This window comes from Adiantum capillus-veneris, chromosome 10 (assembly GCF_014529385.1).
Source record: "Adiantum capillus-veneris isolate H3 chromosome 10, ASM1452938v2, whole genome shotgun sequence".
NCBI classification, from domain to species: domain Eukaryota; kingdom Viridiplantae; phylum Streptophyta; class Polypodiopsida; order Polypodiales; family Pteridaceae; genus Adiantum; species Adiantum capillus-veneris.
Genome location: NC_140940.1, coordinates 131,771,411 through 131,843,499, shown reverse-complemented (window position 1 = coordinate 131,843,499; position 72,089 = coordinate 131,771,411). Strand labels below are relative to the sequence as shown.

The 72,089-nt window shown below is 40.0% G+C and overlaps 2 pseudogenes; both read right to left on the bottom strand.

Moving 5' to 3' along the window:
• Positions 1–38,938: 38,938 nt before the first annotated feature.
• LOC147449665 (uncharacterized) lies at positions 38,939–39,668 on the bottom strand (annotated as a pseudogene).
• A 14,317-nt stretch (positions 39,669–53,985) lies between these two features.
• Positions 53,986–65,757, bottom strand: LOC147449664 (aspartyl protease family protein 2-like; annotated as a pseudogene).
• Between the last annotated feature and the right edge of the window lie 6,332 nt (positions 65,758–72,089).

Here is a 72,089-nt window from a genome sequence, read left to right as displayed (position 1 = left end):
TGCACCCAGGTATGTGATCTTATCTTCTTTATTTATTCCTTTCAAAGTGGCCAATACATATTGAGCATGGTCAACCGGTTGCCTCGTTGTTGACTTGAGTACTTGCGTGAAGGTGGTGACAACCGCATGGTTTGGCATGGTATACCTTGGTGGCCTCTTAGGCAGGAAGTGGAAATGCTGGTGGTATAACCTTGCTGGCTCTTCAACCTATTTATGAATAAGGTCTACAAAGGTGGCCGCGGCGGTTTCTTTTGTGAAAGTTTCGGCGGTCTTCCTATCCCTTGTCCTCATTGTCATTCCTTCTGTAGGCAATCTGAGTGTCTCTACCACTATTTCCCTGGTGATCACCACTTCAACTTTGTTCCCTTGTGTCAGAAATCTGCGCAGTTCCATCTTCCTTGATCGTGGAAAAAATCTCATAAGCTTTTTGCAACTCCACTCCGCACGGCTCTTGTTCATAAAAATCTTTGAGTCCTAGCCGTCAATTGGCATCTTTGGTTTTAGGCTTTGCGGCGACATCATACACTTCTTTTGGTAGGACTTGCAACTCTACTTGATGTCCCTTCTTGCTCTTGAATCTGCCAGTGAACATTGTGGTGTGATGCTCCTCAAGCTGTTCCTTTGAGAGATAGGTTGCCTTGGTGGTTTTGACTGAATTGGGGTCCAGTTGGTATGCTGGTAGTTCTTGCAACTTTTCTTTTTGGTTGAGCTTCTTCTTGGCTCTCTCTGCTACTTGCATGGCTCCTGTTTAGTGAATAGAGTGTCAAAGCAGACTTGACAGATTTTTCTCCGAAGTGTCCTTCAGTCTGAAATGCTGACTATTTTGGCCCAATTTGCTTCAAATCAATTTTTGAACAAACATAGATGCATAAAAACATGCAAGGAACAAAATTGTAAAGTCCAAACAAAAATTTGCAACCAAAGTAAATAATTGCGATTATTTACACTTGAGTAATTTTTTCAACATTTTGCAAACTTGGCATCATAGGCTTGAAGTATATACCAAATACATACTCTGAGTGAAATATGGGCTCATTTGGATGCATAGGGTGAAAATGGTACCAAATTTTGGCTTTAGGTCTCTGAACAGTAGATATAATGGAAATTTGAGATTTTGAGCTCCAAATTGGTTCAAACTTAGCTAGTGAGCTTAACACATTATGTACGTTGGATGTATGATGGCAAAATATCAAAATTTCCCCATTTTGATTAGAAAGTAAATAATCGTGATTATTAACTTTTCTACCAAAATCAACATTTTTTGGTACAAATTAGTTCTAAGCAATGTATAGACTCTGTGTATGTGATATGAGGTGATTTGGATATAAAAAAGTTGTCCATAACTCAAATTTTGACCTGCAAAGACTTCTTTGCGTTTTTTGGCAATTTTCCAAGTTATAGGTGCTCATTTTGGCTCATACTTGATTTTTGGCACGTAATAGGTGTGTACACATGATAGGTGAGGTGATGATGCAATTTCCAAGAAAAAATACTACAAAAATAAATAATTGCGATTGTTTACAACAGTCACAATTTTCTTGCAAAACTTAAAATTGACCTAAATACTTTCTATACACCTAAAACAGGTCCTAAATTGAATTTGGTCAAGTTTGGTCTAGTCCGCATCACTTTGTGCTTTGTCGACTCTGAAATCATCGATTTCTGTGACTACACTGCCTGTTGAGTTGGTTTGTCAGTTGTGAGGCTTTGGGCTTGTCTGCAACATAGTCGTGAAGCAACTCATCCAATTCTGGCTCATTTGGAGTCAGTTTGACCCCGTATGTCGAATTTGATGCTTTGTAGCCTTCGAACCGTTTTTTGCTTTTTGACGGCTTTGCTTGATTGATTTCACAAAACTAACCATATACATTGTATATAAACCTCGTAGGCAAGCTCTCTATGGAGTCAGAACCAATTTCTGACATCTGCCAAAAACCTAGCTTTTCTACTGGGGACCCCCTCAACCCCTGCCAAATGGTCAACTGATGATATAGAAAGGTTCTATTATGTTAGGGCATGCTACAGTTCAAATCCCATTTGATTTGGTGGAGCTGACAGGCCGCTATGGTCAGTTTTTGGTCGTAGTCGTGTGCTGCTCGGATTCTAGGGTTTTTTCTAAGGGTTTAGACTAGCTATCGGCCGTACAAAATGGATCATTGATGAGTAAAGAACTTACCCCTCATGTCTTGTGTGAGATGACGCTGAAAACGGGCAACTGTAGACTCCGGAAAATATGCGCAAAAGAGGTCGAAAAGCTCTCTCTGCAAAGGTGACAAGTGGAAATGAAGTTGGTTTAGCCTACCTGGGATATCTATACCCGGACTTCCCAAACCATTTCCCCCCATATTCCCCCGTTAGTCCTACTAGACCATGAAATCTATGTTAGACTCAAAAATCTCCCCGATCGGATTCCTGTAGCTCATTCTGCAAGAATTTTGCAAAAGTAGGTATGGCCGTCTAATTTAGGCTTCCCGCTTCCATCTTTCGATTTCATTGAAATTTTTTGTGCTTGTCCACCTTGTCTTTCTGATCACCACCATGTCTTCCATTTTTCCATCTGAGCTCCTTTGCTATTTATTATCAAATTTTGACATGTTTATTAAAAAAATCAAAGAAAATAACAAAATGTGCTAAAAAAGCAAAGTGAAAATCCAATAATTAAGAAAATCCATTGAATAACATAGCTTTATTTTTTTTTGTTGGATTTTTCCATTTTTAAGTCTCTTTATCAAGAAAAATGATAAAAAATAACCAAAAAGGACTATTGTTTGATAGTATATACACTATTTACACTCATCGAGAAGATATTATCAGTGAATTTTCCCTTGATGATGAATTATAAGGGCATTATTAGGTAATTTTACAAAAAATCACACGTTAACATCGAACTTTTTTCTCCCTCTTCAAACATTGCCCTTAATTGCTTAGTGCCCTTCCACCCGTCCTAGATTGCGTACTCCGGGACGACTGTGTGCATGGGTTGAACAATCGTGTCTTATGCATAGCCTTGGTTGGCTCTACCATGCTTTGAAGATCAATGCAATTCAAACCACTATACTGTGCAAGAGATGGGTCTTGAGTAATTAACTCAAGGGTTTCTGATGTCGAAGCTTTCTGATGCTGTCTTCCAAAGAGAAAATCTTGTAGCTTGTGTGCTCTCTGTTTGATTGTACCATCAGGATGCTTCAACCCGCTGATTGCCTGAGCTGTTGGTAGCACCTTTAATTGTTGTCAAGCTTTTTCTCGCCATTGGTAGGTTGGTTTGCTTGGTGTGAAATGGTGTGGTGGAGTCTTTTGAGACTTAACTCTCCATTGCTTGATTGGTTTTACGGTTTGGGGAGAAGATAAGTGTTCTTTTTTCTGCCAAATCCATTTCAAGTTAGGTCCCTTGCTCAGAGATGCTCGTCTCTGTGGTTTGACCCTTGGACCTTTCTTTGATTTTTTTGGTGATGTTTTTTGGGCACCCAAATTTGAATCGGCTTATCCTTAAGATGTGCTTTTGGTACCCAAATTTTCTTGACTCCTTGCATGCTACTTGTATCATTTTCTCTTCGAGAGGATGGGGAAGATTGATTACTTTGTGGTTGGTCTGCTGATTGCTTCCTTTCCATTCCTCCTTGCTTGGTGCAATTGGAACAATGAGTTACCCGCTTTCGGGTGATAGCTTGAGCTGATTTGTATCCCAATTAGGTACTCCTTTGTATCTCCGCATTCAAGGAATTCCAAGAATCATCGTCTCATTCATGTGTTCATCTGGTAAGCATACAAACTGATGAGGACATGAATATCCATGTACTATCATAATCAAGTTGACTACTCCCAATGTTGGTGTTGGGTTCTTGTTGCATCCTTTGATTGTTGCTATTCCTACTGTCAATGCTTGACTTGTTGCTTTCTTGTACGTGGAATAACTCACTGCATTTACTCTAGCTCCCGTGTCAACCAAAGCATTTGTGCTATGATTGTTGAGCTGTACTTTGATGCACATGTCCATTTCGTCTAGCCCTTCATCATCTATTCAAACTGCATCTTTAGGAAATTCTCATTGTCGGTCATGTATTTCCAGAGTGTTGATGGGAATCGGCATCTGTTGATTCCTGAAAGTAACTATTTGTTTAAGTACCCAAAGCCGAGCTTCCTCTTGGGCTTCATCAATAACCTGTTGTCGTTTAATACTCCTTTGCTTGGTTGCATGCATTCTTTCTAGCAATTCATGGTTAGCGGAAAATTGTATTCCTTTAAACGACATCCACTAATCCAATTAGCCATTGGTTCACCCTCTAGGGTGGACAATTTTACTGCTCCACTTGGAGATACATGTTCAATGATAAACGGTCCGTTTCCCTTTTTCTTAAACTTGGCAAAGTGTTGCTTAAGGGAATAGACTAAAACCAAGTCCCCTTTCTTGAAGATTTTTGTTATTAGATGGGAATTCAAAAACTGTTTTTGTTTCCTCTTCTGTGCATAGATGTGAGCTACAACAGTTAGACTTTGCTCATCTAGCTGTTCTAAATCTTCAAGTCTTTCTGATAATTCATGTCCAGTCCACTCAAGATTCTTAGCTACCCTTAATGTCGGCAATAGAAATTCTATTGGCAGTATGGTATCAAGACCATAAACAAGGTTAAAGGGTGTAGCGTTTAAAGCTGTTTTGAATGAAACTCAATAAGTCCATAGAGTTGCATGTAGATTCATTTCCCACTCCAGCCTTCCTGAACTAACCACTTTAGTCAGTACCGAGCTAAGAATTTTGTTTGTATGCTCACCTTGTCCGTTTGCTTGTGGGTGATAGGGAGCTGATTTGTTATGGATGACCATAAACTCATTAAGCAAATACTCAATTACCTCACTGAGGAAATGAGTTCCCCTATCACTGATAATTTCTATTGATAGTCCATATCTTGTGAATAAATACTCATATAAGAAATCTGCAGTGGTTCTGGCATCATTCTTTTGAGTTGCTTTAGCCTCGGCCCACTTGGTCATAGTCTGTAGCTACAATGATATATTGAGCCTGGGTCCTATAAGCAAATGGCTGTATCGGCCCAAAAAAATCTATACCCCATTTTGTGAATGCTCTAGCCCCCATCATTGGTCTTAAGGGCATGCTATCTACACGTGCTGGTATTTTTTCTCGTTGACAAGCATGACACCTTTGAGAATATTCTTTGGCATCTGCAAAAATTGTTGGCCACCATATGCCTGCCATCAAGATTTCTCTTGCGGTGGTCTCACTGGAAAAGTGACCTCCAGCTAATCCAGCAGGCGCTTGTTCTATAATCGAAATATACTTATCTTCATTTGCACAGACACGAATGTGGATCTTTACCTCTACGATACAAGTGGTTCCCAATAAGAGCATAGTCTCTTGCTTCAATTTCAATTTCTCTTTGACGGCATTTACTCATATCCTTAGGAAATGTTTGGCTTGATAAGTAAGTAACCAGATAGTTACTCCACTTAGGAACAAGTGACATTTGGAACAAAGTTACATGAGGTATGGGTGTTTGTTTTTGACATTGAGGACAATCCTTTACAAAAGATTGATCATCACTCCTCATAGTCGGCCAAAATAATCCAAGTCTCAAGATTCTTTGCATAGTTTGGTCTTCCGCAAAGTGAAGTCCTACTATGGTAATATGTGCTTGACTTAGGTATTGGTTTTTCTCCTCAGGATTAATGCATAAAAGCAATATTCCATCTTGATTTCTTTTGTATAGCCTACTAGATATTAATTCATACATAGCTGATTGCTCGATTAATCCGATTGTAATAGGAAGTGGTATTTGTGAATCCACTTGAGCTATTGTCATCAATGATACCATGTTTTCCGACCATCGAGGTATCATTTCCACGGAGAATAAATAGGAATCTAGTAGATTATTGTCTACCCCTTTAGGTGATTCTCCTAAAATAATCCTTGACAAATGATCTGCTCTTTGATGTGTAGTGCCTTTTTTACAACCACAATAAAATCAAATTTCAGAAGAATGATGAACCATCTCACTAATCTTCCTGTGCTGCATGGATTGTTGACCAAATACAACAAAGCTTGGTGGTCTACAAAGAACACAAACTTGTTGGCTAAGAGGTAATGTCTATACTTTTTAACGGCATAGATCATGCCTAACCCTTCTCTTTCAGTGGTAGTGTAATTCTTTTATGCCATGTTCAATTGTCGGCTAGCATAAGAAATAGGAAAGTCAATTTTTTGGTCTCCTGGTTGAGCTAGTATACAACCTATGGAAAAATTGGAAGCATCTATATGTATGTGGAATATCTTATTCCAATCTGGTGCTTTCAATATTGGAGCTGAGGTTAGAGCTTGCTTAAGCTTCATGAAGGATCCTTCACATGTCTCGGTCCATTCAAAGTGTGTAATCAAGCTATACATGGGTTTTGAAATTATAGCGTACATGTACATGAACCGTTTGTAATATCCACAATGTCCCATGAAGGTTTGAACCCCCTTGATCGTTGTTGGTCTAGGCAAATCAACAATGACATGATTTTTTTCAATAGCAGTAGCTATGCCATTCTTAGACACTATATGTCCAAGAATTTTTCCTTGTCTACCCATGAATGTGCACTTTTGGTCACAATTTTCAATCCAATGATCAAAATCTTACCAAATTTGGTTTGTAGGCTTATTACAACATGTAAAGCTAGTGGTATGCCAACTTGGTCAAAAAAGTTAAAAAATGGGGCAGATGTAAAAAATCACGATTATTTATAACTGGTAACTTTTTGCATCTTTTTGGTCAAGTGAGCATGTACACACGTTTTTCACATCAATATAGGCCTATGAATCAAATTTCAACAAGTTTGGACAAATTTTTTCCCAATTTACACTCAAGATTCAGAAAGTCAGTACAAACTTTAGTTTCTACCCAGTTTTTTGCCAGTTTGGTGATCCAAATCTTTTGTGCCTTTACAAAAGTTCTTTGTACACATGCAATGAGTCAATGGTATGAACCTTGGTCACATCTGAGCTGAAAGTTAATAATCGCGGTTATTAACTTCAGGCTTGAAATGAACCAATTTTTGTAATTTTTCAATGGACAGTCTTTTTATGGTCTATTTTAAGCCTATGAATCAAGTCAAAACTTAATTTGGCCTAAAATGTAAAGAAAAAGTAAATAATCTGAGTTTTGGCCAACTCTTGAAATTTTTACCTCGAAGTGTCCTTGAGCTTACCCACTGGTTCAGACAACTTTTAAGCTTACTCTCCAGTCAGATTGAGTGGTTTGGAGTCTTTTCGTGCTATTTCTAGCCGTAGACCTGAAATTCTACAACTTTCAATAACAATTCACAATGATTCTTTCAGAGAGAGCAATGTTCTGAAATCCACCTGGGATCCTACTTACCCTACTCCTAGATTCTCATGCAATGGGGTTATGGAAAGTGTCCATAAACACTTGTTTTCTTGTCTTTTATGGTTTTCTGAGCTTGATCTTAAGACTTGTCTCGTCTATCAATCATCCTCAAAATCCTAATCTATTTCTACAGTCCTACAATCCTAAAGGCACTCACAAGTACGGTTACTTCCAAGCTACCTCTACACAACAAAAGACGACAATCTTAGGCTATGCGGTTTCTAAAAGAAAGTTTTGAATTCTATGCAATCCTAGAGAAAGTTAAATAATAACTTCACAAGACGCTCATGTTTTTTCCCTAGTTTAGGTCTCTTCGATCCTCGGCAGCGGTGCCAAATGTGGAACGCGTGTCTAACTTCACTATCCTATCTTATTGCAGTATTAGCAAGAACCACGATTAAATTGTCAATCCATGGGATGAAGCTGACTCGACTAGTGCACAAAGGATACAAGAGGGTGTCAATCTCTCGGAAAACAACTAACAACTCGCATCTAACTCATGCTACACTCAAGTGACAAAATTCACTAAAAGCCAATTGCTCATCGGCAAACAAATCACATCCGTTGCAGCATCAAATGACATCCAAACGTAATTTTTTTTTAAGGACATGTTTATAAGACCTAAGCACACATGCTTATGGTCTCAAATCCCACTTTAGGTCAAGTGCCAAAATCGCGATTATTAAAAACAGTGGATTTTTGACCTAGTTGTTACAGACCTAGAATGCATCTAAATGCTTAGCAATGATGCTCCAATAGACCGCCTATGCTTAGTTTTTGATTTGAAAGTGTAAATTTCTAGTTATGAGGAAATTAGGCTGTGGGTCCGCGATGCCAAAAATTACGAAATACCGTGATGTGTTTACGTCAATGTGTAGAGCGCTTACCTGCGGTTGCAATGCAACAAACACGATTGCAATGTGACAATCGGGGAGGGAGTAGGAAGCGTGAGAAGGAGAGAGGTGAGCGTCGTTAGCTAACGCTGTGTATTTCATTATCCAGAACTTAATAATAACTTACAGAAATTGGCTTTTATATCTTAGCCAAGGTTTTTGGTGGTCAAAACTAATAATCCGGGAGTTCTAGCAAAGATGGGTAATGACAGGTTGATACAATCTGGAAGCTTGTAGCCCCGACTCATCAATTACAAGGTTTATCAAAAAAATAGGAGTTACAATATTCTCGATTTATCAAAATAATAAGTGTTTTTACAATGAGAACTTCGAAAAAGGTATCCGTTGTATCTGTGTTAGCTTGCTGCTAACAATAAGCTGCTTCTGTTTTCCACTCAAGCTCGACTAAGGTAAGAAGTCGATCCATCCATGCTTCTTGATCACTTTGTGCCCCTTATCGTGAAGCCACATTGTTGGAATGATGAGCTCAATTGGTTGCAAAGCCTCTTGACCATACACCAAGTGAAATGGTGTGAACTCTGTGGACTCCCTATATGTGGTCCGATGATATGCTCACAATGCTCCATCTAAGAATTCATCCCATAACTTTGTCTTGTTTGCATTAACCATCATACACCTCTTTATATAGACACAAAAAGTCTTTTGACTTTCAACCTTCAGAGGATAAAGAGGTCGTATTTAAGACAGCTAAGCGAGCTGCAGACGCGTTTTTTGCATGGTGCAAATTTTCACACTGTGTTTGGCTCAAGAAATAGGGCAGGACACGACGCACCTGCAGCATAAGAGTTGGCGATCGCGATGGCCTACTTGATGCATCCGAGAGAGAATAAGAAAATGCTATGGAAAAAAAATAGGGTCCAATAAAATTTTCACACTCAGACCAAATCACGGACAACCAAAAGGGGATTTGAACCACACTCCCCGCAAATCAGACTCCACCACATTACGCTAACCATTCAACCACTAGCTCTTCTTTGTATTAGAATCGGCTCGTTTGCAATGTATTTATTTGTTCTTCAATTGGACCCCGTCCCATGATCGGCCGGTTTACCCTAGGTCTTTTGATTTCCTAAACTCACCCTTCATTTACACACTTACGATGTCTTGAAAGAATTTTTACCTTTGCAAGATTGGGAGATCTAATCGATGCATTTATATAATCTCTAGAAGATCAATCTACTTGGTCTCTTCTAAAATTTTTCATTAATTTGACAGGAAAATTCCCGCAAGACACTCACATTAAAGCAAAATGAACATGTCTGTCTCAGTTTCCACACATGCCCGTCTCCCCCTCGCCCCATTTTGTCGCCATCACGATCCCACTGTATTTGCCTTCATTGCGCAACATTCGTCTTCACTTCACTATTCATCTCCATCTTGTCTCTGCCAAAGGGCGAACCTCTACCACCTATGCTCATCTTGCCACTTGCATGCCGTCTCTCCCTCTTTGTCTCACCTCTACCAGAGGGCATGTGCTTGTTGATCTGTTGCACCCGCTCGCCCCGGTTCCCCCTCCCCTACAGTTGCCAGCCCTGTAGGTCATCTTGGGGCAGCCTCTATAGGCTCTGCAAGCAACAAGGACACACATGGCCGAGAAGAGAGAGAGAGACAGGGAGAGAGAAGACCTCCTACCCCTAACGCCTTTGTTACCTACGGAGGGCACCCTACACCCTGCTTGTCGATCCTCTCATCGCTGCCACCTGTCCCTGTCATGTGCAATGCTCTACACCTTGCAAAGCGTTTCTGTGCACTCCTCACCAACTCCTTCGTAGGTGGTTGCCTTGCCCTACATGGTCCTCGAGGATACTAGCCACATATCAAGGTGCAGGCACTGCAAGTTGGCCATCCCCACAGCAGAGATACTGCACAAGGCTGCACCATTCATCGCTTTCAGCTTGACCTTACTTCCCCAAGACCTCCCTCTCTCTCTTGCTATGACTTGCCTTTCACAGATGGCATGCCCCGCCCCCCCTCTCTCTCTCTACCTCTTTCTGCCATATGTCGTGCAACCAGACAAGTAGACAGTGCACAAACTCTCTCTCTCTCTCTCTCTCTCTCTCTTCCTTCCACGTTACTCCATCTCTATGCTTATTTTTCCCTCAAAGCCTTTTGCTTCTATTAAACCAAAAAGCATCTAGGGAAATACCATCTAATCAACCCACTTTCGAAAATTGGTAGGACCTACTCTAAGGATAAAAGAAATAAGATAATGTTCAATAGCTTTTGCACGTATACAAATTTCACTCACAACACGATCACACCAAGGGCTAGAGGGGGAGTTCAGTTTCTATTTCTAAAAAAGGAGAGAAAGAAGGCAAAATATTACAATGAAAAATTTAGCCATGCTAGCACTCAACAATGCATACGTGCAAAGCTACTCATTTCTCTCTCCGTACTTGTAGGTCTAATTCCTCTAATCCAGAGAGGCCAAAAGGATGTTTGCTACATTTGTAAGAGCAAGGTGCAACTTGTAGTCTCTCACACACACACCCCCCCCCCCCCGCCCCCCACACACTGTTAACATGAGCGCAATACAACTCTTACAATTGTGCTTAAGGGTCTTTGGATCAAATAACGAACTCTTAGCATAGTTAGAAATGGTAGGGAGGCCTTTACATCCAACACACTTGTCACTTCAATGAACAATTTACACTTTGTTTTTGGGGGGGGGGGGGGTGTCTCTTAGTAATTATGTGACTATCATGTAAGTGTAGAAAAAGGGATTATTACATTTTATGTTTTCTCACATTATCACAAACGGAAGGGTACTGTAAAATGCAATTACGAAAAAAAAATTAATTGAGTGAAAAAGGGAGAGAGGAAAAGAGAAAAGAATGGAATAATGGAGATATTGACAATATTCTTCATTATTCCGTATTTATAGCTTGTTTTCAATAAACATCTAGTCCACCTCCCCCTCCCTCCCCACAACACACACACACACACACACACACACACACACACACACATATATATATATATATATATATATATATATGGAGAGAGAGAGAGAGAGAGAGAGAGAGAGAGAGAGAGATTAACAAGAATAGAAGCATTGGGGAACCTCTTTGGAAAAGGAACTAAATTGAGGACTATTTAGAATGTAATCTTTACACAAATCTAAGGGTGTGACCTCTTAGCATACCTAGGATCCCATGAGATTTAGAGATGAGGCAAGCTTGATCTTTGCACCATCTTATTACTCTTTTATGAGGAAGCATTTTCAAGCGATGCCACATGGCCAATAGAAGGTGGGGTGGTGCCCAACGATTACCCTATGTGGGAGTGAACAAGTAAGAGGTGAACAACGACCTTGCCCCATTACGGGGAGAGAGAGAGAGAGAGAGAGAGAGAGAGAGAGAGAGAGAGAGAGAGACGGATGAGGGGTGCAACTTGATGCCACCGATTGAGAGGAGGGGAGCAAGAGCTCAGAGACATTGGATTTGATAGGAGTAGAATAGCTAGCAATGAGCAAAGGAATGCCAATCACGAGTATTTGAATCCTACATGTTTAATTAGCAGTTATGAGGGCTTGCTAACATGCCAATTTTAAGCTGGAAGTGTGCCAGATGTGGCTCTAAGGGTCAAAAGATGTCTTGGTAATTCTAAACAGTGAGTATGCTTGAAGTGGTCATAGCTGGGGTTTTATTAATCAAAGTCGAAGTACTTGAAGGGCTCTACATGCTTATCTTTACGGCGCGTCAATAAGAGCTACAGATAAGAAGTTATGGCAGATTAAAGTTTAAGTTGATGCAGATCCGTACCGGATTGGGCAACTACAGTTGAGGGGAAAAAAATGAAATGAATGTATGGGCCTGAAGTGCTCACTCTGAGGAGCGCATCGGTCTTTTTTGATCAGTGATCGGATTTACGGTTGTCAAGTTATTGACCGTTTAAGATGCATTGAGGGCCGGTTTCGTACTAGTCTGGTCGGCTCGGTCAGAGTGCTATATGGGAAATTTTGAGCTTTATCCAGGTTTTGGAATGCAAAGATTGTGGGGAAATGCCAACATGGATGTGGGTTGCTGGAGAAAAATGAGGTGCCAGGCTTTGCCTTGGCCGACATGTGTTACGGACCTGAAGTCCCAAGCTTTGCCTTAAGCCGACATGTGTACCGGTCATAAAGTCTTTTGCAACATTGCATGGCCGGTAAGTGTGCCGGGATGCCGCCATTGGGAAGCTTAGCAATGGACTACTTGATATGTATGCCAAATGTGGTGCCCTATAGGGCCATAAAGCCCTCCACCCAAGAGGTAAAAGGTAAAAAAGGCCGCCCAATGAAGTGAAATGGCCGCCCGTTTCGTAAATGAAGGGTTTTGTTTTTTTACCCTTATGTGAAGAGAAGATAGGCATGGAGAGCTGAGCCATAGCGGTAGCCAGACAGCAGCGTTTTCACTCGCACCGGCTAGTCGACTGCTCGGATGAGCTCGCCACCAAAACGAATCTTCCTCAGGACCTCCTTGCGCTCAGTTTCGGCAATGGTCCCGGTGGATTCTGTGTTGGTCGATTTTGCCTGCCACGTCACTAAGGGGAAGGACCCATTAGCGACGTCGCTAATGGGTGTAGTTTTTTTAGCAAGTGAAAAGCCATGCAAGTATAAAGCAAAAGAGGGGCTCTACTTGAAGGGATCGGGTGGTTATTTTGATGCCCTCCCCTCATCATCTTGTGGAAGGTCCTCTCTCCGGAAGAGGAAGTCAAAGCTCCTAGGCTCTCATAAAACGCTATTATCCTCTTAAGCTCTCATAAACCTCTTTAACCCTATAAGCCAAATCTCCTAAGGTCCCATTAAAAGATCCTAATCTCTCATTAATCGCGCTTAAGATCTAATCGAACCATGCTAAGATTCTTAAGCTTGACAAGCCAAGCTTCATAGCCGAATCTTGTCCTTAAACAATCTAATCCTAATTTCCTTAAGCCAAACCTCTCTAATCTCAGAAGCAAAACCTCTTTAATCCCATAATCCAAACCTCTCTAAGCTCTCTAAGCCAATTCCCTAAACCCAGCCAAAGCTTCTAATCCATCATTAGCTATTCAAATCCTCAACCTTAACCCCCATAATCCATCCTAATCTTATTCTAAGCTTGATCAGCCATTCAATTTCTCAACCTTAACCCCATAATCCATCCTAATCTTATTCTAAACTTGATTAGCCATTCAAATCCTCAAACTTAACCTCCATTAGCCATTTGAATCGGGAAGCAGAAGCCAAATTAGACAGCCATTGGAAGAAGAAAATCCTTTGCCTTAGTGAGAGGAAGCAGAAGGTAGTTCAATAAAGTCATTGATAATCACCTTGATTAGCACCTGGATTAAGCTAGCTTTCATCTTGTAAGGAGCATTAAGCCTCCATTAGTGATTGATTAACCATGGATTCTGTTGATTAACTGGAATTAGGTGAACTGCTTGTTTTAAACTTTGTTGTCGCTAATTGTGTCTACTGCACCTCTTTTCCCTGCACCTCTCATAGCCATGGGCCTGGTGCCTTCCTGGCTCACCTTTCACACAATTATCCCCCGACATTCTTGGTGAACCGACGCGAAACGAGCCGGGGTGGGAGGTCAGGATTGAGATTCCAACAAAATTGAAGCATTTTATAGCAGATTACAGCCTCAATAGATTTGATAAAAATTTAGCAGCAGCAGATCTGCCAAAATTGTTGGACTTAGTTCAGAGATGTTTGCAAGAAGTAAAAGCTATGAAGATGAAAGAGTAGATTGATGATGTAGTGGAGATGGCACTTGATGCCGTGCATGAGCAGTATGGAATTTTTCAAGGACATGATCCAGATGGACTCCTTGCATGTTATAAAGTGGAGATGAAGAGCCGAGGAATACGGTCCGAGAACTGGCAGAGACATACCCCACACAGTGGGACTATTTTGCAGATGGTTTTGTTCATGAAAGCTCAAGAATTATCGAGTTAGCAATGAAGGAGATTAATGAACAAAGCCAGATTGTTTTCTATAAAGAAGAAGGGGATCATATGCAGTTCCTTAATTATGGTCAATTTTGGGACCATATTTCTGCAAGAGGTAAAGTCAAGGCAAATACAACTTTGGAAGTAGAAGATTCAACGAAAAAGGACCATACTTTGAGCAATCGAGCAAAGGTACATAATGAATTTACTGTTGAAATGCAAATATATGATTTTTTTTCAAAGATTACTCACATGGAAGTTACCTCAAATAATGGTTCTAGTGAAGAGCAAGACTGTACAACAAAAATTTTACAAGCTATTGACCTTGGCATGGAATGCTCTCAACAAGTTTATCAAGAAGATGAGCCACTACAGGTTTCTAATGGTTCTAACTGCACTATAGCTGAGCTGGGCAGCATATTTATTACAGATGATTGCATAAACAAATCTATTATATATACAATAGCTGATGAAGTGGCCAAGACTGTGAACCTAACACAGGATGTACCTGATAATGCCAATGAGCCTATGGTTGCTTCTGGAAATATGTTTGCCGATTCTATTATCAGAGAAGCAGATTCCATAATTGATGGGTTTTTGGCCCAATCTGAAGGAGAAGGTTATAGCGGTATAACTCAGCTTTGTGATGCATGTACCCCTTCAGAGGGGGTGCCTGATGAACCTTTTCAAAGTAATAATGGCTTGCTAAGTAGCATGGATGCAGATGAGGAAGAAAAGGACGATATTGAAGATTGCCTACATCATGCTGATTGTGAGCAGGATATTAACCTGGATTTTACATCTATGCTTATATACGGGATGCAAGAGGAGACAACTCCTAAAGCTTTGAAGAATGTTAAGACTTCTAAGGGTGATTTTCCCAAGGATGTTATGGATGAAGATTTTTAGGATAAAGCTATTATCAATTATCAAACTCAAAACCCAAGTAAAAATCTCTCTGATGATACATGTCCAGAAAGTCCTAAGGTTTTTCATAATGTCTATGAAGCTAAGAGGGGGTGATGATGCTAAATCATCCTTGATACTGCATAAAGTGCACGGGGCTTTTCATTTCGTTGGACAATGTGCTAAATATGGTTGGATTTGGATACTATTCCTAGTAATTCTTATGTCAGTGATGTCCTGGCTACCAGTAAAAGGGAGTGAGAATTCCTTAATTCTTGCTGGTAACGACCTTAAGTTACCAAAACTTTATGAGATGTGGCTGCTGCACTATGATTCAGGTGAAGCTCTAGTATATTGTGGAGGCCATCAATGCTATGTGATCTTAATGGTATTTAATCCAGGTGATTCTAAAGATCTTCAAAAGCATGTTCACTATGGATGGGTATTTTTGGGAATATATTGTGGTTTTTTTTTGCTAGAACCTGGCATAGCATATTTGGAGAAAAAATTCTTGAAGTTGATTGATTCAGAATATGTCTGCTCATGTGGATATTATGCTGCTCCACTATTGGGGCAATTTCTTATTATTCCATTTGATCCTAGGAGCTATTGAAGAGCAATTGGTAGATTCAAAGATCTCATTTATTTTCCTGTGCACGTTACTTGGTAGTAGATTTGTTTCTGGATGTATGATAAGGCATAAGTGTTTTTGGTTATATGATCAATAAGCTTACATGGCCAGCTTCCAGCTGACATCTTTGGACAACTGTTATAGTATCTTCACATCTTTTGAGATGGTTCTGCTACCAGAACTTGAAGTAAAGGACTTGACGACCATTTCGTGTGCAGATAGAGTAAGGCATACTTGAGCTTGACAGGGTTCCTTCAAGAGAGCTGATGGTCAAGCCGTGTGCATAAGTAAATGGAGCACTTGAGTCTGGCGAGGTTCACTAAACAGATTTTTTTTCATAATTGAATGCTTTGGAGATACAACCACTACGGTTCAAAGATTTGTGATGGGACAACTACCAGATAATTGAGCTAGATTATTGATGCTATGATTTAAACCTTCTTTTGTTTTACATGTCTTTACCAACTACGTGATCTTGATGACAAGTAGCTTAAGGTGTTTATAGCAGATGCAGCTTGAAGACCGATTGGCAAAGACCGGAGGCTGTGCAGGTTCAAAGGGGGTGGATGTCGTGCCGCTCCGATCCCATGACAAGAAAATGAGCAAAGGAATGCCAATCAAGAGTATTTGAATCCTACAGAATTAATCAGGAGTTATAAGGGCTTGCTAACAAGCCAATTTTAAGCTGGAAGTGTGCCAGATGCGGCTCTAAGGGCCAAACGATGTCTTGGTAATGCTAAACAGTGAGTATGCTTGAAGTGGTCATAGCTGGGGTTTTATTAATCAAAGTCGAAGTACTTGAAGGGCTGTACATGCTTGTCTTTATGGCTCGTCAATAAGAGCTACAGATAAGAAGTTATGGCAGATTAAAGTTTAAGTTGATGCAGATCCGTACCGGATTGGGCAACTGCAGCTGAGGGGAAAAAAATGAAATGAATGTATGGGCCTGAAGTGCTCACTTTGAGGACCGCATCGGTCTTTTTTGATCAGTGATCGGATTTACGATTGTCAAGTTATTGACCGTTTAAGATGCACGGGGGGCCGGTTTCGTACCAGTCTGGTCGGCTCGATCAGAGTGCTATATGGGAAATTTTGAGCTTTATCCAGGTTTTGGAATGCAAAGATTGTGGGGAAACGCCAACATGGCTGTGGGTTGCTGGAGAAAAATGAGGTGCCAGGCTTTGCCTTGGCCGACATGTGTTACGGACCTGAAGTCCAAAGCTTTGCCTTAAGCCGACATGTGTACCGGTCATAAAGTCTTTTGCAACATTGCATGGTCGGTAAGTGTGCCGGGATGCCGCCATTGGGAAGCTTAGCAATGCACTACTTGATATGTATGCCAAATGTGGTGCCCTATAGGGCCATAAAGCCCTCCACCCAAGAGGTAAAAGGGTAAAAAGACCACCCAATGAAGTGAAATGGCCGCACATTTCATAAATGAAGGGTTTTTTTTATAAAACCTAATGTGAAGAGAAGATAGGCATGACGAGCTAAGCTGTAGCGGCAGCGAGACAACAGCGTTTTCACTCGCGTCGGCTAGTCGAAACGAATCTTCCTCAGGACCTCCTTGCACTCATTTTCGGCACTGGTCCTGACGGATTTCGCGTTGGTTAATTTTGCCTGCCATGTCACCACGGGGAAGGACCCATTAGCGATGTCGCTAATGGGTGTCTAAGTTTTTTTTAGCAAGTGAAAAGCCATGCAAGTATAAAGCAAAGGACGGGCTCTACTTGAAGGGATCGGGTGGTTATTTTGATGCCCTCCCCTCATCATCTTGTGGAAGGTCCTCTCTTCGGAAGAGGAAGCCAAAGCTCCTAGGCTCTCATAAAATGCTATTATCCTCTTAAGCTCTCATAAACCTCTTTAACCCTATAAGCCAAATCTCCTAAGCTCCCATTAAAAGCTCCTAAGCTCTCATTAATCACGCTTAAGCTCTCTAATCGAACCATGCTAAGATTCTTAAGCTTGAGAAGCCAAGCTTCATAGCCGAATCTCGCCCTTAAACAAGCTAATCCTTATTTCCTTAAGCCAAACCTGTCTCAGAAGCGAAACCTCTTTAATCCCATAATCCAAACCTCTCTAAGCTCTCTAAGCCAATTCCCTAAACCTAGCCAAAGCTTCTAAGCCATCATTAGCTATTTGAATCCTCAACCTTAACCCCCATAATCCATCCTTATCTTATTCTAAGCTTGATTAGCCATTCAATTTCTCAACCTTAACCCCATAATCAATCCTAATCTTATTCTAAACTTGATTAGCCATTAAAATCCTCAAACTTAACCTCCATTAGCCATTCGAATCGGGAAGCAGAAGCCAAATCAGATGGCCATTGGAAAAAGAAACTCCTTTGCCTTAGCGGGAGGAAGCAAAAGGAAGTTCAAATCATGTCATTGATAATCTGCTTGATTAGCACCTGGATTAAGCCAGCTTTCATCTTGTAAGGAGCATTAAGCCTCCATTAGTGATTGATTAACCATGGATTCTGTTGATTAACTAGAATTAGGCAAACTGCTTGATTTAAACTCTGTTGTCGTTACTTGTGTCTTCTGCACCTCTTTTCCCTGCACCTCTCACAGCCAGGGGCCCGGTGCTGCCGGTGCCTTCCTGGCTCACCTTTCGCACAATTATCCCCCGATAACGTGCGCATGCGTGCACACACACACGTACAACCATCTCCAAGAAATTGTTGTTGTAGCTACAGTAAGTGTGATATGAGTTTCTATTGTAGAGATACCAAGTGTGAGACCAACAACATATTCAACGAGTTGCTACAATAAGTGCGAGAGCGGCCCTATGCAGTAGAGACAATTGCCATGTTGATCTTAAGAGGTGCTAAGGAAGCTTCATTCAAGGTGGTCAAAGTAGCTGCTATTGCGGATACAACAAATATGATGTGGGAAGAAATCGATGTTGCGCATGATGGGTGTGTAGTCTGATATGTTTGAAAGGGTAGGTAATATAAGTTAGTAGTTACAATTTCCACGATGTATAGTGTATGCTATTATTGTGGTCTATTAACTCATGTCAGTATATTTATATGTAGGCAATAATCTAAAAGTTTCAACTAAGAGTGAAGAAAACTACAAAAGCTGAAGAATTTCAATGTGATCCTTCAATCTGTTAGATTTGGGTACCCCTCCCAAGGTTCTATGCAAGAATTATACAATTTACACTTTTACACAATTTCAATGTACATCACATTAGTGGAAGCGATTGCATGGGGGAGGAGTTCTCAGCACCTAACCTAGCATGAAGTTTAAGCCATGAGAGTTGAACTACATCAAGAGGTATATATCCAATAGTGCTACCCCTAAATGTGTATGAGTGAAAGCTTACTCAAAAAATACCAAGTTAAGGGTGAATATACATGTACATTGTATTGTTGCGAGAGCGAGAGAGAGAGAGAGAGAGAGAGAGAGAGAGAGAGAGAGAGAGAGAGCATAGAGACATAGGAGAATTACACAAGAAAATCTTTAAATGTCCCATATAAGTGTAGTAGGAAAACCATGAATTAATGCAATAACAAAATCTAGGTATACCATAACTTCGAAAAAACAAACGACTAAGTAGAAGCACTAGAACTTGTGTGGGATTTATCGGTCCACCCATCCACATTTTCTCCTACTATGGATAGAGAGAATTTGATGGGAGTGAGCCAAACTACCTCCAACGTACCCAAGCTAGAGATAAGCCGAGGCCGCTTCGCCTCCCTCCATGAACTCGAGCTCTAAAAGGATTCCAAACACCAACAAGTGGTGGCACCAACCATACCATTTTAGACACCACACCTCTTTGGTACCACATCCAATATTTAGGCCAAGCCAAGACAAGATCCCGAATGTGTTAGCTGTATAGGTCATTCAACCCCCGATGTACTAACCATTTAGATGAGCCTAACAAAAAAGAAGAAGATCTAGGTAACACCCTTAATCGAGCAAAACTCTGGTTCATCAATCCTTTCATCTAAAAGTAAGGATGTAGGTGATCCTAATCTTGTATCGGCGCTATAATGAGAAACATAACACATGAGTTCAACCAAAATAGCAACTAGCTTATGCACAAACAATCTTTTCCATGGCAGTCAGACTGTACAAATTCTCTACCCTTACACGTCTGCCACGTCTACCATAATCCATCTAAACCACTTTATAAATTAATAAAAAAAAACCATAAACCATACTCCAATTCCATCACATGGGTGAGCACTCCACCCTACTCTATGTTATGCGCAGCCATCTTGTGAAACCACTTTGGCACACAACATGGCTGCAAGAAAAATTGGCAACATTTTTGTAGCATAGCCATAACCAAAAACATGATCCAAGAGCCATACCGTCTTCCACAACCAAAAATTACAACCAAAATCATGAGAGATCCTCAACCCTTGACCATAAGGGTGAAAGCATGTATAGGTGGTACCAAAAAGGTGTTCTTTTAGAAAGAATGCATGCAAAAAAAGAACGCAAGATTAGACAAATATAGGTCATTGAAGAGGCTCAATAAGAGCCTAGCTTTAAAGAGAAAAGTGGCAATGCGACCAATCCCAAAAATCATGCCAATTAATGTGCGATAGGTTTAAGCCCTCCATTTTGCTCAGGCCTTAGCAGAAGATGAGGGTCAAGATAGATGATGAATGATTGGATGGTCTGGTCATGAGGATTACAAGAAACTTGAAGGATGGAACTAAAGTCAAGACATTAGCAGATACATGTGTCAGAATTAACACAATAAGCTACTCCACTTACAAGAAGGTAACCACCCAACCCTTGGAGTATTGCAAAGCTAACATAAAAGAATTTCATAAAGAATTTATTCCAACTTGGGAATGATCAACCTCAACATATTTTTGTACAAATTTCCTTGCTATCCACACATATTTATCTGCATTCTAGACAAGCATATGAATGAAGACATAGTACTTGAAGTTCCATGGATGAGAACGTATGAATTTGTTCAAGATTGGGATGTCAAAGTCTTGTAACTTACACTAAAAGGTGGACAATTGAAAGTACCATTTGCTTATAGCAAGGAATAATGGAAGGCAAACCTATAGGCATCAAAGTCAACAAAACCATGTCCTAGCACCACACATATGTCAACTGTTTAGCACAAGATCTATCCTCATCAAACAAGCATGGAAGAAACCAGGTAATACTGTGTATCATAGGCTTAGATCCAAAAAAACCCTAAGTAGATTTTGGATGCCCAAGGAGCAAGAAAAATATAAGCAAAGTACTTGCCAACCACAAAACAACGTAGCAAAGAGAAAGTGCAACTACCAAAGACCCAGTGGGTGTGGATGCCAAAGACCAAGCTAGAAGCAAAGACAACAACCAAGAAAATTTATGAAATATTGACCAATCTCTCAAAAGATTGACCCAACAGGCAAGATGGTTTTTCCCAAAAAACCATCAAAGAACAAGCTCAACTACTTCAAGATCTTCTACTTAAGAGAATTAAATAACAAGAATCCTCAAAATTAGAAACCCTCGAGAAATCCGTTGAAGACCCTCCTCTTGAACCGTATATTGTTTTACAATGCATTGACATCACCATCATGGTAGAGTCAATCAGAGCTATGTATAGTCATGACTTATCAACTCATGCATCATACTACCTGAGCTATATACTGTCATCTTGGAGGATTTCAATTAGGAAGGGGGAAGGCATTCTGAATCTGGAGTCGAACATATAAAATCTGCTAGAAAAAGGCAATGTATGAAGTGTTTATGTGCTAAGGTATGCTTTTTTCCACAAAATTTGTTGAAAATGTCCTTCTAAGTAAAGAGAATGAAAAAAAATTATATGATAACCCCTAGGTGTGTGTACATGTAAATATCATTAAAAAAGGCAAAAATATAACACTTTTTTCTCTTCTTGTGTGTTTTTTGGCCAAAAAATGATCAAAATAAAGCAATCCATAAAAATATGATCAAGTAAAGTATTTATGTGTGTTTTGATATTTGTTGGATTGAATTTCTAATTTCTTAGATTGGATTCAAGTTTTTTTTAAAGTTTTTCTAATGAAAAGGATTCAAAATAAGAAATAAATAGTAAACATGCTCAGATTGACAAACAAAAGATACAACGGGATCAAGAATCCATGATGAACAAACATGTCAAATTTCATTCATTTCTAAAGGCAATGAGACGGGAGGCCTTAATTAGGCCCACAGAACTTGATTCAGTAAAATCTTGAAAGACAGGGCAATCCAAATCCAAACGGAGAAATTTTTGAAGGGAAAGTATATTTTGTGATCTATTAGGACTAATTGGGGGTATGTGTGAGTTAACTGCAAAGTGACATAAATTCAACATGGAGTTCTACTCGACATATGGGAAAAGCCCAAATGCTTCAAAGTGGAAAACAGTCATGACTAGAGTCTGAGACAACACCACGATTGTCAGAGAGCAAAGTGGAGAAATCTACTCTAAGTCAACCATTTCAAACCAAAAACTGCTAAACTTTATGTATGAGGCCTAGTTAACACGTGGTTAACTAAAATTTTTAGTTTTGACAAAAATAGGCATGGAGACATAATAAGTATGATTATTATTTGGGAGCCCAAAATGACCCAATGCTGACAAAATTTCTTTGTGATTTTTTCTCGGAGTGAGTTCACACCACGATTTGGAGAGATTTGCATGAAAGTATTTATTTATATAATAAAGAGTATGTACAATGGTAAGAGAATTACGATAATGGTGATCAATGTATATAAAATACTTAGGCAAATAACTCACACCAGGTAAAAATATTTAAATAAAATCCAAAATAGCTATAATCAAAATCCATATATTTAGGCCCTATATACAATGAAATATTTAAACACAAATGTGTCATAATATGTTTCTTTTTGTTTTTATTTATTGTTTTGGCTCAACTAGCCCAATGACTTGCTAGTTGAGGGTTTTAAGGAGATATGGTAAAAGTTCACTAACTCACACATGCCTATGTATAGTGAAAGTGTGAAGATAGACACAGTGTTTGAGTGATTTTGATAGGGTGAGGTAGATTACTATGGAAATTACGGAGAGCCAAAAAACGGCTATCATTAGTCCTCCCCTAGGATGATGGTACATTCATGTACCATCAACAAGCATCTTTTCTAATGAGAGCGGTTCCAATCTATTTGCAGTGTTTTGTGGCTCAAGCAAATCTTATTTTTGTAGTTCTTCTTCACCTATTTGTGAACTACTGACACAAACCAAGCTACAAGACTTGCATGATGATGTATCTTTTTGGTGATGCTCTTGTAGATACTTTGGGAAGAGTGCAACTCAAGTAGGGCTTTAGTCGATACCCATTCACTTTCTTAGGATGCTCCTTGCCATCTAAATCCATGAGCTGATAATAACTTGAATTAAAAGAATTTTTTTTTACTACATATGGGCCTTGCTATCTGGTATTGAATTTGGCATCAAACCTATTGTCAAGTCAATTGTCATACCTTAACACCAACCCACCTTCCTTGATACCCTTGTCCTTGACCTTCTTATCAAGCTTCTCCTTTGCTTGCATAGCTTTCCTCTTGTAACACTCATAAGCTGCTCCTCTTTTCCACTCAAGCTCGGCTAAGGTAAGAAGTCGATCCATCCATGCTTCTTGATCACTTTGTGCCCCTTTATCGTGAATCCGCATTGTTGGAATGCTGAGCTCAATTGGTTGTAAATCCTCTTGACCATACACCAAGTGAAATGGTGTGAACTCTGTGGACTCCCTATATGTGGTCCGATGATATGCTCACAACGCTCCATCCAAGAATTCATGCCATAACTTTGTCTTTTGTTCATTAACCATCATAAAAGTGGTCCAATATGCCCACAATGCTCCATCCAAGAATTCATCCCATAACTTTGTTATTTTTCACCATCTTTCTAATGATGTCAACAATGACACCATTAGCTTTTTCTATTAAACCATTTTATTGTGGGTAGTAGGGTGTGCTATGACGATGTAAAATTTAAAGCTCTTCACAAACTTCTGTGAGTAAACCCTTCCTAAATCCGGTCAAATCTACAACAGATGTGAGTGTAGACAAACTTGCTCACCGTCCTCTCATTTAACTTTGCCACACTTTGTGCTTCCACCCACCTAGTCTAATAGTCCACAACCACTAGAATGTAGAGCTTACCATTTCTAATTCTATATAGTGGGCCCATAGCATCAACTCCCCACTTTTCAAATGCTCCATTTGTGAGTACAACTTACCTTGGATCATGTACCAATCTTCTATTTCCATTCACTTCACAGTTGTGACAGCTTTTACACCAATGTTGGACGTCCACATTCAAGGTTAGCCAAACATACCGTGCAAGAAAAATATTTTTCACAGTTAACTCGTGCGCAAAATGACCACCTCATGCAAAAATTCTAGAATGGTTGGAATTTCCTTTATTGTTGGTACTCTTCTACACACCTCATCTTTTCCACTTTGATAGAAGGAGCCTTCTAGGAAGAGATATGAACTTGCCTTCTTCACGAGTCTCCTCTTCTGAGCTTTTGTGAAGTCTTGTGGAAACTCACCCTCCAAAATGTAGCCAATGATCCAATCCCTGGTATCTTGGTTGCTTAACAGCTGCTGCCACCATGATGACCTGCACTTCTCTTTGAACACATGTAATTGCTTGTTGTGCAAGTAAATTAGCATGTTCATTTTGTTTCCTAGGAATGATACAATTGCACCTCTTCAAATTGATTAAGTAATTTACGGATGGCATGAAATTTTGTCCTCAAGCTTTCATTATTGAATGCCCAAATGCCTAGAATCTTCTTCATAATGAGAAGAGCATCCCCCTTTAATATGAGACGTTGTATACCTTGACTAATGCATATCTTCAAACCATGAAGTAGTATGCCATATGCTCCTTCATTGTTGCTAGTTGAACCTGGTAAATTGACCTTCTCTTTCATGACCACCTCTCCACTTGTGTTGATCAAGACCAACCCTCCCCCTGTTTTTCATGTGGCTCGTCAAAAATCTCCATCAAAGAACAAGGTAAAAGCATTAGGAATACTTTTTGGTGTTGGAAATGGTAGGGTATTTACTTCAAGCACCTTAATCTTCTTCTCATGTACCCTATAAGTGAAAATCCCTACAAATTGTACACGCACACTATCTTCTACCTTGAAAGAGTATTGGAACCCTTACAACTCCACAATCCACTTTGAGATCCTAGTACTAAAATTCATTTGAGATGACACCCAAGGGAACAATTTTTTTGTAGTGAAAATTACAAAAGGTTTTGGTAGCAAGTAGGATCTATACTTTCTCACTGCAAACATGAGAGCAAGCATCATGAGTTCTACTTTTGTGTAGCCTCTCTCCAAAGCATTCTGTGTATGTTACTATCAAAGTCGATGGGTCGCATCTTGGTACTGTGGGGATCTTGTTGTAACAAAACAGTGCCAATTGTTTCTTTTCCAACACTAGAGCTAACAAAGAATGTGTACCCTACTAGCAAAGTAGATGGGTTGCATCCTGGTACTATGGGGATCTTGTTGTAGCAAAATAGTGCCAATTGTTTCTTTTCCAACACTAGAGCTAACAAAGAATGTGTACTCCCAACAAGGAGGCATGAGTGTTGGTAGTTCTGATAGAATGACTTTAATGTTACAAAAGTATTCTTCAAGCTCATCATACCAAACAAACTCAACTTGTTGTGTTAACGTTTGCAAAGGGTGAAGTAATTTCAAGGCTAAATGAATGAAGTGGGACATATACTTCACCTTTTGAATGAATGAGATGACCTCTTTGAGATTATTGGGTGATGGTAACTCAATAAGAGCCTTTGCATTTGAAGGATTCACCTTGATGCCTTTACAAGAAACCTTGTGACCAAGCAAGATCACTTCATCCTCACCTATGTGGCTCTTGGCGGGGTTGAGTTGACCTCCCATGTCATATAGCCTCTTCAATCCTTCTTCTACTCTCTGTAGATGCAACGATTTTGAGGTATAAATGTAAAAAATCATGAATGAAGACCCTAGTTGACTTTCCAAAGAATGCTTGAAACACCATGTTCATGAAGTGTTGGAAAGTTGGAGGAGCATTTGTCAGGCCAAATGGCATGATTCTAAAATCATAACAACCCCAAGGAGTGATGAAGGTTGTTTTCAATTGATCTTCCAATGCAATACCTATTTGAAAGTAACCTAAGTAGCCATCACATACAATATACTTTGCATGACTGGCTACCTCATTTAGTATCTCATCCTGAAATGGGAGGGGAAAGTAATCTCTTTTTGTCGCCTCATTGAGTGGATGGTAGTCCACACACACCTCCACTTGTTATTCTTTTGGGGAGTGAAAACAACAAGAGAGACCCACTCTAAATACTGCAATGGATAAATGAAACCTTCTGCTAGGAGCTTCCTTACCTCCTTGAGTAGAGCCTGCTTGATGACTCCTAGCCTTTGTAGCTTCTGAGACTTAGGTGTGGCCTGTGGCTTTAACATGATCTTGTGGTGAAAAACATCTACTCCACGCACATTTGTGTAGTCTTTAGCAAAAATCTTAGGAAACTTCCTTAGCACACATTTGAACTCCTCTCTTTCTTTGTTTGTAAGTGTCGTTGATAACATTTCTTCTATCATCCTCTCATCTTGCACATCTTAGTTCTCTTGAGGACCTATCTCTTCCAAGACTTGACAAGAGGTCTCTTAGTTGCTTGGATTAAACCTTACCCCCATGACTTGGATGGAAGACTTTAGCAAAAATCTTAGGAAACTTCCTTAGCACACATTTGAACTCCTCTCTTTCTTTGTTTGTAAGTGTCGTTGATAACATTTCTTCTATCATCCTCTCATCTTGCACATCTTAGTTCTCTTGAGGACCTATCTCTTCCAAGACTTGACAAGAGGTCTCTTAGTTGCTTGGATTAAACCTTACCCCCATGACTTGGATGGAAGACTCCTCTTCAGTAATGCTGCCACTACTTTCTTCTTCTGAAGTACTATCGATCGAGTCTTCATCCGTTTCACTTTGAAATGATTCTTTGTGGAACTCTTCTTGACGTTGCTCCTTCATGTCGAAGACAACCTTCTTATGATTTTCATTCCTACAAATCAATTTTTCACTTTTTCAATCCTACAAAGGTCACATTTTCATTAGATATGGTCTTCCTAGGATATATGGATAGCCACTTCCCTAGGTCGACATAACATAAAAATTCACTGCCTTCTTAATGCTAATGTCCTCCACAAAAACATTTTTACAAAAGCCTAGTACCTAGCTTTGCTATTATTTGCCATTTTTACTTTGATTTCAAGTGTCTCATGTGATGAGCATGCCTAGTCTTTGCATGAGTCCTTCTATCATGATGCAAATTTGTGCATCTCCATTCACTAGACCTTTCCTAACCAACTTTCCTTTGATGTAACAATCTAATATAGGTGTAATATCCTCATTCATTTTAGCTTGTGCAATTTTTACAACACGCACACTCTCTTTTACCTTTCTCCTAGCGCTGGCTAGCATGCTCAACATTGTGTACTGCATGAATCATGATAAGCCTTTACCATCCACTCCTAAAGGTAAAGCTTTTAGGAGTGGATGAATCATGATTCCTTTGAGTCATGAATCATGATTACCATCCACTCCTAAAGTCTTATTGTGATTCATGCAAATTGAGGCGATCCGAGGCGGGCAACAAGAGAGGAAACCTCTAAACACCCCTCGAGGCTCCCGTGTTGCTCAATTCGGACCGGGCAACCACAAGCAAGAAAAAGCAACAAAAAACCCGTAACCAAACAAGTGAAGGGGCACCACCTAGTTATGGGATGCGAACTAGGACGCAAGAGATATTTCTTTACAACCAAAAGAGGTGGAAACAAAACACACATAAGCAATCTCACACCAAGACACACACCAAATGGAGCAAGAGATAGCTAGAGCAAGGGAAGAGAGAGAGAAATGGAACTTGCATAATACCTCGTTTGTAACTTGTAAATAGAGATGGTTCGTTACAAAGCTACCATAGAGCTTGTACAAAATAACTAATCCAATGTGTAGTGAATGCTCAACATTGCCAACACACACACACACGGTCTTGGGTGTGGGAGCCCTCTCACCACGATACCCTCTTACAATGGACACAAGTTTGGCAATGAATCACACTAAGCACTTTCTCAAACAAGCTCAAATGTTAGAAATTAAAAGACACAAGTCACCTTGTATTTGCCAAAGAGCTTTACACAAGTTGAAGGACGTAGATCCTGAAGCCAAGTACGTCTTTGAACCACCAAACCTCAATTGTTGATAGAGAAGATCATGTACAATAGTGATTTGAGATAGGGCACTCACAATCTCTCACTTTGCAATGTATATCATCAAAGCTTCTCTCACAAGGTGTGAAGCTCACAAGGTGGTTGCTACACCTAAGTCTCTCCTCAAGCCTATAGTATCGGGATGCTATGTGAGAGCTTGGAGATAATTTACAAGAAGGAGTGGAGCCTATTTATAGGTTGGAGACCCCTTATTGAGGTTATTGATAACCTTATCTACACACTAATCAAATCAACATTAGGATTTCTTTTGAATATCAAAACATTGTGAGACTTCTTTGTCTGCTTGAGTAATGGATGTGGACTCAAGAGAAAGGCATTATTGATGATAGATAGAGTGAAATTAAAGTGTTAAAGAAGGAGAGAGAGAGAGAGAGAGAGAGAGAGAGAGAGAGAGAGAGAGAGAGAGAGAGATTTTACTATGTACATGTCTTGAGGTAAAGTGCCTTTTATGGTTAGGTCAATGGATATTTTGTTTTAGTAGATTAGTGGTTAGTGTTAGTAATCATTAAAAACTTAATGATATATTTACAATGGGTAGAATGAGGTGGATGGTTGAATGAAGCGAGGGAATCCTTGTGATGGTGAAGCTTGAGGAAGTTTTGAACTTACTTGTGTAGGTTCTCAAAAATGAGTGCCGATCCTCTTCTTCTTTTTCTCTTCTTACGTTGTTGCCGCAACGGTTGAACACCATGATGGAAATGCCGATGTTGGTTGATGAAAATCCTCAACTAGCAGAGATTAAGCATGGTTTTACATGCCAGATTTTATGTATATAGAGAAGAGATAAAAGGAATTGTGATTTAGAGGTAATAGAGAGAGGCATAGAGATAGTGTATGTAAATGTAGAATTCATATGAGAGCTATGGAAGTGAGAGGGGAGGTTAATGGTGAAGAGTGTGAGAGAAACCATGTAAGGTGAAATTTTGAGTGAGGGATGGAGAGGAATGTGTGTGTGTGTGTGTGTGTGTGAAGTGAACGGAGGTGAGAGAAGACTACGGTTACTTGTGAGAAAAAATGGCAGAGTGGGGTCCACCAAAAAACTCATATCTTACCGATGGAAACTCTAAAAAAATTGAAAAGGTTTGAGGTGATTATTCAATTTTTGATCTAAATTTTGTTTTTTGGACACATCCTCAAACTCATAGTGGAGGTGGACGCCAACAATCCGACCAAAAAGCCTATTTTTTCTCCTAGAAAAGTCTTTAATAGCTCCCCTTCTGTTGAATTTGCATAATATTCCAAGAGTGAGCCTCTCCTTGTATGAGAGCATGACCTAATAGATTCTTGAGGGTTTGAAAATATGCATGGATTAGGATTATTCACAAATATGAAATATAGATATGATGGAAAAAAACAAGTTAGTATATAAACAATTCATGGAATCTGGAATAGTATTAGGTGTATATATAATTAAAAAATATATATATGAAAATAGAGGGAATCAAATGAGGGGTCCTCATTTGTTTTTACTAATTAAGACTATTTAGGAAGAATGCATGTAGAGAAATGGTAATTTAGTAAAAGGGAATGATTGGGTGAAAGGTTTTTGTTTTTTATTTTTTCTCGGAGTGGGTTCACACCAAGATTTGAAGAGACTTGCATGAAAATATTTATTTATATGATAAAGATTATTTATAGTGGTAAGAGAATTACAATAACGGTGAGTCAATGTACATAACATACTTAAGCAAATAACGCACACCTAGGTAGAAATATTTAAAAAAATACCAAAATAATTATGATCAAAATCCCTATATTTAGACCCTATATAGAATGAAATATTTACACAAAAATGGGCCATAACATGTTTTTGTTTTCGTTTTTTTTTTTTTTGCTCAACTAGCCCAATGACTAGCTAGCTGAGGGTTTTAAGGAGATATGAAAAAAGTCCACTAATTCACACATGCCTATGTACAGTGAAAGTGTGAGGATAGCCACAGTGTTTGAGTGATTTTGAGATGGTTAGGTAGCTTACTATAGAAATTACGGAGAGCCAAAAAACGGCTCTCCCAAGATTGTACCATCAACATACATCTTTTCTAATGAGAGTGGTTCCAATCTATTTGCAGTGTTTTGTGACTCAAGAAAGTCTTATTTTTGTAGGTCTTCTTCACCTTGTCATGAACTACCAACACAAACCAAGCTACAAGACTTACAAGATGATATAGCTTTTTTGGCACTGCTCTTGTAGATCCTTTGGTAGAGTGCGACTTAGGTAGGGCTTTAGTCGGTATCCATTCACCTTCTTAGGATGCTCCTTACCACATATGGACGTTGTTATCTGGTATTGAATTAGGTATCAAATGTAAGGTCTCCACCTTTCTAGCTGCAGAGGGATGAACTCAAAGTTTTAGGAGAAAGCATTGGACTTACAAACAGGTAAATCACTATTTCAGAAGCAATTAAAAATGGTATTTCGGGAATCTTAAGCACAGCAAACCCCGGGCTAGAAATTTTCAGATTTAAATTCGGACAAAAACTGACCCCGCTAGTCCTTCCGAAAGATTCATTGTAAATTAAATTATTAAGAAAAATTGAATGGTTGCAGTAATCATTTAAGCATAGACTTTACTAAAGGCCTCCCAGATATTTACCATATATTTACCAATTAAGCAAAAATAGGTCAAAATATAGCAGAATTGATATTTCAAAGCTGGCAAGTAATGGGAGGGGTCATCATTGACCTGTCAGGGACACAATTAGCAGCAGGGGGTGTCATCTTGAGCTGTAGGGCTGCTTGAGCTGCAAGAATCTGTCATTTTCAGCCTATGAGAGCTTATGAGTGCCCGGAACTTATAAATAAGACCCCTTGCTTCACATTTTACGCAGACTCGAAGTCCTGGCCATTTCTCTCTCACCTAGAGAGAACTCTACTAAAAAATCACTAGAGAGCAAAACTCTAGTTGGTTAATCCATGGTAATTAGCATTAAAACTTTTTAATTAGTAAAATTATACTGATTTACTTATATTTTCTTAATTAATTCAATTAATTAAGAGGATTAAACTTACCTACACTCTAAATTATTCTCCTAAATCTTAATTCTCTGTTGATTATTTAGATTAAGCTCATGGATATTAAGCTCAGTAATTATAAGCTATATTAGGACTGAAATTAATCATTTTAGTCATAAATTAATGATAATTATATTAATTAAACTTAGATTGATATAAGATAATTATCAGAGCTGTATCAAACTATCCAGATGCTAGAAAAAGTATCTCTTTATTTTTTGAATAATTTTTGTAATTATTTAAGCAGAATTACATTGTTTTCAAAAGAAAACTAAAGGGGAAAAATAGCAAATTCCACTAAAAAGCTTTGAAATAATAATCAGAGGTAAAATACATCTTTAAAACCTATGATATAATTATCTTAACCACAGATAATTAGTTTAGCTAATTATCTTAGTAGAAAAACACTATTTTAAAGGAAAAATTAAAAGGAGAAACTAGCAAATTAGATTAAAAAGATTAAAATAATTTTCATAGTTAAAATACATCGTTAGGAACCCATATTATTAGATTACCCATAGACAATTACTTTAGCTAATTATCTTAGTAAAAAAATAGAGTTTTTAAGGGTAAATTAAAGGGAAAAATTAGCAAATTAGACTAAAAATATTTGAGATAATTTTCACAATTAAAAAAATCTTTAAACTCCATGATAATTAGCGTAACCACACATAATTAGTTTAACTAATTATCTTAGTTGAAAAACACTTTTTTTAAGGATAAATTAAAGGGAGAAATTAAAAAATTAGATTAAAAATATTTGAGATAATTTTTTGAGTTAAAATACATCTTTACAAACCCATGATAATTAGCATAACCACAAATAATTACTTTAACTAATTATCTTAGTTGAAAAACACTATTTTAAAGGATAAATTAAAAGGAAAAATAGCAAATTAGATTAAAAAGCTTTGGGATAATTTTTAAAGCTAGAAAATATTATTTTAAAGCTATGATAATTAGCTTAGCCACAAGAAATTGATTTAGCTAATTATCTTAGTCAAAAAACACTTTTTTTTGTGAAAAAACTAAAAGGAGAAATTAATAAATCATGCTATATGATTACATGCTATTTATTAGAGTTAGATTACATGTTAAAGGGGCCATGATAATTATATGAAGGTTAGAAAATTAGTATAGATATTTATCTAAGTCAAACTATACTAATTCTAGCTAAAAATTAAAGATGGAAACTAGATAATTGAGTTGGAAAATTAAAAGATGATTATTAGAGGTCAAAAATATCTTTATCTACTTGTGATAATTATACCATAGTTAATTATTGAATTTAGAAAATTATAATTGACCAAAAGTCTTATTTTTAGATACAGATTAATTAAAATAAATAGACTTTGCGGTCAAAAGTTTTTTGAAAAATTATAGTAAGTGTAAACTTATGATATAAAATTGAAGAAATGAAATCTTTAAGAGAAAATAAATAGAATAAATATTAAGCTCAAATAAGCAAATTCCAAGCTTAAAATTCGATGAAAAATTTAGGAAAAAGATATACAAAATTATAAGAAAATTAGGATAGCTTAGAAAACCCTTAGGAAAGCTTTGAAAAAAGTTATCATATCTATATAGGCAAATAAGAAATTACTAGGTCAAGAATTTACCAATTAAGACTACAAATTTAACATAGTTTTGGATAAAATTGGATACAAAGGATAAGTCTAGCTTTTGGATAATTTACGTAATGATTAGACATCCTTTTTATAAGGATAAGAAGTTATGGCACCTAAAAGGACGCGAACCAATCCTACATCTGATGATGAGGACAGAGCTCTAAAAAGAACTAGAGCGTCACACGATGATAAAGTTAGGCCTAGTAATAGGCCTACAAAGGAGAGTCTTTAGGTGCTAGCGCAACAGCAAATTAGATTAAAAAGCTTTGAGATAATTTTTAGAGGTAAAATATATCTTAAAGAACCCGTGATAATTATCTTAACCACAAATAATTAGTTTAGTTAGTTATCTTAGTAGAAACATACTATTTTCAAGAAAAAATTAAAGGGAGAAAATAACAAATTAGATTAAAAAGCTTTGAGATAATTTTCAGAGTTAAAATATATCTTTAGGAACCCGTGATAATTAGATTAACGACAAATAATTAGTTTAGCTAATTATCTTAGTAGAAAAACATTGTTTTTAATGGTAAATTAAAAGAGAAAATTAGCCAATTAGCTTAAAAAGCTTTGAGATAATTTTCAGAGTTAAAATACATCTTTAAGAACCCATGATAATTAGCGTAACCACACATAATCAGTTTAGCTTATTATCTTAGTAGAAAAACACTATTTTTAAGGATAAATTAGCAAATTAGATTAAAATTTTTGATATACTTTTCACAGTTAAAATACATATTTAAAAACCCGTGATAGTTGCGTAACCACACATAATTAGTTTAGCTAATTATCTTAGTAGAAAAACACTATTTTTAAGGGTAAATTAAAGGGGGAAATTAGCGAATTAGATTAAAAAGCTTTGAGATTTTAGAGTTAAAATACATCTTCAAGAACTTGTGATAATTAGCTTAATCATAGCTAATTAGTTTAGTTAATTATCTTAGTAGATAAACACTATTTTTAAGGGTAAATTAGCAAATTAAATTAAAAAGCTTTGAAATTATTCTCAAAGTTAGAAAACCTCATTTTAAAGCCATGATAATCAGCTTAGCCATAGGAAATTGATTTAGCTAATTATCTTAATTAAAAAACACTTTTTTATGAGAAGTTAGATTACATTTTATCAGAGTTAGATTAGATGATAAAAAGACCGTGATACTTATGTCAAGGTTAGAAAATTAGGATAGATATTTATCTAAGTCCAATTATACTAATTTTAGCTAAAAAGTAAAGGAGAAAATTAGTAAATCATGTTAGATGATTACATGCTATTTTTGAGAGCTATATTACATCATAAAGAAGCTGTGGTAATTATGTCAAGGTTATAAACTTAGTATAGATATTTTATTTAGTCAAATTATATTAATTCTAACTAAAAACTAAATGAGGAAATTAGTAAATCATATTATATGATTACATGCTATTTATCACAGTTAGATTACATGATAAAGAGGTGGTGATAATTATATCAAGGTTAGAAAATTAGTATAGATATTTATCTAAGTTAAATTATACTAATTTTAGCTGAAAATTAAAGATGGAAACTAGATAATTTAGTTAGAAAATTAAAAGATAATTACCAAAGGTCAATTTTTTTTAAATCTAGTTGTGATAATTATACCATAGTTAATTAGTGAGTTTAAAAAATTATAATTGACCAAAAGTCCTATTTTTAGCAAAAGATTAATTAAAATAAATATATTTTGTGGTCAAAAGTTTTTAGAAAAATTATAGTAAGTGTAAATCTATGATATAAAATTAAGGAAATAAAATCTTTAAAAGAAAATAAATAGCATAAATATTAAGCTCAAATTAAGCAGATTCCAAGCTTAAAATTTGATGGGGAAATTAGGAAAAAGATATACAAAATGATAAGAAAATTAGGATAGCTTAGAAAACCCTTAGGGAAGCTTTGTAAAAAGTTATAATATCTATATAGGCAAATAAAAAATTACTAGGTCAAGAATTTACCAATTAAGACTACAAATTTAACTTAGATTTAGGTAAAATTGGATACAAAGGACAAGTCTAGCTTTTGGATAATTTACCTAATGATTAGACGTCCTTTTTATAAGGATAAGAAGTTATGGCACCTAAAAGGACCCGAGCCAATCCTACGTCTGATGATGAGGGCAGAGCTCTAAAAAGAAATAGAGCGTCACACGACGATGAAGTTAGGCCTAGTAGTAGGCCTACGGAGGAGAGTCTTTAGGCACCAGCGCGACAGCAGATGGAAAATCAATCCCATGTGGATTTCCCATTATTCAATTAAGTCTTTAAATAGTTTAAGCTCTTTTATAAGTTAGCATTGCATACGTAAGGAGTGAGTAAGAATCAAAAAAGGAATAATTGACCAAAAAAGGAAGGTAACTTCCAATGTGCATTTGTTTATAATGTAGGAAAGAATTGTTGGGTTAAAACTGGTTGAATTAGGAAAGATATGATTGATCATCCTTAAGACAGCTTGTCTCACGACACCTCCGATTCCTTGGTTAAATTGATGATAATGATGGCTTTTTAGCCATGGATAAGCCTGTTACCCCCATGAACGATGAGTTTCTACTCCGTGTCATGTCTTGATGTTTCTACATAAGTTAGGATACCGTTTTTATCCTAGGGGAGCCGCCCGGTTGTATGGGCAATCGGTTTGGTGTATGGGCACCCGGAACCTTGGGTGGGGGTTTATCCACTCCGGATTGTGAATAAGGAATGGGTGTCGTTTTTTCACCCTTAGGTAATCTTGAGACAAGAAGAGTACTGGTCATGGTTATTATGGACAATGTTTTGATTGACAGTACCCTGTCTTGAGTTTAAAGATGTTGGTTGTTAAAAGAATGCTTTTCAATACTATCTTTAATACTTGATTGAAGGAATTATTGTGATGGAAAGTTGAAAGAAACCATTATTTTAAATGTTAAAACAATGTGATAGTAATTAGAAAATAAATGATTCATGTGTGAGTGCGGGGTGGTAAGTGGGGATTGACTAAGGTTATCAATCATGGACGGGTGGACCTGATTAGTCAGGTAACTATCCATCCCTGTGCACAAAAAACGTTTGGAAAACATCTTCACTTGGAAGAGGAGTCCACCAGCGGCTGTGCCCTCATATATGTTAGGGGGAAAAGCGTTGGTTGAGGATACCTTAACCCAAGTTGTGGAAGTTATAGGGCCGAAATAGTTTTTTGGACTTTTAATACGTTCTCACGTTTTTGCTGCAAGACAGGACTAGGTCTTCTTCTAAGGCTATAAACCCAAGCCATTGTCAATGGTAAAGGTCTATTCCTTGGATTTTTCTTGTTTAGAGACTCTAATTTTTATTAGACCTAGAGACCTGTCAAGGATCCCATCCCGATCTTGGTATTGGCGGGTTGGGGATCAAGTCGATTGTTATACCTTAACACCAGCCCACCTTTCTTGATACTCTTGTCCTTGAACTTCTTATCAAGATTCTCCTTTGCTTGCATAGCTTTTCTCTTGTAGCACTCATAAGATGCTTCTATTTTCCACTCAAGCTCAACTAAGGTAAGAGGTCGATCCATCCATGCTTCTTGATCACTTTGTGTCCTTTATCATAAAGCCGCATTGTTGGAATGCTGAGCTCAATTGGTTTCGAAGTCTCTTGACCATACACCAAGTGAAATGGTGTGAACTCTGTGGCCTCCCTATATGTGGTCCAATATACTCACAATGCTCCATCCAAGAATTCTTCCCATAACTTTGTCTTGTTTTTCACCATCTTTATGATGCGTCGTGCAATGACACCATTACGTTTTTCTACTAAACCATTTGATGGGTGTGCTATGACGATGTAAAATGTGAAGGTCTTCACAAACTTTTGTGAGTAAACCCTTCTTGAACCCTGGACCACTATAAGAAACCCTTCCAAAGGTGAGTGCAGACAAACTTGCCCACTGTCCTCTCATTTAACTTCACCACACTTTGTGGTTACGGCCACCTAGTCATATAGTGTACATCCACTAGAATGTAGAGCTTACCATTTTTAGTTCTAGGTAGTGGACCCATAGCATCAATCAATGCCCACTTTTCAAAGGGTCCATTTGGAAGGACAACTTGCCTTGACCATGTACCAATCTTCTATTTCCATTCACCTGACAGTTGTGACAGGTTTTACACCAATGTTGGACGTCTACATGCAGGGTTGTCCAAACATACCCCGCAAGCAAAATATTCTTCACACTTAACTCTTGGGCAAAATGACCACTACATGATTCTTCATGCAAACCTTCTAGAATGACTCAAATTTTCTCTGTTGTTTACTCTTTATCTTTCCTCTTTAATAGAGGGAGCCTTTGAGGAAGAGATACGAACTTGACTTCTTCACATGAGTCTCCTCTTCTGAACTTTTGTGAAGTCTTGTGGAAAGTCGCCCTCCAAAATGTAGCCAATAACCGGAGCCAATGACTCCAATCCCTAGTATCTTGGTTGCTTGACAGCTAATGTCACCATGATGACTTGTACTTCTTTCTCAACACATGTAACTGCTTGTTGTGCAAGGAAATCAGCATCTTCATTTTATTTCCTAGGAATATGATACAGCTGCACCTCTTCAAATGGATTAAACAATTTACGGATGGCATATAGACGACTTGGTGTTGTCTTGGATGTAGATACATATGATATTTGTCCTGCATCTGAAATTGTTAAGTTGTCCGCCGCTAATGTTTGTGTTGTGAGTTCCACACACTTCATCAAAGATTGGATTAAGTCACATCATCGTTCTTACTACGTAGAAAGATGAGGGATACATTTGACTACCTAAGAGTGGAGAGATGCATACCTACGTCCGACCTACGCGCATACAACTTGTGCAACAGTTGTATACTGAGTCAAGAGCAAGGGAAAGCTGGAAAGAGCAGCAAATTGCACGAGTGGAAATCAGATCTTCTGATGCTACTGTAGAGCCATCAACTACGGTTAGAATAGAGTATCCTACTAGTGCCACTCTCGCTCTTGATCAATCTCAACTCCCCCCTCAACTCCCCCCTGTACTACATCTTTTGCCAGAAACTACAATCTTCAACATACAGGCTCTACAACTGGGAGAAGGGAGATGGGCACACGTGAAGTGTGTAGGTGTCACACACCCTGCATTTAAAGAGCCATTGTATGCGGAAAAAATCTTCAAAGTCCACTTGCATGGACCCACAGTGGATCAGTAGGTCAAGGACAAGGCCACAACTTTGGACATCGCTCATCGCGGCATTATTTATCCACTTGCCATGGTCCTCCACATAGAGCGTCCAATGCTCATTTCACGTTTTTGGAATGGAAGCCATGTAGAGCAGTGGATAAGAGAGTGCATTGCAGATGGCAGTCAACCTACCATTCGGGATTATGTAACCACAAAAGGAACAGTAGAGTTATTCCAAAATAACATTTTGCAGATAATAAACGCTCTTCTTCAGACCCTAAAGTATCTACATGTGCATGACTATCTCCACAATGATCTTCACTCCTGCAACATGATGCTTCACTTTGACAGAAGGGGTTCTATGTAGGCATTGTGGATTGGGGGTCATGTACAAAGACTAGAATAACGACATGCTTTCCTCCTCTCCGCAACTTGCAAATAGAAACTAGAAAGCAGAGTGAGAGAGATTTTCCATGGGTTGCCCCAGAATGCGTATCTACTAATCCCCCTCCCTAGAACAAATCCATGGATATCTAATCCATGTGGCATACTTGTAAACAACTCTTGAAGTGCATGAAAGTGCCACAAGAGAAAACAAAAGGGATTGTTTAAGCAGTGTACTTACCCACATTGAGAGTGGCAAGCAAAACAATCCCGTAACCTGACCTAACACTTTTGATCTTTCCCTATGTATAAACGGTGCCCATAGAGTGGGCTATAACATTGTAATGATTTTTGGTCTAAAACCAATTGATGATTGAAGTGATGAATTATTTATGGTCCTCTTTAGTTGCACTTGTAGATTATATAATTGATCAAGTTATCTTGTCTCTTTCCAACGACTTGGACCTAGACTTTGAATGAGGAGGACAAGACTCACGCAAGAGATTTTCACAATCTCCCAGAGTCCCAAGAGACCTCTAGAAGAATGTCAAACTCAAGGACAGAGACGCACGCACGCGCGCGCACACACACACACACACACACACACACACACACACACACACACACACACAGAGAGAGAGAGAGAGAGAGAGAGAGAGAGAGAGAGAGAGAGAGAGAGAGAGAGAGAGAGAGAGAGAGAGAGAGAGAGAGAGAGAGAGGGAGAGAGAGTGTCAGACTTGCATCTTGTCATGAAGGACTGGCGCAAGGATAATTCTTACATGTGGATATAGAACATAAGCTTGTGCTTCTTTGCATGTCTTAATTCCTCAACCAGTGCATGTTGTGTTTTGGAGAAATCATAATTTACAGCCTTGCTCGTCGCTTCACGTTTAAGAGGCCATCCTATGGATCTTTTGGAGTTGTGTAGACTCACAACTATGCCCACTGCCTCAAGTTTCTTGTTAGCAGCAGCAACAACAATAGTACTACAAGACCGATGGTTGTGTTTTTGGATCCGGACCGCAACATCCTGTGGCTCCTTCCATGTTAGATGGAGCTCATTTCCAATCTTGAGCTTGTTATCAGCAATGAACTTTGCCCAGCCCCCATGCCCAGCCCCCAATGAGTGTGATAAACTACAGGTGGTCGTGCGAGATCACCTTCACCAGCCATTGGTGCTCACTTCCGCCCTCCATAGGAATCTTGAATTCTTTCTCCACTCCCATCCCCCTCAGTTCCTTTCTTTCTTTTCTTCCCATCTTCTACACAACAACAGATAATTAGTGAGCTATGCCTAGAAACTTTTCAAAGTACAAGGAAGGTATGAGCATGAAATGCAAGAAAGTGAAATCTCAAGTGCATGCATGAGCAATTTGTACCAAAAATCTGTAAGTGACATCCATTTTGTTTAGGACCTTGGTGAGGGAGAGGGAGTACTTGCAAGGTGCTTGTTCCATTCTAGGCTTTCTAAGCTACCCCTTGGATGTTGTGTGCTACAGTTGGGATAACATGCTATCTTTGCTTGTTATCTTAATAACTTTTATCCTAACTTGAAATATATGAAATATCTAGTCCCACTTCTTACAATGAGTGTTGGCATCGTCCCACGCATCGCTTAATATTCCCTCTCCTCACCCACACACTTAATGTTAGGAAATTAGACGTAGCTAAATAGATAATTGAGTAGATTACTTAATGGAGAGAGACAGATTTATATACACGAGATTATAGAGTAGAGAGAGAGAGAGAGAGAGAGTACACACGATATACGTGGTTCACCCAATGTGGGCTATGTCCACGGGAAAGCAGCCACTCAATGGCTTTAGTACTTCAAAATATGAAGTAGTTTACAAAGGGATTATACCCTTAATGGAGCTCCCGCCTTGCTTCACTCTCACCACCTCACACTCACCTTGTTGCATCAACTTCACACACTATCCAATGTGTGTAGAAATGGCCTCCTTTTATAGGCCAAAAGGGCTGTCCTCTCTTATGAGAGACAGCCATGTGTAGCCGCCCTTGTGCGAATAAGTCCAAATCGGACCCTCCAATCCGTCCATGTGTGGCCGCCCTTGAGAAGACAAGTCCGCTTTTGAATTCGGCCATCGGCCATTGAATTCGGCCACCGGCCACCGGCCATTGACTTCCGACCACCGGCCACCGGCCATTGACTTCCGACCACCGGCCATCGGCCATTGACTACCGGCCAACCGACCGGTTGTTTTTCGACCACTTTCCGGCCGCCTTCCGACCATAATATTCCGGCGAAAAAGAATATTCCAGCGAAAAAAAAAGTCTCGGGGGCCTCCGCCCCCGAGGCCTTTAAAGTTGCCCCTGATTCTTGTCCGTGAAAATTTTGGTTTCCGATGGGTGATTTTCCTTCACGCATGATGGCTTCTCCTCATAATGGGGGCCTTACAAATGTGCGCTTTTACCACAGAAAATTACAAGGGTAAATCAGGCTCCATACTTAACAATCTCCCACTTGGAGACTGATCTCCAAACCAAACCTGTGACTGCTTTCCATTCTGGCTTCTTATCCTTGAATGCCGATTGAAGATGAGCAAAAGCTCAACTTCTCCTTGTTGACCACCTTTGTAAACATGTCTGCAGGATTTTCGCTTGTATGCACCTTTCCTAGCTTTAGTTGTCCCTCTTCCAAAAGAGTGCGTATGAAGTGATATCTCACCTCAATGTGCTTTGTCCTTGAATGAAAGGCTGAGTTCTTCGCAAGATGGATAGCGCTTTGGCTATCACTGTACAAGACACAATTGTCTTGTTTGAATCCAAGCTCTTCTAAGAATCTGTGAAGCCACAGAATTTCTTTGCTTGCCTCCGTCATTGATACATACTCTGCTTCCGTGGTAGAAAGTGAAACCACTTTTTGTAGCTTTGAAGCCCAGCTTACTGCTGTGCCTCCAACCGTGAACACATAGCCAGTAGTGCTCCTTCGAGTATCTTTGTCACCTGCCATATCTGCATCAGTATACCCTTCTAGAAAAATATTAGTTCCTCCAAAATACAAAGCATTTGTTGTTGTCCCTTTTAGATACCTAAGTATCCACTTCACAGCTTGCCAATGCTCTTTACCTGGGTTTTCCATGAACCTACTCACAACTCCCACTGCATGTGCAATGTCTGGCCTTGTCCAGACCATAGCATACATTAGAGAACCTACCGCTGCAACATATGGAAATTTAGACATATAGGCTATCTCCTCTTGCGTCTTTGGACACATATCCTTCGCTAGTTTAAAATGACCAGCCAAAGGTGTAGAAACTGGTTTTGCATTTTGCATTGCAAACCTTTCTAGTACCTTCTTGATGTAATCTTCTTGAGATAGCTTTATTGTCTTCTTCGTCCTGTCCCTTGATATTTTCATACCAAGTATCCTCTTTGCAGCACCTAAATCTTTCATTGAAAAAGATTTGGACAGCTCCTCTTTTAGGTCTTTGATGTCCTGCATGTTAGCACTTGCAATCAACATGTCATCAACATACAACATTAGGATGATGAATTTCCCATCTCCCAAATTCTTCGTGTAGACGCAGTGATCCGAGTTGCATCTTGTGAATCCATGATCCAACATCCATCGATCAAACTTCAAGTACCATTGTCTTGATGCTTGCTTTAAACCATACAAGCTCTTCTTTAATCTGCAAACCATTTTCTCCTTACCTTTTACTTCATACCCCTTTGGTTGAAGCATGTAGATTTCCTCCTCTAAGTCACCATGAGGGAATGCCGTATTTACATCCATTTGCTCGAGATTTAGATCATGAGTAGCCACAAGGCTTAAGACAAGCCTAATTGAGTTCATTTTTACAACAGGAGAAAATATTTCATTGAAGTCAATACCTTTCTTTTGAGAAAACCCTTTTACCACAAGCCTAGACTTGTACCTTTTCTTCCCACCTTCTTCTTCCTTTAGCTTGTACACCCATTTGTTTTGAAGTGCCCGCTTACCTTTAGGCAACTCAACCAACTCCCATGTTTGGTTGCGATGTAGTGAGTCCATCTCCACTTGCATGCTCTTCGTCCATTCTTCTTTGGATTCATGTTGCATAGCTTCTTCATATGATTCTGGCTCTCCAGAATCTGAGATCAAGAGATGGTTGAAGGAAGGAACAAACCTTTCTGGAGGTCTACTTGCTCTTGTAGATCTTCGGGGAATAGGTTGAGGCTCCTCATTTGGTTGACGTTGTTGCACATTGTCATCGTTTGTAGTCCTTGAGTCTTCACCGTCCTCAAGCTCCATGTACTCATCACCTGTTTCTTTTGTTTCTTTTCTTTCCAAGTAATCTTTGTACATATTTTGTTCGTTAAAAATTACATCCCTACTCCTTAAGATTTTACCATCTTCAGGATTCCATAGGCGATACCCAAAGTCTCCTTCTCCATAGCCAATGAAGAAACACTTTTTGGACTTTGCATCTAACTTTGATCTTAGGCTTCTATCTATGTGCATGAAAGCCTCACACCCAAACACTTTGAGAAATGAATAATTCACTGGTTTACCTGTCCATGCCTCTTCTGGAACTCCCCCATCCAATGCTGTTGAGGGTGACCGATTGATTAAGTACACAGACGTACTTACAGCTTCCGCCCAAAGCTCAAGCGGTAGGCCTGCATGTAGCCGCATGCTTCGTGCTCGTTCCATGATTGTCCTGTTCATCCTTTCCGAAATCCCATTTTGTTGAGGTGTCCTTGGGGTTGTCCTTTGCCTCCGAATTCCATTGCTAGCACAAAAGCTTTCAAAAGCTTGGCTGCAATATTCACCTCCATTGTCGGATCTGAGGCATTTAACCTTGGTACCTGTTTCATTCTCCACAAAGGCTTTCCACCTTTGAAATATGGAAAATACATCGGATTTATTCTTCATGACATAAACCCATGTTTTTCTAGTCGCATAGTCTATGAATGTTACATAGTACAATGAGCCACCAAGTGATGGTGTACTTGTAGGACCCCAAACATCAGAATAAACCAACTCAAGTTTTTTATTTTTTCTTTCATTTCCTGATTTTTGAAATTTTACCCTCTTTTGTTTACCATAAACACAATCTTCACAGAACTCTAAGTCCACTTCTTTCAAACCTGGTAGAAGCTTCTTTGTTTGAAGGATTTGCATTCCTTTGGCACTCATATGCCCAAGTCGGTAGTGCCACACCGCACTGTCAACTTCTGTAGTTGCTGCACAAGCTGAAGGTTGCGTGCTAACAGTACACAAGTAAAGTGTACCGACTTTTTCACCCTTGGCAACCACCAAAGATCCCTTTGAGATCTTCCACCGTTTGTTTCCGACTGCAATGTTGTGACCTTCATCGTCCAATTGTCCTGTAGAGATCAAATTTTTGCGAAGAGAAGGAACATGCCTAACATCTTTAAGCTTCCATTCATTTCCGTTAGCAGTTTTGACAGAAACTGTACCTTTGCCGACAATCTCACAAGCTTCATCATCTCCCAAGTATACATACCCAAAATTACCTTTGGTGTAGTCTTGGAAATGTTGCTTGTGTGGTGTCGCATGGAATGAAGCCCCGGAATCTACTATCCAGGAATTAGACACATTGTCTAATGAGAGAATTAGAGCATCTTGCTCTACTTTACCTGCCACATTGGCCTCCGATGTTGGCTTGTTGGCTTGAGACTCTGTCTCCTTCTTCTTCTTGGACCAGCAATCCTTCTTGACGTGGCCCTTCTTGCCGCAGTTCCAACATTCAAGAACTGACTTTGTGCGTGACTTGCTCCGCCTTGAGCGATCACGACCCTTTTGGTTTTTGAACCTCTCCTTAGGCCTTCCTCTTGTTTCCACTGATAGTACAGCACTTGATGATTCTCCTGTGCTTCTCCTTCGCATTTCCTCGCTTAGAAGAACACCCACAACATCATCAAACTTAAGAGTGTTTGTGCCAGAGATAGAATTACTTACAGCCATCACAAGGCTGTCCCAACTATCCGGTAGAGATGATAGTATAAGGAGAGCTCGCACTTCGTCATCGAAATTGATTTTCACTGATCGAAGTTGACTTATGTTTGTGTTAAAGTCATTTAGGTGTTCTGCAACTGAACCATTCTCTGCCATCTTTAGATTGAACAAGCGCTTCATAAGAAATACCTTATTGGATGCCGATGGTTTCTCGTAGAAGTCGTCAAGTGACTTCATCAAGTCCTCCGTGGTCTTCATCTCCGAAACATTGAAGGCCACCGTTGACGCCAAGCTTAACCGGATTGTTCCCAATGCCTTTCGATCAAGGACAATCCATGCTTCATCTGCCATTGTTGCGGGCTTCTTCGCAAGACCGCCTAGTGGCAAATAGAGGTCCTTCTGGTAGAGATAGTCTTCAATCTGCATCTTCCAATGTTGGTAGTTTTTGCCGTTGAACTTCTCAATCTTGAGCTTCCCTTCCTCCGCCATAACTCCCACTCAATTCAAGGAATCCTTTCCTTGAGATAATTTAGCTACGAGCAAACCTTGCTCTGATACCAGTTGCTAGGAAATAAGACGTAGCTAAATAGATAATTGAGTAGATTACTGAATGGAGAGAGACAGATTTATATTACACGAGATTATAGAGGAGAGAGAGAGAGAGAGAGAGAGAGAGAGAGAGAGAGAGAGAGAGAGAGAGAGAGAGAGAGAGTACACACGATATACATGGTTCACCCAATGTGGGCTACGTCCACGGGAAAGCAGCCACTCAATGGCTTTAATACTTCAAAATATGAAGTAGTTTACAAAGGGATTATACCCTTAATGGAGCTCCCGCCTTGCTTCACTCTCACCACCTCACACTCACCTTGTTGCATCAACTTCACACACTATCCAATGTGTGTAGAAATGGCCTCCTTTTATAGGCCAAAAGGGCTGTCCTCTCTTATGAGAGACAGCCATGTGTAGCCGCCCTTGTGCGAATAAGTCCAAATCGGACCCTCCAATCCGCCCATGTGTGACCGCCCTTGAGAAGACAAGTCCGCTTTTGAATTCGGCCACCGGCCATTGAATTCAGGCAAGCCATTGGGCTCCTGAATGCTCATTGGACCCCTTGGGAGACTGTCCAATAGTCTTCTAGAGGACATAATTCTCATTAGTTCTTTTATTAAGTGTTTTTAAATTAATTAAACTAGATTTACTCTAGCCTAATTCTCATTGGTCCACCTCCAAGGCCATCCAATAGAAATTGGGTACACCTTGTGGGCATCTGGGCTAGGGAGCTGACATGTGTCCCTCATTCCCTTTGTGTAAAGGGAGCTTGTGTGTGTGTGTGTGGATTTCTCTCTCATCCCCTACAAGAAAGGCTCGCCCCCTCCTATGTAGGGATGTGCAAAGACTTTTTTGGACACACACAAAGCATCTAATTCCCCTATGTTTGACCTTTGGACACAACCTTTGAATTTTGGAACCTTAGCATTTTGGAAGTCTTAATGGGCTGAACCTTAGGGTCTTTTTAACCCATTGTTGCACATGGCTCTTTTGCAGATGGCCCCCCTTTTGGATCCCTATTTTCCCTCCTTTGGATCCCTACAGTGGCTGGTCTGCTAGCTTAACCAATATTCTAGCTTTTTCTCCCTTGGCACTTCCCCACATTAAATGATCAGTTTACTATGAGAAAATCATTTAGGAGAATTAGATATTGATTATTATGACATTACCTCTCTCTTGAAATCATAGTCGCCCTCGACTATGGTGTAGAGAAGATAAAGCATATTCATGAGTCCTTTTCTTGGCGGGTAGAGGATCCCTATATTACCCTACGACATCATTCCACAATGGATGACTAGTGCATTTGGCGCTTGAGAGCCTGAGGCTGCCGCAAGCATGTCTGCACAGTAGTCCTATCAGTCTTCCATAGTAGAGTGACAAGCTCTACTTGGTGTTTGGGAGACGTCGTCTCTGCAAACTTGATCTAAGCATGCATACTACTTCAGTTTTGTGCACAATAAAGAAAAAGAAAGTCTTATAAGACAAAAAAGTCTTATAAGACAAAAGAAACTTTGTTCATTTTTAACATTTTGTACATTTGCTTACTCTTGGGAAGCATTGTAAGCATTGACAAGGTTTAAGTTATCCTTTAATTGTATGCCTTGCATCCATCTAGCATCTTCAAAAGGATAATTCTTAAACTTAATAAGATATCGTCGGATAGTCTTACCGCCTCTTAGTACCTTGTCTTCATGTCGGAGAATGGACTCGGGCTGCAGCACCTCCTCTTGGTCCTCGATCTCCGGTGGGTCTTCGGTAGTTGGTTCTTGAGGTGGCTCTCCTTTGTAAGGCTTTAATAGGCTCACATGGAAAGCATTGTGTATGAGCCAATGATTGGGCAACTTGAGTTGATAGGCCATCTCATTGATTGGCCTAAGAATCGGGAAGGGACCATAGTACCTTTTTGCTAGTTTAGCATAGTACTTTTGGTGTCCCGTAGGATTCTTGCCCGTCGTGTGCCTTAATCGAGCCTTGGGAAACTTTAATAAGATCCAATCATTTTCTTTAAAGGCTTGGGCTCTTCTGTGCTTGTCAGTAGCAGCCTTTTGCCTTTGCTGTGAGATAAAGATAGCATCCTTAATCTTTTGAAAAGATTCTTGTAGGTCTCGGCTATACTCATCTGCAGCGAAGATCTTCCCATGTACCTTAAGTAGCAAGGGACTTTTTGATCTCCCGTCAATTACCTCGAAAGGTGTTTTTCCCATGGAAGTATGTACAGTGTTATTGTAAGCATACTCCACTAAGGGTAAGTACTTCTCCCATTGGGATCTTTGATCTACTTCCGTTACATAGGCTTTTAGTAGATCAAGAATAGTTAGGTTAGCTAAATCACTTTGGCCATCCGTTTGTGGATGGTAGGCCGAAGAGAAGTTTAGCCTTGTCCCTAAATTCCCAAAGAGACCCTTCCAGAAATTACTGGTCATTCTAGGATCTCTATCCGACACTATGGACATTGGCAAGCCATGGTACTTGAAAATTTGTGAAATGAAGAGGGTTGCCATTTGATGGGCTTTGATAGTCTTTTTGACAAGTATAAAATGAGCTTGTTTATTGAACCTGTCTACTATCGTCCATATTCCCGTATTCCCATGGATAGACTTAGGCAATCCAAAGATAAAATCCATGGATATGCTCTCCCATGGTGAATTAGGGATTGGCAAGGGTTGAAGCAATCCAAGTTGCTTCCCTCTATCAAATTTTGTCTTTTGGCATACCACACATTTAGAAACATAGTCTTGTATGTTCAGTTTCATGGTAGGCCAATAGAAATATGTTTCAATTCCCTTTAAGGTAGATTGAATCCCTCTATGCCCCGCATAAGGTGGAGCATGTGATTCATACATTACTTTCTCACGTAGTGAGTTAGTAACATATAGTCTATTGCCGTAGAGAAGATAACCATCTTGTAAAGTAAATGGTTCTTCTTTCTTCCCTAATGCAAGGGCTGAAATCACATCTCTAAAATCGGGATCAATAGCATACTCATCTATCATTGAAGATAGATCATTATGAGTTGCTATGGAAACCGCATTCACTCTCGGCCGTCTTGAGAGTGCATCAGCTACTTGATTATGCTTGCCAGCAATGTGAGCAATATGAAAATGAAATTGCGAAAGGAAATTTGCCACCTCATTTGTTTGTCGGGAGAGATTGGTCTGCGTCATGAAGTACTTAAGACTTTGGTGATCCGTTCGCAGAATGAAAGGAGTCCCCAATAAATAGTGCTTCCATGAGTCTAAGGCATGCAGAACTGCAAGGAGTTCCTTTTCATATATGCCTAGAGCTTGCTCAACAGGGTCGAGCCTTCGACTCTCATAGCCTATGGCGTGCCCTTCTTGGAGCAAAACAGCTCCAAGGCAATCACCACAAGCATCACATTGGACCTTAAATGGTTTTGAGAGATCCGGTAGTGTAAGCACAGGTTGAGAGATAAGCTTTTCTTTAAGATTTTTGAAAGCATTGTTCTCCTTAGCAGACCATGTATACCGAACACTTTTCTTTGTTAGGTCATGTAATGGTCCCTCAATTTGTGAGAACTTTTCTATGAAGCGTCTGTAGTATACACACATACCTATAAAGCTTCTTAGTTCATGAAGATTCCTTGGTTTAGGCTATCCTTTTATTACCTCTAACTTTGGTGGATCCATTTGGATTCCATCTTGAGAGATAATGTGACCTAAATATTGAATCTCTTGCAAGAAAAATTCACTTTTCTTTCGATTAACATAAAGTTTATTCTCTCTAAAAACTTGAAATATTACCTGGAGGTGTTGCTTGTGTTCGTCTAATGAATTAGAGTAGATGATAATATCATCAAAGAACACTCCAGTGAAGGTTCGATGAGGCATGAACAACTTCTCCATCAAGCGGTTGAATGTGGCTGGTGCATTGGTCAAGCCAAAAGGCATGAAAATGTATTCATAAAGACCAAATGTGGTGCGAAATGCGGTCTTTACAATATCTTGATCAACTATCCTTATTTGATGATAGCCACTTTTTAGGTCAATCCTACTGAAGTAGGTCGATCCTTGTAGCTTATCAAATAGGTCTTCTACCCGTGGAACGGGAAACCTATTCTTGATAGTGATCATATTTAGTGCTCTATAGTTGACACACATATGATATGTGTCGTCTTTCTTTTGCACTAATAGCACAGGTGAGCAAAATGGAGATGAGCTAGGCCTAACCATGCCCTTCTCAACTAACTCATGCACTTGGCGCATAATCTCCTCTTGTTGAGCTTGAGAAAATCTATAAGGAGGTTTGTTAGGCGGTGAACTTCCAGGAAGAAGTTCAATTGCATGGTCATCATTACCTCGTTTAGGAGGTAGCTCACAAGGGATGTCGTCAATAAAAACATCTTGTAACCCCTTGAGAAAATTGGATAACTCTAATTCCTTTTGGTTGCTTTTATTTTCTTTTGCTAAAGCATTAGGCTCATTTTGAGAATCTTTAACAAAAATCATGTACACAAAAATAGATCTCCTTATTCACTTGTTGAAAGCTGGTGTATGTACAATGGGGATAGTGTTACCCATTTCCTGAGCATCTATATACATGTCTTTTTCCCTAAACTTAAAGGAGATTCTCCTTTTAGGGAATTTAACATTGGCAGCCAGGTGGTCAAACCATGGTGCCCCTAGGATTACATCCTTATGCTTGAGAGGAGAGATAAAGAAGTTCTCTAGGTCCACATAGCCTTGGACATGAAGCCTCAATTTCTCGATTAAGGGAGTGACTGAAGCTTCTTGCCCCTTGAAGGCACTGTCTGCGGGTAGGACATCTCCCATCTCATAAGCTTGTATGCCTAGCTTGGTGGCCAACTCTATAGATATAAAATTGTGAGTAGAACCAGGGTCAAAGAGATTAAAAGCATCATGTTCTCTTACCTTTCCCCAAGCATGGCATAGAGGAGATCCTTTGTGGTGAGTTTGGTGAGTCTCCTCCTCTTGGATTTCAACCAAGGAAGCTCTAGGAGGATCTTGGCGGTTGTTCTTTTGGTGCCAAGCGCGGTACCCATGCCCTTGTTCGCCGCACTTGAAACACCGGTTATCCTTGCGATAACGCTCAAGCTCTCAGGAGAGAGTTTGTTCTTACCTTTGTAAACTCCCTTCTCTTTAGCTTTGTTGGAGTTGCCCTTAGGAGACTTTTGGACATTGTCCTTCCCCTTAGGCTCGTTGGAACCCTTGTTTTCCGTGGGCTTATTATTTCTTTTAGCCCCCATTTGGAAATTGATTCGAGAGGCCACCATAGTATGGTGTATTACCTCCGATATGGTACGTGGCCTTTGGGAGTTGACATACTCCGCCATTTCTTCAGTTAAGCCCGCACAAAATTGTTGCTTTTGCTCTACAAAATCCAACTTTTTGAAGACAGTGGCTTTGAGTTGTAGGTCCCAAAACTTGTCTACATATTTGTGGATGGATTCATAGGGAGAGAGCTTTAAGCTTCGCCATTCGGTGAGTACTTTGTCTTTGGCATCAGTGGCCAAAAACTCCTTCATAATGGAAGCTCTTAAAGCTTTCCATGTTCGTGGAGCTTCACCGTTCACTCGTAGGCTAGACCACCATTGTCTGGCGGACTTTTGAAAGTGCATAGCTACATGGCGTAGCTTAGAGGACTCCGTGAAGCCCTCATCTCCCAAACGCCGCATCAAACTGTTGGATAAAGGCCAAGACTTTGTCCGTAGCACCAAAGGTACCATCATAGGTAAGGAAAGAGATGCTCTTCCCTCCCTCTTTGAACTTCTTCAGCTTGGATGACCTCTTCCATGCGGCATAGGATTTCCTATGGCCTCTTGTTTTTGATGGTTCAAAGGTTGCACCATCACTTTCTTCAGAAGGTGAAGAATTTGAAGAAGGTGGAGAAGAGGGTGACCTCTTTCTCGCCTTTTTCTTGTCTTGATCTTTGTCGTCTTCACCATCACTTTCATAAGAGGAAGAGGATGAAGAAGATGGAGAAGAGGGTGTCCTCTTTCTCGCCTTTTTCTTCTGTTGCTTTTTATCATCCCTCTTTGAATTATGATGTGGAGAAGGGTGCGATGGTCTTCTCCGCTTTGGTGGTGATGGAGAGCATTTAGCCCGCCGTCTTCGTGGAGCCATCTCCGCCGAGGTGGCGGGAGACTCACTTCTTTCTCGTTCCTTCGGTGGAGGCGCTTGAGTTCTCCTTTGGGAAGGAGATGCATCATCAAGAAGTAAATTCTTGAGCCCTTCATATGGATTCTCTTCTTCTTCCCAAATCGGAGAGAGACCTCTTTTGGGAGTCTCACAAGGAGGCTTCCTAGGTGTTCTCTCGTCATGGTGATGAACTGGAGAATCCCGTGAGCACGAAGGTGTCATTGCACTTCACTTTGGAGAGATGGATTGCCCATGGCTTGTTGAAGCCTAGAAACAAGATAGTTAACAAGCATCGAAGCATCATTAGTAGCTTGCTCATTAGCAAGCTACTAATGATGCTCATTAACTTTGATTTTTCTCATTAGCAAAATCAAAGTTATCAACATTAATTTCACTCTCTTTACTATTGTCAGACATTCTAACAACTTTTAGGTGTAAACTTTTTAGGTGTACTTTGGCACTTCAAGCCCTAGTTGCTACTCCTCTTTACCCCTTTAGAAAAAGCACTCAAGCTACTATACCCGCGGCTCGAATACCATTAATTGCAAGGAATAGAAGAGAGGGTCTTTCAACACCAAAACAACACCGGCTCTTGTCAAGCTTCTAATAGCTCAATAGTGGTTAAGCCGTAGGCCAGCCCCATAGGACTCCACTATTAAGACCATAGCTCTCGACGGTGATGCCCCGTTAACTGCACGAAGGCAGGTGCATTGCAAGGCTGAAAAATCCCTATTCTACTTACTCACACAGGCAATTAATAATACCAACCATTTATAGCTAGCTTGAGGACCTCCCTTCTTGAGAAAGAAAAGAGAAACCTTGTGCTCTGATACCAATGTAACATTTAATGGCCTAAAAACTTGTGTGTAGCGGAAATTAGTATGAACATAGTGGGCATTTCATTAGAATAGATTCCTAATGAGAATTACAAGAGTGCTTGGGTGGAGAGAGCAACAAAAAGCATAACACCTAGTTAGATAGCATGAACAATACTTTCAAAAGAGAGAGAAATTAAGCTATTGACAACAGTTGAGGACCAGATTTGCATGGAGCCTGTCCCCCCTCCAAAAGGCTTTGTATTATGGTTTCTCCCATCAAGAGAGACATTGTACAATACAATTCTTTGTGTTCCTTCAAGACTAGCTAGTGCAATGAAGATGAAAGATTCATGCACTAAGCAAAACACTTAGCAAACACAACATCAATTATCCCCGGTCTCAGACCCAAGACCTCACACACCTTCGAAGATGGTGAGAGCTAGCAGGGTATGAGAGTAGATTGAGAGGAAGAAGGAGTATCTTACGAGAGATGTACATCTCCTCACATAATCACTCATATTAGCATAGCTTAGCTTAGTAATTAGCATGGTAGAGGAGATAATAATGCATTGAAGCTTGGCTCTTGGTTGGATTTGCATCCACATGCCAAGAGTGTGTCGATGTAGGCTTCTATCTCACAAGCTTGGACTAGGTGATGAGCTCTCCATTAAAGCTTGGGAAGAGATAGTCTTCTCTTTCTTCACACATGAGATTGTGTGAGTGTGTGTGTGATAATGCCCTGCAAAAATCAGCCCCCTCTCTCTCTTGGGCGAGCCCTCTTGCTATTTTCTCTTGCTATCTCCTCATTGGACCTCCCCAGGGCTAGCCAATGACTATTAAGCAGCATAAGTGATAGCCTTCTGACATGTGTCCCCCTTTCCCCTTTTGTGAGAGCTTTAGGTAATTTAATAATTCAATTAAACCCTCATTGGACCCCTTTGCCTCCTGGCCAATAGGAATCAGGCAAGCCATTGGGCTCTTGAATGCTCATTGGACCCCTTGGGAGACTGTCCAATAGTCTTCTAGAGGACTTAATTCTCATTGGTTCTTTTATTAAGTGTTTTTAAATTAATTAAACTAGATTTACTCTAGCCTAATTCTCATTGGTCCACCTCCAAGGCCATCCAATAGAAATTGGGTACACCTTGTGGGCATCTGGGCTAGGGAGCTGACATGTGTCCCTCATTCCCTTTGTGTAAAGGGAGCTTGTGTGTGTGTGTGTGTGGATTTCTCTCTCATCCCCTACAAGAAAGGCTCGCCCCCTCCTATGTAGAGATGTGCAAAGACTTTTTTGGACACACACAAAGCATCCAATTCCCCTATGGTTGACCTTTGGACACAACCTTTGAATTTTGAAACCTTAGCATTTTGGAAGTCTTAATGGACTGAACCTTAGGGTCTTTTTAGCCCATTGTTGCACATGGCTCTTTTGTAGATGGCCCCCCTTTTGGATCCCTACAGTGTCCGGTCTGCTAGCTTAACCAATATTCTAGATTTTTCTCCCTTGGCACTTCCCCACATTAAATGATCAATTTAATATGAGAAAATCAGTTAGGAGAATTAGATATTGATTATTATGACACACATAATGGTTTTTGGTGTGACACTTTGCTTCTCCACTGACTTCTCCTTCATTTTTGTATCTCCTTTATCATAGATCATGGCCTCTCTTTCCTGCCCTGCTTTTGACTCTTCATTTTTCTTTGTCTGATTCTCACTCTCTTCCACAATTGCTTCCCTAACCAGATTTTGATTGTTGTTCCCTAGATTGGACTCTTGCCTTTTAGGATTGGTACTATCTTTAGCCTTCAAGGGACAGTCCTTGGCAAAGTACCCGAATTTGTTACATCCAAAATAAGCCCCAAAGTAGGTTCCGAAGTTGAGAGGATTGTAACGAGTCCAACTCCCACATTAATCACCATTCAGCTCTTAGGTGGAGATCTAGATACGCTCCAACCTACAAAGAGCAGGGTTCCAAGTTGACTAGCAAGCAACTGACTCGGCAGCCTTACAAATTTGACCTAGACATGAACGATTCCTTGGAGAGACTTTGCCGAGTCAAAAGATGGCTCCCATGGAACTACACACACTGTTGCCCTGTTGAAAATGAGGGGACCTTTATCAAGAATCTTCAAGACATCAGGTTCCTCCTTGAATCTTACTGAGCAGAATCCCTTGGTGAGGTACACAGTGCTTTCGATGGCACCGCCATGTCCGAGAAGTTGAGGACTTTGGATACATTGTATCAATTCATATCTATTCGGGACTCTCTCGCTGAAGCCCATGAGCTTAGCTTGCAAGGCAAGCTGCCTCTTGGTCAGTGCTAGAGGGATTGCAATAGTGATAGCCTCCGCAATCTTCACCTGCTATACGGAAGGGAATCCTTTAGTGCATTAAATGCACGATCCGCCAACCCTTCTTCAAAAATCCCATTATTATCAGCCTGGGAGCAAGTTCGCTTGTTGCCATTATGGCCTACCCCCATCTGTCTGTAAACCTCTTTCAGCTCCTGTTCGAGCCCAACCTTTTCGTTCTTCAACTTTTCATGGCCCCCACCACTTGCAGCCTCAGCAACATTGTCCTTGGCCAAAGCTTCAGAGCATTGACCCTTCAATATGCTTGCAAAAGAGATGCCTGGACTTAGTGTTGCGGTACTGACTGCTTTATTTCTACCAAATGCAAAAATTGTACCCTGAGGTACACTTGCTTTCAAGGTTTTCACTTCGTTCTTAAAACTTTGGGTAGGAGATTCTTGGTTGACGAATTTATCTTTGCCCTTACGGCTAAAATTTCACTCGACAAGGTTTGAACACCTTCCTGGGCCAGATCACCTGTCATTGTCTCCTTTGCTAAGGGTGCATTAGGCGTGGCTTGGGATTCCCCACCTAAGATAGCTGCATTTGAGCCATTCCCTTCAATCATCATGCCGATCTCCCCTTACAAAGCTGACTTCTTGGCCACGAGAAGCTGTGAGAAGATTTTAATGTCGTCGGCCATATCGAATCAACTCACTCCATGGAAAACTGATCATGTGTACAAGACCCTTTGGAAAAAGCGTTAGTCTTAAATGCCAATCTAAGTGGCTGAGCAGGCGAAGGTAAGAGGTGCTGGAGTCTACCGGATTGATCGCTAACTAAGGGCTAACAAGACTAGTCAAAAGGCTATATGAAAATGTAATGCTGAAGATAGATTTCCGCTATCACGCCCAAGATGATCTAAATTGGCACGCATAAAAACAGGAAGAAATGTGCCAAACATAAGGCATTACACCGCACTAAAGATACCATGCAACACTAAAAGATAGCATACACTAAGTCTGAGGCTTGCATCAAACAAGGAGGAGGGGGGGAACAATCGAAGCCAGTGCTGGGAAGGGCAAGAGCCACTGGCTGAGCTGAGGGCGAAGGCGCCGCAACAATAGAAACGAACGGCCGCTAGTCGAGCTACAGACCGAGACAAGCACACGTCAAGCCCACCATCACACGGTGAGACAGAGGTTGAAAATCTCTACTACCCAGCCCTTACTCCCTTTGCGCAGAGCTTCATCGCGGAAACCCTTAACCAGAGCTGTCCTAAACACAATGTCCCAAGCTGTCTTTAAGTAAGACCCTCTCCAGCATACTTGAGAAGTTGGATGCAAGGGGATTTCGTTCAAGTTACTAGAGAAGGTAGATGCAACAGGATTCCATTCAAAAATTGGTTATAAAAAGTAGCTAAATTTGAAGGCATGCAAGAATCTATATAAATAACTTGACTCCACCAAAACAAATGAAAATCTAGCTTCTTAAATGTGATTCCAAATTATCAAGCTCACAACATTTAGCTGCTACATGTTCATTGCAAAATTGTGTGGAATTGGTTGAGAGATATGCAGAGCAAATAGGATACCCCCTCTCTATCACGTCTCTGAGGATTGTTCCCAGCATACAAAGAATCTTAAGAACAATCCTCACAGACCTGATAGAGAGGATTGTTCCCAGCATACAAAGAATCTTAAGAACAATCCTCACAGACCTGACAGATTCTTTGTATGTTGGGAACAATCCTCAGAGACGTGATAGAGAGGGAGTATCCTATTTGATATGGATATATCTCCATGTTAGACACAAACTCTCAACCAATTCCACACGATTTTGCAATGAACACGTAACACGGGTCTCCTAAATGTTGTGTTTTGATAATTTGGAATCACATTTAAGGAGCAAGATTTTCATTTGTTTTGGTGGCGTCAAGATATTTATATAGATTCTTGCATGCCTTCAAATTCAACTACTTTTTAGAACCAATTTTTGAGTGGAATCCCGTTGCTCAAGTAACTTGAATGGAATCCCCTTGCATACGACTTTCCAAGTAGCTTAGCACTACATATCAACTCGGACATCTTTAGACATTGGCATAAAGATAAGCTTCTCATGTAATACAAGCCTCCTGTGTACGTAAGGAGGTTGCAACCAACTTGGAAACCAAAGACTTGAATGATTGCCCCATTGAAGAGGCCTCACATGTAAGGCCCGATGTGTGTCTAAGCAGGTATTCGAGGGGCCCTTATAGGTGTCTAAGCAGGTATGTAGGCTAAGACTTGAATTACAAAGTTGCAAGTTGTAGGGTGCTTAAATGTAAGAGGCGACGACTCTCATAGTTAAAACAATAGTCCTCAAAAACATAAGTCACTTTCCAATTGATAAGAGCTTCACAATTTGAAATCTATACTAGAAGAAGATGCAAGCCAACCATGTGTCACACACTACAAGAAGAGGGAGCGTGGACTCATGAGTGGTAAGCCATTCTATGGGTAAGAGGTGAACAAGGGACATAAGGAACTGAAGGACATAGGAAAATTATGCCATTGGTTACTTTCGGTAGCTCGATTTAGGTACTTGAAGACTATATAGCATCATCTCAATGAGCTCTATCTATTTCTATGCTCAAAACTTGATTTAAACATGTGAATCATGCAATTGTACAAGCAAAAACAAAACATAGACGGTCGGACCAAGGTTACACAAAGAAACTTACATGAAAGGAGAGAGCTTTCACCTACGAACACGTAGCTATGCTCAAAATCACAATGCTGGTTGTATAAAACGAGTGTTACCATGCACCGAGCGATTTTTTTCCGACGTGCGCTCTTTCAGAGAGTTTTTTTTTTTAAAGAGAGAGAGAGAGAGAGAGAGAGAGAGAGAGAGAGAGAGAGCTGTGAGGCTTCGAGTTGTATCACGAAGACTGCGCTATGCTGCAATGAGAGGAGTCGAGTGAGGACTGCACCGAAGTTGATCTGTAAGCCGCCATCGTCGCTGCATGGGTCGATGTCGAAGAGGCCAGGCGTGAGGTCGAGGAAACGGTTCTTGACGTTTATACCTGTATTGGCATAGTAGTAGATTGGATGCCGAGGGTTGACGATGAGCAGAGTGAAGATGGTGTTGGGTGCTGTCGAAGGTGGTGAACGTGAGCGTGGAAGAGTCTGGCGAGTTACATGTGGGGAAGGCAGTAGGAGAAGGTGCTGGGCAGTGCTCTACGATGCAGCTATAATGGAAAGGCGAGGGGGCCGAGGTGGTGAACGTGAGCTTGGAAGAGTCTGGCGAGTTACATGCGGGGAAGGCAGTAGGAGAAGGTGCTGGGCATTGCTCTACCATGAAACTGTAATGGAAAGGCGAGGGGGCCGCGACTTAGACCCATGCTTCCGGCCATGGCCTTGAAGCCACCCTCTTTTTCACAACAACTCGGGTGGCATCGAACAAGAAGTCAAGCAGCACGAGTGTCGGAGACGATCTTGCCGACAAGCATGCCGCCGTCCTGTTACACTTTGAGGTAGGTGCAAACGGAGCTCATGTCCGGCCTCGACATCTAATTGGAGGCGGCGCCTAGGAGATTGCAGAGAGGGGAGGAAAGACTTGTGGAGTCCACTCGGGGGTCAAAGATGGGCTGGTCCAGTTGCTCCAAGCACGGGTGACAGGGCTGGCATTGCAACCACGTAAGGTTGGTGGATGTGTCCATTTTCATGTGAAAGGAGCGACCACAATTACAAGTCGCACATAGTAGTTAACGCTACCAAGCTCGTAACCTGGAGACGAGCAGTAACGTTCAATGCCTTCGATCTTGGAGCTCCCGTCTAATTAGCTAGCCTATATTGTTATTTATTATGCATCGCTGCTCGTCTCCAGCACATCCCAACACCAACATTGCAGCGTGGCTACTCTGCTGAATGACGAACGTAAGAACGATGCTTACGTTGCTCGAAAACGTATCTTGTTTGGTCATGATATTGCAGGCGCAGGTGCACGCCTGCGCGGATGAAACTAGAGCTACCAATCCATTTAATTCCTTTATATGTTAGGCTAGGACATCATTACTATTTGATAAAAACTCCCATGCATTTTGACTTCCATGGAGACTCTTCAAGATCACACTTCTTGAGGACTATATGTCCTTACCTTGACATTGTCCATGTGCAAAGGATTATGTGCCAAATTCTTCCATGGCGGACGTACATCAGTATAGTGCATGACGCGTCAGGGAATTTTGACAGTTTGAAACCCTGGTCCAATGTGATTTTCATAGAGCAGCAGGCAGCTGCAACGAGAGTAAAAGGAGGATATACAGCTAGATAGTGACAAAGAGAATGGCAGTAAGGAGTTTACAATGATTTTGGTCAGCCGCATGTTTGCATGGTTGGAGAGGTATGCATGCAACATGCTGCTCTAGGATACGCCCACAAATTTTTTCAAGGGTGTGTTGGCACCGCTCATGCACATGTGTCCGCACCCAGCTTTGTGCGAGGCAATTGTGACACATCTTAAGAGACAGATGTTTGAGATCTTCCTGAATGGGGCCACACGATCAAACAGTAAGTAGAAGACAGTTTTCAACGGACGGAGAGAGAGAGAGAGAGAGAGAGAGAGAGAGAGAGAGAGAGAGAGAGAGAGAGAGAGAGAGAGAGAGAGAGAGGATATCCTTTCTCTGCCAGAGATTCCTTCTTTGCTTTCCTCTTCGTTGCTATTTCCTTCCATGCCGAATGGCAATGACTACACGCCATTAAAAGGAAGGAAGGAGAGAGAGAGAGAGAGAGAGAGAGAGAGAGAGAGAGAGAGAGAGAGAGAGAGAGAGAGAGAGATGATCCCTATCCATTCTCACGTAGCACAGATATGGAGGTCCATGGAGCGGACTGAGGAGGAGGGTGTCAATCTCATCAAGGACAGGCTCATATCAAAGTCGACGTTTGGTATCTCTTAACGCTCCTGAAGAAAATAGAGAGAATCATAGACACGAGCCCACTTCCTGTTGCCATGTGGCAGTTTTGAGAGACGTCTCTCTCCATTAATATGTTTTAGAGTTATAAGTTTCCAAAAAATCCTTTCAACGTAAGGGCATCACACATTGGGTTAGTAATCTGGGTTGAGGCATGATGGACAAGTCAGTAGACTAGGAATCCCAAGCAGTCAACGAACTTAGAGCAATGCTCATATAAACATGGAAAATTTAAGAGAAGGTTTTTCTACTAAATTCCTCAAAAATTTGTAGGTTTTCTCACCTTCTACTTTGAATTTTGAAGATAAATCTCAGAATTTATAGATGGAAATATACTAACCGTAGGTTTCTTTTGTTTATCAACATGGTTAGGTGAAAGAGAGCTTGCATGGGGAGAAGTTGTCCTAAGAAAGTGTTCATAACTTTATCCACCTTGAATACTCGTTTATCAAGGCGCTCCTTATAATCCCCCACCAACTTTGGCAGCACCACTAACTTTCCCACCCCCTTGCTGGTAGGCTTCATATGATAGTTTGACACAAACTTTAATATATACCATGAAGTGGAGTTCTCAAAAGAATGACCTCATTAATAGAATTATTTTCAAGTTCCCACAGTTTTCTCTAGAGTAACTTAAAAATGCATAGCATGGTATCGTACATCAACCCATAATAACTTGATGTAGAGTGAGAGAGAGGAGAAAAAGAAGAAGAAGTGAAGAGCTCCCAAACTCTCCTTATTCATGAGATTAGTTTAGTGGCAACAACCTTACCTTTTTAGTGTAAAGCTCGTGGTTTAATCCTTCGATTGCGGGGCTGAAGTTGGAGATGAATATCAACATGCCATTATAATGGTTCCAAGTGTTCTAGCCCATCAAAGAAAACACTCTACCCAAACCTTGTTCAAAGGGTTTTGTCGGTCAATAATTTCTAGTTGATTAGGTGCAATCTTCAATTATTATTATTTTTGTTGTGCTTGAAGTCACCTAAGAAATCATGTTTGGTTTTTGTTTTGTATATGTGCCTTGCCCTATCTCGCTCGTTTTATGGATTGCTCGGAGAATCTCGCTCGAGCTTTGAGATTCCTCGTATAAAACAAGCGTGATTTTACAATGATATTAAAACGAGAAAACGTCGGCATAATGATATCTATAAGGTATGGCCTATTCCCATAGTGAGTTTGAGTGCATTTGGGGTGTTGTAGCGATCACAAACCATCACTTGAAGCTTGCGGGAAAGTAAACTAACTTTTGGTGTTTGATACACTTGAAATTAGCACCTTAGATTATCAAGTTAGATTGGATTTTTTGAGAGGTTAGCTATGCAATCACTAGTAAAATCCATTACTTCCTCTAGTTTTATCTAGAGTAATCGTCTTCTTGATTGTCCACATTTAGAGGATAACCCATTGATTATGTAGGGTACTGGGGAGTAGAGAGACTTGCTAGAGGCCTAGGTAGCTATAGACTAGTTAGGAAAAGGGGTCGTGGATAATCCTTGAGACTAGAGACTATTCGATAAGGATAATGCCAAGCTTGAAATTATTGTTTTTTTAATCATCCTATGCATTTTTAAAGTTATTTTGGCCAAAGCCAAAATAGGCATGCCTGCTTTGCATCACACTAATTGCACTCATGTTGCACAAGTCAGTTCATGATAGGATCCATATATTGCTAGTAGTAGATACATGTGTAAAAAGTAGGGATATGGTTCCAAATCTCACCAGATAAAATAAATGCACCGATTTTGAGTATACCCATGTGAGACCCAAATCACACTTTTGACATAGTTGTATGCATTATATAAACCACAACCAACAAATTTGAAGTCATTTGGACCATTGGACCTTGAGACATGGCCGAAAAAGGTTTAAAAACTTTTGAGATCAATAAATAAAATTTGGGTAACGTGAGATTAAAATGACCAAACGTCAAAACCTTAATGGTGTATATTAAAGTAGGGTAACATCAAAAACTTAATGGTGTATATTAAAGTAGGGTAACATCAAAAGGAGCAAAAAGGTACTTCTTGGTGCATGAAAAAAATAGGCGCGCCTATTTTGCATTCTCACGTGGCAAACTTTTTTTGACTTTGTGAGTTGACTTGAGCATTGTACATGAAAATGGGAGTCTAATAACCAATTGTGAAGAAATTTGGAGCTATAAAGGGCGTGCCAATTTTGAATCAATTTGTTTAACAAGAATCTTAAGAGATGCTTTCCTCTCTCCAAAGTGAGCCAACACGTGGAGAGAGAGAGAGAGAGAGAGAGAGAGAGAGAGAGAGAGAGAGAGTTTTTGTCGAAGGGGGAAACGAGGCGATTTTTTTTGCTCTGAACGCGGAGGGAGATGGCGGTCATGCATCAAGGGAGAGAGCGTGACAACGAATTTGTTTCGAAACAAGAAAGAATGCTTCAGACAAGCACAGAGGGGGGAAGGCTGTGGAGGAATATCAGAGTGCAAGAGAGGTGGGACAGTAGACCGAGCGATTGGGGGGCTTCACAACTACTGGAGAGAGAGAGAGAGAGAGAGAGAGAGAGAGAGAGAGAGAGAGAGAGAGAGAGAGAGAGAGAGAGAGAGAGAGAGAGAATGTGCCATGTGCTGAAGCAAAGACGGATAGGGGAAGATTTTTTTTCTTCTGCGTGGTCTCTTGGAAAGCTTGCTACGACCTTAAAGTTCTCTTCTTCTTCTTCTTTTTTGGCATCAAGTGTCATCCGGCTTGCCTTGCGAGAGCAAGAGGGCATTGCACAGCTGGGGGTGAGGGCTTCAGGTGAGAGCTGTCAGGAATTGCGAAGGCAGGGGTGGAGGCCTGCAAAAGCGGCATGGCTTCAGTGTGGCGGACTTAGGGAGAGATTCTGTTTTTCCATGCAATTAGGAGCTATGTACTACCTAGCGTGCAGACACAGCTAAACATAAGGTGGACAGAGAGGGAGAGATCGCATGTCAATGTCATGGAGGCCATGGGCCATTGTCCTCAACCTGTACTGGGGGTGAAGGGCTTCAGGTGAGAGCTGTCAGGAATTGCGAAGGCAGGGGTGGAGGCCTGCAAAAGCGGCATGGCTTCAGTGTGGCGGACTTAGGGAGAGATTCTGTTTTTCCATGCAATTAGGAGCTATGTACTACCTAGCGTGCAGACACAGCTAAACATAAGGTGGACAGAGAGGGAGAGATTGCATGTCAATGTCGTGGAGGCCATGGGCCATTGTCCTCAACCTGTATGGTGGTTTTCCAAGGCTGGCAAAGGCTAGTGTCTACTCACATGTTGCTCGCCAACTTCGTGAATCAGTGCACCGCTGAGCTTAAATAATCCTAGAGCTGATGATCTGAGGATAGGCACATAGAGTGAGTGGGGGACGAGCGCGATCACGACGTAGATCAAGGCACGAGCGGGAGGAGAGGGGAACAACAACAGTTGGGTGGGTTTCCTTTTACTTAAGTCTCTTGGGGGAATCTTCTTAACTAATTAATGTAAAACTTTAGAATGAAGCCAGTAGTAGGGGTCTATTTTGGAGCTATACATTGAGATAAACTGCAAATATAGTATGAAACCTTCTAACAATCTCAAAATTGGGATATAACATAATCTAGAGAATAGAAGTTAGTGAAACTTGATAGGGGGCTATAAAACACTTAGAGCAACCAAATGGAACCAAGATTGGGCCAAAAATCCAGAGAAACACCTCAACCAAAATAGCCGTGCCTATTTTGGGCAAGAGCAAAGTAGGCTGATTTTGAGAATATTTGTTTGTAGTAGAGAAGTCGATCCATTTTGAGGTGGAAAGTGAGTTTGAAACCTTTATGGAATCACATATTGCTTGAGTGCTTGATTGCAAAAAGTGAAGCAGTTAGAAAGCAATTGACCAATGATTAGTGCCTAGGAAGATGTTAGCAGTAGGCTAACAGAACAACACATTTTTGAGCCTAATTTTGCAGTTCCCTTCATTTTTGATACAAAAGTCACGTCATGTCCAAATATGTATTTTGATTATTCTTACAAGAATGTAAAGTCGGTAGTCAAAACCGAGAGCTTCCAGTTTGTAATTATCCTTGTGTTATCTTTGGCCTCTACCTACCTAGATTTGAGTCCGTGTCACATTTTGAAACCTTTGGCTAATGTAAAGTCGGTAGTCGGGGCCAAGAGCTTCCAGTTTGAAATTACCCCTATGTTATCTCTAGCCTCTACCTACCCAGATTTGAGTTCGTTTCACCTTTTGAAACCTTTGGCTAAGGTACAAAAGCCAACTTTTATAAAAAAATCCTTAATGAAGTTTTTGGATAATAAGCACACGTACAATCTCTAAGTAATGTGTATTCTTCTCTTTCTTATCTGGTTTTATTGTAGCCAATCTTCTTTTTAATTTATTCATAACTGAAGTTTTACAGATCCGAATCACATTTTATGCATAGGAGGGATATTAGAATAGCATTGCTAGCTTTAGAGTGCATTCTTGACCAAAATAAATAGGTCAAATTTGCCTTGTAGATAATAAGCACGATTTTGGAAAGTTGTCAAAAGAAGAATTTGAGACCATGGGCATGTGTGTTTAGTCAATGTATATCATTCCTATAGGTTTGGTCATGTTTGGACTTCATATGCTTGGTGAAGCGTAGAGATTTGCTTGCAGATGTTTTAGTTAGTTTTTGCTGCCTGACATGCTGTTGAATGTAGCTTTGAGTAGATAAGAATTTAATGTGTTTTCCATAAGACTAACAACCTCTTGTAGCTTCCATGCACTAATCGAGTCGGCTTCGTCCCAAAATATGACATTTATGTACGTGGTTCTCGCCATCATTATGAGGCTTGGCAACTAGTGAACTTACATTTTGGCACCGATGCTGCGGGGACGAGGCGACCTAAACTAGAGAAAACCTCAATGCTCATATATTATTGTCCAACACTTCCTCTATGTTCACCTAGAGAAAAAACCATCTTTTAGAGACTACACGATCAAGGTGTGTGAACTTCAACTGTGCAGAGGTATCTTGGAAGTAGTCATACTTGCCAAGGACCTTTTAGACATAGTGTATGTTGTTTTCGACTGGTTGTTGTTGATTTAGGTTATGTCAGGTCATGACGAGTTAGGCTATGTCAAGGTCTGAGAGTTGAACTCATTTTATAAGAAAATTAAGGAAAAAACCAATGTTTGTGGACTTTCCACTACCTTCTTACTGATTTGACTAGGAGTAGGGTAAATAGATATCAAGGTGGATTTTTGACCAATCTCATCCTCTGAAATTTCATCAATGAAATGCTTTACAAAATTTCAAAGTTTTCAGGTGCCGGACTGTAAGGTAAGCTCAAGAGACCAAAAAACAACATGTCTGGTCAAAATTGGTCTTGAAAAAGCTGTGGAAACTTATTGGTAAGCCAAAACCAACTTATGAGAAAAATTTCAAAGTTTGACAAAAGATAAATTATTCTCTCTTTAGTGATTTATGCATGTAGATTTGAAATTTTCTAACCAAAATTACTTGTAATGTACTTTGTACTATATAAAGTCTGAATGGCACAATGATTCCAAAAAAGTATAGGATAATAAGAATTATTTTTCTTGAGGCTTGAAATTGAACTTGTAGCTCAAGTATATCTTGTATAGATAAAGTGTAAAAGCTTTGGTCAAGGCTCTAAAAGTTTTGTTTTCATTCGAGTGCAAAATTTGAGCAGAAACGACTTCTACCTTTTACCAATAAGCTATAATGGAAATGGATAAATATGTATTTGTTGCACCTTAGAGGTGGCAAAAGCTATGGATTATGCAAAATGATAGCAAGTGTATGTATATTTTATTATTAAAGTTCTCTTTTATGAGCAATGGTCACTTTATGTTCGGGCGGACAATCTGTAATAATTTTTGAACATTGATCAATCTATAAATAAATACGTGCAAGAGAAAAATTCTCACTCTTGCACAGGGGGGAATTGCATCCAGTGTCTGCATCCTTTTTCTCTCTTCTCATCTCCTCTCTCGTTGTGCCTGTGTAACACTCCGACCTAGGAAGTGCACATGCACCTGCACTGGCTTTGTGCTCTATCTCGCTCCTTGTCTCTCTCTTATCATGTATAGTTTTGATCATGTGCAACTACGGTTCAACAAGTATACAAATCTATTGATTTTGTCATTTGCAGCATGGCATTCTATATATTTTGCAGGCCCTTTGTCCTTTCGGATGTAAACAATAAAATCGATAGATCTTCATACCTGTTGAGCTCTACTTGCACATGATTCTATATTTCTCCTCCTCTTTCTTGAATTTTGGTATGTAACCAAAATTTCAGTAGTCCCCTGGTTTCACCCAATATCCGTCCATCTGACTTCAGGTGCCCTCTTTTTAGGAGGTTTATGCAGTACTTTAAAAGGTTCTTGAATACTTGGAGCAGCATAGTCCTTCTGAATTAACTTAGATAGAGCATCTTGCTCCAGTTTTTCTTTCTTGGCTATCTTCATCTCCACTTCGTAGGGCGTTAGGGGATTGTAAGTCTTGGTGTCAGGGTCATATAGAGTGTGTTTTCCCATGGTTAGCCTAGCTCTAGACAACTTATGGTAATGTGATGCAGTATGCATCCACCCTTGAGGTAATGGCTGATTTCACTTGATGTGAGCTTCAAACCGGATTTTAGCCATCTCTCTGAGCTAGAGTTCAGCCGGATGCCTTGTTGGCTAGGTCCTTCTCAAGGATCTTCGAGGCTTCCACTATTAGCTGGAGAAGTTGGTTTGTAATTTTGATGAGGTGCCTGAGATGCACCTTCCACTAACCCATCTTTACCTGAAAAAGATGAAGATCTGCAAGCAGCTCATTCACTTGAGTCTTCTTCAGTGCATCCCGCAGCACCTCCAACCATTTGGTGGTAGCTTCCTCGTACCATTCCCTGAGCCCATCCACTATCGACATGTAGTGTTACTGATCTATTGGCTTTGTGTGTAGAGGATAAAGTGCTAGAAAGAAGCGAGGCAACTTTGCTTCTTTAACAGGGATGGCATACAAGAGTGCTGCGAAATCAGGGACAAATTCCAAAAAGTTCATTATCATATGGTTCTCTTGCTGCATCATCTTCTTGGAGACCCAAACCAGATGAAAAAAAACTTTCTAAATGCATCTCTTGCTCTTTGAGAGTCCTTCTGGTCATGGGTCCTCGATTGCTAGTTGCATGACCCTTAAATCTAGAACTCTTCTAGCACTTTGCATCTGTATCAGCTTTTCTTTGATTTGAAGGCGTATGTCCATGCATTGATAGGTCAATTTTGTGCCTAAGAGCATCTCTACCTGTAGATCTAGGGACTTGAGGTCGCTAGTGGTTACATCCTATATGGTTGGGTTTACTGCCTTTTCATTAGAGGTGAGATACAACTCTGGAACCCTATTGAGTATTTGGACACAGCTAGGATGTGGGGGTAACCTACAAACTACCTAATTGTGATAACTAATAGATTTCCAATCCTGAGCTATTTGTCTACCCCCCACATACAACATTTGAAACCTCTCCAAATCTGATAGATTGAGTCATCATCTAGGTATTTATGGATCTGCGAGTGCTTCTGCTTTTGAAGGCTTTTGTTTAATGTGAGTAGCTTAGTTGAGTGATTATGGTCAGATTTATAGCCAGGCTCCAGTACAATGGTCTTGCCCTTAATATCCTTGCATTGACTATGAACTGAGTGTTGCCCAACTTGCTGTTGGTTAGGCGGGTTTTGTTGAGCATCATCAGTAGGTGGTGGTTGCTCATCAACATGCCTATCCGTAGCTCGATCTGGAGCTTGGCTCCTTGTGGGTTGCGATCTGCCTGTGGCTAACCTTGTGTTGTTGTTTCCATCTTGATGACGATGATGATCATCATCGTGATCACATCATGATCACATCATCTTTGTATTGCTGGTATTGATCCTCAGTCTCCTCTTCCTTGTCTTCCTGTTCATAATAATCATCTTTGTTTTTTTGATTCTCCAAATACTCTATCAGTGCCTCATTAACCAGTTCTATAATGTATGCAACAGCCTTCTCTTGTAGGTCCAATTGAATGGACTCAATGACATTTTATAGACCAGTCAGATTCAGAGTTAGATTACCATCTTTATCCATTATTTGTACCAAATAATGATAAATCTATTTCTCCATTATTGCATCCTTTGTAACATGGTGTTTGTGGTACAACTTCTTGTAGTCCACTCGTTTTGCCTCCAACATTGTTTGGAATCGGTAATCGTCTTGATGAGCCATTCATTTCTCCTCCTCTAGTACCATGTTTGCATTGGTCAGTTTATACATCTTTTTTGGAGACCGTGCACTTATATTTTGTGGTGTTGTTGCTGAAGCTGTAATTCTAGAATCTATTGTGTCCACCTAGCCTTTTCCTTTTCCATCTTTTATCTCAACTTTTGTTGATTGAAGCTCTCCTGTCAAAATTATTTACCTCTGAGTTAGAAATGGATGCCTGGACTTATATCATCTGGCCTCTAGAATTGATGATGGTGTTCCAGCCAGATTGGATCACCACAACACACCCTTGTGTGATGGTATCTGGATCAGTCTGGTCTATTTCATACACCATCATTGGGAAAGCATAAGGCAATGCATCACGATCTGGTTTTTTCATTAGTCAGCGGTTCCTTTTGTAGACGCTGTAGCCTGTCCAATTTCACAATGGGCTTGTGGGGTTGAATAGGCTCTGAGCCACTTCCTGAGGCTTGGTGCCTCTCCTCAGGCTTGGTGCTGATCTGCGCTTGTTCAATGTTGGTATCTTTGTCAGTGGTCTGTGTTTCTAGCTTCGTGCTTGCCTGTCCTTGCCTTATGTCTACTAGAGGCTTCTCATTGTCCCACTGGCTTTTGTGCTCTAGCATTAAATCCTTTTAGTAGTTTCATTGTTTTCTGCTTTTTTCTAGAATGCCCCGATTGCTGTTTGTTGGGTTGATGGTTTTGTCCCAGTTTGCATTGGCTCTTTTCCCTTGCCTTCAACTTTCTTTGTTGCAATGTCCTTTGCCTGCTTAGCTCTGGTCTTGGCGGTTTCCCTAGTTTCAGTGTCTTCAAAGGATGTCAATGTGATCTTTGGCGTCCTGTCCTTTGTCACCTTATCCTAGCACTTTTGAACATTAACATGGACTGGAGCCAAATTTGCCTAATGTAGAAACTGCGAGACATACTAGGCTTTAAACAAATTTCTCGATTTAGCCTTAGTAGTTAGCTTCACTACACTAGTATACATGAACTGAATGATGTTGATACTGGCCTCTGGGTCTTGGATTTTAGCCAGTAACATGGCAAATAGCTTTTTATATAGATAAGTTGGATTGTTCTTCAAGATGATGGTCTTTGCAATGAACCTGAATACTGAGGTGCATTCCAATGCTACTACTGGAATGCCATGGGCTCCATCCTTCCGCTTCTTCTTGGCTTGTTCATCTTCTTTTAGAAAGTTACTAACCTGCTCAACAGTAGTAGGTGCAGGTTTCTGTGTTCTTAGCATTTTGAAAATATGGGCCAGCTCCCGACTTGTTAACTCCAGTGACCTTCCATTGACCACTGCCGTGCCTTAACTCATTGAAAGGTATTGCTGCAACCTCTACCACCACCTCTAGGCACCATAGTCTTAACAATGCTTGCTCTCTTTCTTGAAATAAATATTTTACAATTTTACTGTGTGCTCGTATACCTATTTCTTATGTGATGGATGCCTTAAAACTCTCATTTTCAACAGACATAGTGTCTAATGTCGCTTGCATTTTCACTGAGGTTTTTTGTCTGCCCATACACAAATTAGACGAGCAGGTTTGTGTAGAAGATGACTTACTTGTAGTGGTAAGAGATCCATATAGAGAGCAATGATGAGTTTTGGGTAGCGTTGCTATAACTATGAGGATGTGGTGTGAGGCAAAGAGGGCTTCTACTGCGAGCTCGAGGAAATCCCTACAGGTTGTGATGCAAGTGGAACAAGAGGATGCAAGTAAAGTGAAGATGGGCGAATCCTTTGCTTAGTTTTATGCACATGCTCCATGAATACACCACTCCTTGGTCATCTCAAAATGATGGGCACCATATGTAACATGTCACACATGCATTGGTCCATTATAATTGATATTATTGATAAGATCCTTTGGATGATTCTGGCATTCATTTTTTATTGGTGACCATTAGATGATGTGACTAAAGTGTCCGATTGGTTATGAATTGGCTCATCAGGTTTGGGACTCATGTGAATGCGGCTTGATTGGCTGAATCTGCACTAGTTCTAAAACTCACTCTATTGGCTTGATATGAAATAAATCCAAGGGTTCATCATCTGATTCAAGCGGTACCTCTAGTATTGACTCTACTGGGATTTCCTCTATTCTAGAATTATATAGCTAAACTTTGGCCCCATTGTATACTCTTGGCAGCATCAATCCTGGAAAATCTCTGAGTCTTACCGTACCATTGGAGAACACCCAATCTACCTCATATTGTCCTGAACAAGCTTCAATTTCTTGGATCCCAACTTGGTCTGATAAAACAATACAAATCACCTTTCTTGAATTCTCTGACCTTAAATTTTACTATCATGCCAATGCTTCCTCCTCTGCTAGACTACTTCATGTTCTAGCATGGTGCTCTGTCTGATTTCATTTAGCCATAAAAGCTCATCTAGTCTATTTTGATTTAAATCCATTCCATACTCAACTGCCATTCTCAGATTGGGAATAGAAAATTCCATTGGTAGTACTGTCTTTGTGCATACACCATTGTCATACCAGTAGTGACCTTGTAGGCAATTCTATAAGCCCATAATGATGTCTAAAGCTTAGTGTCCCACTTTTGTGGCTCCTCTGGAAGTATCTTTGGCCATTGCACCTAGGATAATACGGTGTGGATTTTTGGTGCTTTTTAGAAAACATTCCAGTCATTATCTGAATAGTTTCATCAATAAAGTGAGTGCCATGACCTAAGACTATTTCTACTGGACATCCATATCTACATATGATGTTTTCATACAAAAATGTAGCTGTTGATTTAGCAGAATTGTCTGACAAGGCTTTGTTTCAACCCACTTGCTGACATAATAGGTGTCCATAACAATATACTTATTCTTTCTCAGAGTTACTTTCTCGAATGGCCCCATAAAATCTATACCCCATTTCATAAAAATTCCCAGTGGATACACTGGAGTTAGTGGTGTCATATCCGTTGCCATTGTCTTTCTCATTCTCTGAAAATGTCACACGTTTTGTAAAAGGCTCTAACATTAGCCATCATAGTCTACCACCATAATCTTGCCTGAAGAATCTTCTTATATGTGATATCAGTTGAAAAGTGTTCTCCAGTATCTCCATTATGAGCTTCAATGACTACCTACATTCATCCTCTCATTGACACACATTCGTGAAGCACACCATCAATGCCTAGTCTGTAAAGTGCTCCAACAATGATAATGAATTTCGGACTTTTTATGACTAGTGCTTTATTCTAGGACCAGTCATTTGGAAACTTCCCCAGCTAAAGAAAATCATAAACGTCCTGCAATTTTGGGTTTGGCTCTTCTTCAGCTATAGTCTAGAATAATTTAGCATCTAATGGCTCATCTGTGAAGTTTCTAAACACCCCTCTGTACTACTGGAAAGGATGTCTTCTCCACAATGTGTTTTTCTTGGCTTATGGAAAATCTTAAATTTGAACTCCATTAAAAACATCATCCACCTGATTAGCCTTCTTCGTATAATAACCTTGTTGATAAGAAACAATAGAGCTTGATGATCTACATAAAGTGAAATAGCTTGCCCAGTAGATAATGTATGAATTTGGTAGCACTGAATACCATCCCTAGTGCTTCTCTTTCAGTAGTTGAGTACTCTTGTTGTATTGAACCTGCAACTGGAGAAGTAAACCGGCTAGTCTGTCTTCCCATTAGGCTAGGCAAGTATGGCTTCCATAGCCATGCTAGTAGCATCTACATGTACATGGAAAATTATATCCTAGTTATGTTGGTGAAGTACTGGCTTCCTGCTAGAAACTTTGTTCACACTCCTTAGTCCAGAGAAATTTTCTCCCTTTCTTGGTTAGTTCTTATAAAGATAATTCCTTGACTGCAAACATATGAACAAACCTCTTGTAGAAGTTTATATATCAAGAAATGAACTTAATTTAGACATCATGGTTGGCACTCTAGCTTCTTGAATTCAGTTGATCTTATCATTTTCCATTTCAATCCCATTCCTGGACACTATATATCCAAGGATTTTGTGAGGGCAATACCCAGACTCGACCCTACTCACCTCCCTCAGTCTTCCAGACTGCTTAGGGGAATGACGTAGATCTACCCACTTGGGACCGGCACCCAGATAGGACTCCGGCCTATCTCAAATGCCAACCCAAGGGGGTAAATCCCATCAATTTGATGACTCTATCCGCTTATTATAATTTAAATCCATCCTTGGCATCTTTCAATCACCCACACCCAAAATCGTGGTCCTTAGTCTTGATACTTTAGATCTTTAACTTGAGGATCTACTCTTGATTTCTTGTTCTCCCTTGGTTCATGGTGATAACCCCTTTTTCCTGACAAGCAGGCACGGTAGTTATCGCTTTCCCCTAAGAAGATGGATCTTGTAATCCTACCCGGTCTCGCTCGTTCTCACTTACCCGTTTTTATCCAACACAGTCCTAGCGTTTAACATAAAAAAATTTATTCAACATCGGCCATTTGATCCTCCAGATCCGCCCACCCACCAAACCATTTCATGAAAATCCCTTCCCGAGGTAGTACTTAACTACTACAAAATCAGGAAGACAGTCCATCAGACATCATTAGACAACAAGCAACATACAATCTGTTGCATACCCTCATTCAGGGAAACTCATCTGGTTGTTCCCACCAGATCTTTATTTAGAAACTTTTAATTCAATTCTTTACCTTTATCTGCTACAATTAGCTTGTGACTAGTTTCCTAACTAATCATGCAACACATTTAGTTTCAACCAATTCATCTTGCCTCACTCAAGACCAAGATAATCGGTTACAAGCCATCAAAATGGCATCACCTTCATAATATTTCCCAGAATTAAGTGTTTGGGAAAGGTTCATCAAGTAATTTAATCATTCCTTCCTAAGCATTTTATTTCGAGAGGTATAGCACCATCTGATGAGAGATGCACATGATAGCCCCTATATTCCTAGCCTTTCCAGTTCCTTTTTAAGCAACCAAATAGAACAAATTTCCTTAATTAAATTCACCTCATCCTTGCTAAGTGTGACCTTCTCA